At 34.8% G+C, this 72,089-nt stretch overlaps 3 protein-coding genes and 1 long non-coding RNA gene across 4 annotated transcripts in view; 1 reads left to right on the top strand and 3 right to left on the bottom strand.

The window, feature by feature from the left end:
* LOC126699024 (chloroplast envelope quinone oxidoreductase homolog) overlaps window positions 1-8,620 on the bottom strand; it is a 16,271-nt gene extending 7,651 nt beyond the window's left edge. Inside the window, exons 1-3 of the mRNA XM_050396572.1 lie at window positions 8,171-8,620; window positions 5,566-5,707; window positions 4,018-4,109 (exon numbers count right to left, since the gene is read on the bottom strand). Coding sequence (XP_050252529.1) covers window positions 4,018-4,109; window positions 5,566-5,707; window positions 8,171-8,236 — 300 coding nt within the window. The 5' untranslated portion in view covers window positions 8,237-8,620. The remainder of the gene's footprint in view (window positions 1-4,017; window positions 4,110-5,565; window positions 5,708-8,170) is intronic.
* Window positions 8,621-11,379: 2,759 nt separating this feature from the next.
* Window positions 11,380-26,602, bottom strand: LOC126699023 (chloroplast envelope quinone oxidoreductase homolog). Its single transcript, XM_050396571.1, has 4 exons — window positions 26,304-26,602; window positions 19,964-20,105; window positions 18,781-18,872; window positions 11,380-12,324 (listed from the first exon to the last, which is right to left on the bottom strand). The coding sequence occupies exons 1-4, from the start codon at window positions 26,367-26,369 to the stop codon at window positions 11,635-11,637; spliced, it is 990 nt and encodes a 329-aa protein (XP_050252528.1). The 5' UTR covers window positions 26,370-26,602; the 3' UTR covers window positions 11,380-11,634.
* A 7,127-nt stretch (window positions 26,603-33,729) lies between these two features.
* Window positions 33,730-44,267, bottom strand: LOC126699026 (chloroplast envelope quinone oxidoreductase homolog). Its single transcript, XM_050396573.1, has 4 exons — window positions 44,082-44,267; window positions 41,153-41,294; window positions 39,983-40,074; window positions 33,730-34,631 (listed from the first exon to the last, which is right to left on the bottom strand). Exons 1-4 carry the CDS (start codon window positions 44,145-44,147, stop codon window positions 33,942-33,944), a joined length of 990 nt encoding a protein of 329 aa, XP_050252530.1. The 5' UTR covers window positions 44,148-44,267; the 3' UTR covers window positions 33,730-33,941.
* A 13,906-nt stretch (window positions 44,268-58,173) lies between these two features.
* LOC126699019 (uncharacterized) lies at window positions 58,174-61,142 on the top strand. The gene is made up of 3 exons (XR_007646670.1): window positions 58,174-58,446; window positions 59,600-59,662; window positions 60,898-61,142. It is a non-coding gene; the product is annotated as an uncharacterized LOC126699019 (long non-coding RNA).
* The last annotated feature ends 10,947 nt before the right edge of the window (window positions 61,143-72,089 follow it).

Genomic DNA, 72,089 nt, shown 5'->3' with positions numbered 1-72,089 from the left:
AAATCCCTCACTCTCTTCCTCTCCATTGTCAAATCCTTGAGAGGCCTTTATACCAAACCTGGTTCTCACCATTATCATCTCTGTGAGACAGTCGTTTGGAGTTCTGGGAAGCAGTTAGGAAGGAGCCAATCTTTATTGGTTGATGCTACGGTGAAGTAGCGGAATCCGGAAAGCTAGAAAAGAAAAAGGTTCGGCGCAACCTCGTTGGAGCAAGAAGCTTGGAGGGTTTAGGTGCATTGGGTAGATTAGGCTTGGAGGGTCTATTGCTGTCCTTGTATCCCAACTGTATTTTCTAGTGGATTGATTACCGCTTGGAGGGCGGCGGAGAGGTTTTTCGCCGAGGTCTTCGGTTTCCTCTTCGATAACATATCTGGTGTTATCGCTGTGTTTGCATCTTCCTTCCTCTCTATCTCTGCCTTTACATTATCTGCTGTGGTTTATTTTGTTGTGGCTTAGATAGTTGTTTAATCAATACCATGTTATAGCATATGTTAAGTTTCCGCACATTATTGTTTAACATATTGCGTGTGTTGATTAAATTGGTTTTTGGGGGTCTAAACGTTCAAAAGTGTTTTTGTACACGTTTTTGAACTTACACAAACGAAAAGCAACACAGGCTAGTTTAACTATAGCAATAAATTAATTTAGTTGATCAGTTGAAGTAGAAAAGTGATGGGGAACAAGGGCTTCTCGCATGGTCAAGCTTCATGGAAGAAGAAAGTGATGGTTTGCATCCGTGCCTTACTAATTAAAATAAGTTTCCTCTGGAGTATTTTATATTCCACATGATTACCATTAATAATTATACTGTATAAAGCAATTATATTTCATAAAAAATAGCCATGCCACCATTTTATGATTGTGTTGTTCCCTTGCACTGTACAATTAAGCAAAGTTAAGGAAACCTAAATGCAAGATGCAAAGAAAAAATGGAAGAAATTATTATTTCTCTCAATCTAAATTACAGATTACAACTGATGCTCTGTATTTATAGAGCCTGAACTAATTAGCCATTAGGGAAAACAGAATAACAGCTCTCTAACAAATACAACCAATCATCATATAACATGTGAGCTGAGCTTGTAACTACCTGCCTTTCTATTTTGCATGTGATAAATGCCTGCTTCTATTAAATAACCAATTACAATAGCTGGAAGTTACAATCATCAATTCATCATGTAACATGTGTCACTATTGTCTGTTTCTCAATTTTAGTTAATGGATCTCCTATTGGTTTCTTTGGAAGCTCACGAGGTCTAAGACAAGGTGATCCGTTGTCTCCTCTTCTCTTCCTTTTAATTATGGAGGTTTTAAGTAGGATTCTGAAGAAAACTAAGGATAGTGGTCTTATTTGGGGCTTTCATGTGGGACCTATTACCTCTACTGGTATTCGTATTTCCCACCTTTTGTTTGCTGATGATATCATACTTTTATGTGATGCTTCTAGGGAGGAGTTGTTTTGATTAGGTTGGCTTTGTCTTGTTTTCAAGCTTTTACCGATTTGAAGGTGCATGTGGGGAAAAGCAACATTGTCCCTATTGGGGAGGTGAGTAACCTTCACACTTTGGCTAATATTCTTCGATGTAGGGCAGGCAATTTGCCTATGAAATATTCGGGCATGCCCTTTGATACTCCGTATAAGATAGCCTCTATTTGGACTCCTATTTTGGAGATGATGGAGAAGAAGCTTTCAGGTTAGAAGAGACTTTATTTATCAAAGGGTGATAGACTCACTTTGTTGAAAAGTATCCTTTCAAGTCTTTCGACATATTATCTTTCGCTATTTATTGTTCCTAAAGCTGTGGTAGCTAGATTAGAAATAATTCAGAGAAAGTTTTTGTTGGGTTCCTCAGAGGAGTGTTTCAAATACCCTTTGGTGGCTTGGGAAAAGGTTTGCTTACCTCTTGAGTTGGATGGATTGGGGATTTGGAAGTTGGTGTTTGTTAATCAAGCTTTATTAGGGAAATGGTTATGGAGATATGACCATGAAGTTACTCATCTTTGGTGGAGGGTTATTGCCATAAAATATGGAGAGGGGAAAGGGGGGGTCGAGTACTAAAATTTGTAGAAGGGCCCATGGGTGTGGTTTAGGGCAAAGCAACATTAGTGAAGGGTGGGAGAGCTTTTCTATGCACTTGTATTTTGTGGTGGGTGATGGTTCTCATATTCTTTTTGGCATGATAAGTGGATTGGGGAGAATCCTCTCAAAACTCTTTACCTTGGGTTATTTGAGTGTTCAAACAACAAGGAAGTTTGTATTTTTTTTGTGTCTTCTTGTGGATGGAAATGACAGAGTGTGGAACTTAAGATTTTATAGAGATTTGAATGACTGGGAGTTGGGGGCATCGTTCTCTTTTCTTCACTTGATTCAATGTCGGATTCCTCGGGGTATTGGAAGCAACAGTCTATGTTGGGGCCTTAATGGAAGCAGGAAGATTGATACTCGATCTTTCTACCATAAGAATTGGATGTCCCTACTTCCATTTTCCCTTGAAAGGGCATTTGGAAAGCAAAGGTTCCTAAAAGGGTGGCTTTTTTCATGTGAACAGCTACTCATAGCCAGATTCTTACATTAGATAGTCTTATGCTTCGAGGTTGCACTTTGGCAAATCAGTGTTATACATGTTATTGTAATGAGGAATCTATGGATCACCTTCATATTTTTTTTTTCCGTTAGCACATTTTCTACGGGTGCATATGCTTCAATTGTTTGGGATTCATTGGGTCATGCCAAGTTCTATTGCTGACTTATTATTTTGTTGGCAGCAATGGCTTGGAAAACATAATTCCAATATTTGGAATTTGATTCCAAGTTGTTTGATGTGGATTATTTGATTAGAACGTAATCGGCGTTCTTTCGAGGATATTGAGAAATCGTTGTCTAAGTTGATTGATTTGTGCCAATGGACTCTCTTAGATTGGTCTCGATGTTAGGGATTCTCAGACTGTTCCTCTCTTACTGAATTTCTCATCTCTTACCATAGCTTCTTGATTCCCATGTATCTTTTTTTTTTCGTTTTTTTTGTTCTATGTTCATTATTGTGAACACCCAGTATTCTTTTTCCCTTTTTTATTTATTAATAATATTACTCTTTCACCCATCAAAAAAAAAAAAAAAAAAAGGACTTAAGACTTCCCATTTACTTCATCATGCACTGTATCTATGTCAGGTAGAACCAAGTCTTGGATTCAATTCTCATCTCTAATGAATATTTTGATAGCAGGTTGAAATGACACATTCAGAAATGTTGTATAACTTAGATTGAAATTTCATGTTATATTTGAGTGGCAGATGGATTTTGGAGGTTAAATGGAGGACATGGGTTGCTGCATTTCCATAGTTAGATTCTCTATTCTGGTAGACGGGGGACCTGACTGGTTTTCTTTTTCAGTAGTTCTTGTAGGTTACTTCAGGGGGATCCTTGATGGCTTCCTTTGCTTGTTATGGTGATGGAGGCTTTTAGTTGTATGACTAATAAGCAAAAACAAGGGAGGTGTAGTGTCAGGTTTTCAAGTTGGGAATGAGAGTAATGGAGGCTTACTAGATTCTTATCTTCTGTTTAAGGATGGTACCAAGGAATGGAATTTGAAACCTTACATATCAACAGCACAATAGAAGGATTAGTTGGTTTTGGCCCAAGGTCCTACCGCATAAAAAAGAGTAACTAGTAAGTACTATATGGCTCAGGCTTTTAAGAGTTGCATTGATAGAGATAACTCATTTTTTCCCAGATGTGTTATTATTCCCCTTTTTTTTCATTCTAGTTAATGACATGGGAAGGGGTGAAGAAAATTAGAGATTTAACATAATCACCGTGACAAATCCCTCATCTTCCCTTCTTTTAATTTGACTTTTTAAAATTAGAATTACTTCGAAAATAGAAAGAATAATAGTGGGTTCAACTTCAGTGAAACTCAAACAAGGCAATTATTAAGATAAGAATGATGATAGACATGGGGTAATGAATATTAATTAAAGGGAAGCATAAAACCAAAGGAATAAGAATGACTTCTCACGGAATGGTAAATCGTAGCTACAACTTTGTCACCAGCTTTGAAACTTTTGACTCCTGATCCAACCTCTACAACCTCTCCTGCCACATCAGTACCTTTTCCAACAGAAAATATAATCAGCAAAAGGTGGAGATGGAAGACTTCCCAAAAATTTGCAACAAACAACCGTCAGCAAGAAATTCAGTTCAATAGATATATCACCAAAACTACTCATTGGTTAAAAAAGTAATACCATTTATATATGATGTCTGTATGGTTATAGAATCGTCAGTACCACATGAATGACATAAATGTGTGTTTTTGCTTTCAAAGTTCATAATCTTAAGGCTATTTTCATGATTCTATTGAAGGAGATGTCACATGCAACTACCCTTTTAAATTGACATAAGTAGCTGAACTATAAAACCCATACAATAATAATAAGGTGTTCTTCTCCATGCCAAATTGAGTAGCATGAACACTGATGCAGAACACAAATAGGAAATAAAGATTCACAAACGGAACAAGGTGTTCTTCTTCATGCCAAATTGAGTAGCATGAACACTGATGCAGAACACAAATAGGAAATAAAGATTCACAAACGGAACAACAGTACAAAGCCCTAGGTTTCACCACCTGGAATTTGCTTGAAAACCCTAGGCATCACCACCTAAGGGCATTTGGCATCACCACCAAACAAAGAGAACAAAGGAGGAGACATATTCTCAACCCATCATAATATTATTCTTATTCAAATTGTACTGTCTTTCACCATTAAAGGAGTACTAATTAAATATGTTTTAGGGATTATATTAATATGACATCTAATCAAATCCCTTAAAACCCTCACCATTAAAACCAAATTCAAAAAATAAAATATTAGATGATTTTAATGCTCCCTGCATCAGACACCCAATTCAAAAAAACTTGGAGAAAAAGTGGTGTAAGGAAGCACATTTTATTAGTTAATATTTATTGGTAAGTTACACCCGTTTAAAACTGCAACCGTGTCCTCCATCCCATTATTATGGGATTAAGGAAGTCATTTGAGTTAAAGCACATTAGGAAAATTTTTTTAACATGTATTGAGAAATGCATCATATCATGGTGCTGCAAGCATGGTATTTGAAAGGAAGGGTAAGCGCACAACATTCAATCCTTGCCCCCTGGATAAAGAATGAAAAAAGTACAAAATTCCTGTTGGTATCTGCTTGCAGCAGTGGGTATTAAAGAAACATGTATATGCATCCTCATGATTAATACAGAAATGGCCACAAAAGGAGCATCCATAAAATACTGTCATAATTTTTTTTCTTTTTTATTTAACTTGAACAGGGTATCTACAAATTTTATTATGCGTTCTGTCATGCTTAGCACTTACTATTAGTCAGCATATTTGTCAAAAATTAACTGTTTGAGGCTTCAAAATAGTAACAGGAAATCAAAAGTCAACTTATGGCTTAACTCAGCTTCGCAAATGTCAACAAAATGTATGTACTAAACGACTTCCCTAGGTAAAAAGGGCTTCACAAAAAGGTTCTGTTAATAGAACCACATACAACAAAGAATTACCAGGTATGTGAGGGAACTTGCGAGGCAAAAAAGGCCGCAGCACGCCTTTCTGAATTCTGCAATCAAATGGATTTATACTAGTTGCTTCCAGTTTTAGCAAGAGCTCATCCTTCTTTGGAATGGGAACTGGAACTTCAACATACTGAAATAAATGTGAAATATATTTATCTTTAAAAGCACCTACAGGTATACTAACATGTTTTCAAAGACTTATAACACTACAGCTCTGTAAAGCATGCAGCAAATGCAAGGAAAATATTTACAGAAAATAAAACCACAAAACTACATTCTCAACTTTAAGTTTCCAACTAGAAAGATTTTAGGACCATGAGCAGTCACTAATTTTCCTCAAAGGCTATGATTAATCATTCTGAAACCAAGGCATTAATGGAAGTCAAAGAAGAATGAAGTACTGATAAGGTGCAGCCAAACAATAAAGTTGTTAACCAATATTATAATCATAAGATAAGACTTTCACTAGCAAAATCTTCCATACCCAAAATTACAATCAGAACTGAGACCAAATCAAGGAAGGAAATTTATATAAACATCACGGATCATTAATTAAATTAACCCTTTATGCGTTCCAATGAGCCCAATTTTAGCCTCTTAAGGTTCGTCAGCACGAGGAACAAGAACTTATCATAGAGGTGGGATACCTGTATTATAATCTAATCATAATACTCCACCCATGTACCATAATCCTAACTCTATAAAAAAAAAACAACAACAACAACAGCAATCCAACTCAAGTAGATATGAGGATCCATGCTATTCCAAAACTACATCATAGCAAATTCAATTTTTTTCTCAGCTTGAAGTCCCTGGTTCTTCATTTTTTGTCAAACCACATCACAGCCCTTAGTTCTTCTCTCTTGGGGTTTGGAGGGGGAAAAAAAAGAACTTCGACATAATCTTCAACTTGTCATCACTAACACAGACCAGGCTGAAGAATGATTCTATTGTTTATTTTAAGTTATTTACCTGAAATCAGCTTACTCCTTTCAATAGCTGCGTGGATGAAATTAACTCACAGAAATATGAATTTCAACACATATCTGAGGTTCCTAATAATAAAAAATAAAAAATAAAAAAAAGAAGAAAAAAGAACCAAACAAAGATCTAGACCATATTTGGATATAAAGTTCCTGAGAAAATGTTATGTCAGTCAATAAATCCTTCAAACAGCATGTTTATTTCTTGATGATGCATCATCAAATGCGTGATATATTTGTGAGAACAAACAGGAAACTTATTTCCTTTCATTCTAAGGTTGGAAAAGGCTATACTCATACTCACAAACAGCAATGTATAATGTAAAAACAATTGCCTCCAAATGAGAAGGGTAGGAAAGAGAAGATGAAGAAACAAGAAACAAGAATTGGAAGGAAAGGGGTGAAGAAGTTCGCAAAACCAGCGTCATATCCAGCATTCTAGAATTATTCCTCAAGGTTCCCCACATACAGAGAGCTTTTTGCAGCAAGCAAAGCACCAGTAACTTACTGTTTGGACCATGAAGTGATCTGTATAACTCAACCCCCCCCCCCCCCCCCTTTCTCATTACATGCATATTGCCAATCTTTTTCCTAACATAAAATTTCACCTTTGTTATTCAAAAAAAATTTCAAGATGACCATATATGCTGCTGTTTTCAAATACTTTTCTAATATACACCCAATTCAATCCCAGATGCCGATTTGGCTTCACATGGGTTGGGTTCTGAAGAACCCATTTGGGTTGAGCATCTGAGGATGACAATTCCAGCGGAGGGTGAGGGCAGCATATTAGCAGTCACTACAGAAACTATTGATTAAACCACATAATTTATAAAGCAAACCTCCAAAAACTATCAGTGGTAACTTTTCATAATTTTATTAATGACTACATTATTATATGAGAAGTGAGAGCATTATTGATTAAACCACATAATTTCCCCCCCAAAAAAAACCAACTTGTCATATAAAGAGACAGTACTCATCCCTTCTTAAAATTCTTATTTTATTGAAATTCCAAATTTTGTGAATTGGGCAGGAGGACTTTGGATTTCCATCACAAATGACCATTTCCTTATTTTTTACACAGAAGATAGAATAGTGCTCATCTTTTTTCTCCTTTTTCTTAATAAGCGATGATGACAATTGACAAGGCTATATAATATTGCCCATCATTGCCATCACTTTTATACAAATGAAATCATTTTAACCTCTGACAACCCAATTTCATAATAAGTCTTCAATGAAATTTATTCTTCACAAATATATATATATATATATATATATATATTTATTTAAGTGCTTCAATTGATTGCTCACATATAAGAGAAAACAAAGCTAAGCCACCTATACACATCCTCATTCTTCCTATTTTTTGATCTTAACCTCGTACTATAGCACATGATGAGCCAAAATGATTTGAAAACAAAGACACAGGATTACAAAGATTGGTGAAATGGGTCTTGAATCCAAGCCTTAGACTATAATCTTAATTTGCAAATTGTAATCTTTTTCAAATGTAAAACTTTAAATTTAAACACAAGTAATCAGCAAAACCCAGATATCAAAATACAATGGTGGTAGTAAAAATGAACGATAAATATGAAAATAACCTTCAAACCAGAAGGTCCTCCACCATAGCCAAAGTACTGAACCGCGTGCATAAGCCTTCCTGCCATACTCACAGTCACAGATGAGAAGGTCCGCAGAGAGGCAAGAGTACTTTTGTGTATGTGTGTGAGAGAGGGAGGGAGAGGAAAGTATACATATAATACATGTTTGCGATATTCAACACCTACGTCTCACTGACAGGTGGGGTTCACTGTCGGTGAGACAAAGGTCTCATGCGCCGGCGCATACTAAGAGTTTTGAATTTTCTCTGTGCAGACAGAGAGAGAGAGAGAGAGAGAGAGAGAGGGAACGGAGTAGACTCATGCGCCAGTCTAGACAAGAGCTTTGAATTTTCTCTGTGCTGACAGAGAGAGGGAACGAAGTAGACTTCATGCGCCGGTGCAGACAAGAGTTTTTGAATTTTCTCTGTACAGACAGAGAGAGAGAGGGAACGAATAGTTGACAAACAAAATGCAGCTTACTACCGGGTCATGTATAAATTATAGGAAAAAAAAAAAAAAAGCAGAGCAATTCGATATTATTTATTATATATATATATATATATTTTTTTTTTTTTAAGTTACAAGTTTAACTTATGTTGTCATGATAATAGCTCGGTTTTTTGGGTAAACGAAAATTAAAGTCTAGATCTCTTATTCAATCATCAGAAATTTTACCAATTGAATTAATTTGAATACATCTATTTACTATATGATCTATAAGCTTAAATTTTATTCATAATTTTAAAATATAAAAAACTTGCAATTTAAATGAGATGACATAGCTATTGATTTTTAATTTTTTAGAAATTTTGCAAGTATGGAAGATATAGAGAGAAAATGTAATCCAATGGTGGATTTATCAAAACTCACCCCCAATAAAAAGATATTAAATAAAGTTGTAATCTTAGGCTACAACTAATTTTGTTATTAAACTTTGCCACCTTAGTTTTTTTTTCTTTTCTTTTTTTTGGTGTAAAATTGTTATTATAAAAATGTCGTGTATGTAGTACTAAAAATATGTATAAAAATGATACACTATTATGGAAAATTATCGATTTGCTGCCTTATTCTTCTAAACCTTGCATTTCAACATTAGTCGCTTCGCCATATAATATTTAGGCTAAAACGCAAATTGCACTCTATGAGTATGTCTAAAATTTATTTTAGTCCTCTAATTTTATTTTTGTTCAATTGAGTTTTCTAAGTTTCAAATTTATTCAATTCAAGTATTCTATCCAATTTTATTAAAAATTTATTTTTTATATTTTTTATGTAAGAATTATTTTCAAAAAAATGTTATTTTCATTAGTTAATTACTTTTTTTTAATAAACACTAATAATGTACCAATTTTAATTGCTTTTTTCCTAATAACCACTAATAATATTTTCTCATTTAATATTTATTTTCGTGAAGTAAAATTCTTGTCCATATAATAATGAATTATAAAAAAATATTAATAATTTTTATGAAAAGCCAAACAATAAAACAATTACTTTATGGCTCATTTTCTGCAAACTCAAAAAGGGGTCAATTTTCTTTAAAAAAAAAAAAAAAATCGGATACATTTATTTGATGTATGAGTGTTCACTTGACCCAAATAAATAGAGTTGGTTATGACTTATGAGAGTTTTTTTTTTTTTTTTTTTTAGATAAATGACACAAAGCCAAACTAAATATTTTAAAATAAAAGTTGGAAGTTAAGTGGTTTATAACCTGCATTGGCTACAAAAAAATTAACAAAACTCAAGTTGACATATCACCAAAAACACTGCTGAATCCTAGGATATAAATTGAGATTTTGCCAACAGTTAATAAGTTGTACCACCTGAATGAACTTGAAGACATAAATAAATGAATTTCGTTTCATGAGTAGCCTCTGCCAGTGAAAGCTGGTCCTGAGAAGTTCACACCTTTTCACTCCATAGCGATATGTTGCCAAGGCTGCTGGATGATTATAGCGTTTATCAAAAGGAACAGCCAGTTCCTCAGACAAATTCTTCCCGGCAGGATACGAACGAAAAGCTTCAGCAAACTTTCCAGGAGGTATGTACCGGTAAGGGCTGTCCAGAACAGACCAGTACTGCTCTTGGTCCTTCTTCGATGTCACTTCTTGAAACAGTTAATAAGTTTCCATAAAAATAAACTACATTATCTTCTACCTGTTGGGGTGACTACAAGTTTGTATGATCCATTTGAAAGCAAAGATTTGTCAGGGTTCTAGCGAAAACAAATGCAAAACTTGATCAAGTCTTGGAGTTAAGACACAAAATAGCAAAAAGAGAACCATTGTTTCTTGTCGCTTTCCTATCATTTTATAGAAGAAAAGCATTAAGGAATTTTGCACCACTTCTCTTGTCACATATTTTTGGCAAAGGGAAGAAAACATTTAAATACATTGTTGATCTCAAAAGTCTAACACCTGGTTTACTTATCAAAAATAAAAAAATAAAGTTTAACACTCGGTCAAACTAAAAATTAATATGTCATCACTATATAGGGACTAAAATCAATCACTTTAAATTTGTTAAAAGACTAAAATCAATAGTTTTAAGTTTTATTTAATTATATGTTTTTAAGGATTAAAAGCGGTCCCTATAAAATTTGTCAAGGACTAAAAACATCACTCAAACTTGAGATTAAAATCACTTTTGAGCAAGAAGATCCGGCTTAGTGCATAAAGCTCCTTTTTGTAGCAAAATGAAACCAGTAGCACTAGCACCGTAATTAGAGATGTAATCATTGCATTACTATCTACTCTGGTACATTGCTTTCATTTGAAACTTCTTTTTGGATGAAATTCAATTGAAATTTGCCGCTCTTTAGCATGGAATCACCATTAATTGAAAAAGTGGGTTGTCTTAACATGGAATTTATTAAGCGAGTCTCAATTCTCAAAACCATGCTTACAAGCATTAAAAGTTGTTAAAAGTGAAATATACGGTTTAAAGACTCTCTCTCTCTCTCTCTCTCTCTCTCTCTCTCTCATTTAGGATCTTGCACATTAATTGGCAATCTTATTACAGCAAAATCCAACTTCTAATGCCTTCAAATGTACGGGGCGTTTCGTCATACTACGCTAACATAGAATATCAGACTCTTCGGATTAAAAAACTATGCAGATCAAAGTTCATTCCAATTGTAAATGACTAAGTATATGGCGAGAAAAAAAAAAAATCCAAGACAAAAAAACAGAGACAAACACATACACTAGGGAAAACATGAAATATTCCTTAACGTTTGTACTTCAATGTTCAAACATACAAGCTTCTGTGATGCAAAGTTGTGGACAGAATATCTACAAATAATAACCACCTATTACTTATGATTTCACAATATCGATTCAGGTCAAATGCCCCTTTCAACTGCATATATCGTGTTTTCTTTATGTACATGACCTATAAAAACCACTATTTAAGTACATTCAAACTCAACAATTCCAAGCATATTATTCTTACATATGGGCTCATGGTTCCACGATGATCTTCCCAGTAGCATGGCCGTCAATACTCTTAGCCCAAGCATCTTCAGCCTTGCTCAAGGAATGCTTCGAGTCAATCACAGTCTTAAGTTTACCTTCCTTCACCAACTTAACAAGATAATCCAGGTTCTCACCCTTGGCACTTAATAATACAGGCAATAGCTGCTTCTTTGAGAAGGTAAGTTTCTTTACAACAAACGTCATAATGGCACCAGGTCCAGGAGTCAAATCTAAGACCTTCCCATCTGCACTCAAATTAGGCTCAAAGGTTGACCAAGGAATGTCTCTTGCACAGTGGATCACAGCATCATACTTCTTACCAGATGGGCTCTTTAGAGCTGCCCCATCTGGAGTCTTGTAGTCGAGAACCTCATCAGCCCCCAAGCTCTTGACAAAGTCAATGTTGCGGGCCCCGCAAGTAGCAGTCACATGAGTGTTTCCAAGCTTTGCCAGTTGAACAGCATAGTGACCCACACCACCTGAGGCGGCAGTAATCAGAATGTTCCTCTGCTGGCCAGTTCCATCAAGCTTGATCCCAGCCTGTTGGGTGAGGGCCTGGTGAGCTGTAAGACCAGCGATCGGTAAGCCTGCAGCTTCAGCTGCTGAAACTTCAGCTGGCCTAGAGACTGTCAGCCTCTCCTTGGTCACAGCAAACTCAGCTAATCCACCTCCATCCTGTCAATATATAACATGACAACAGACAAAAATAAGTATGGCTAATACCAGCAACTTATATTATCACAGTTGAAATATCCACTGACCAGAAATTCCGCACAATTTGCTACAAGGAATTTTCCAACATCATGCAAGAAACCATGCACATACTATCTAAAGCAAGGATGGTCATACCCTCAAAATGTAAAACATGGATGACTGATGAATCAGGAATGGAATGTGCTATATAGATAACCACTGTATGTATCCCAAATCCAGAAGTAGTCTTTCAAAAAAGAACAAATTCAAGGAAGCCTAGGCCAATGTATGTTACAGCCTAGTGAAAAGAATTCCCTACTACCCTGGTGAATTAAAAATTCCAGTACACTAGTTCTGGAAATCACAAAATTTTCAACCTTTTCTTCTCTTTTATAATCTTTCTAAAAAGCAATATAGAAAATAAAATCAAAATCTTATATATATTTATATTCTTGACTAATACCGGGCTAAATAAGGAGTATTAGCCAACTACCTTATTAAATTCTAACTTCTAGTGAAACTATCTATACTTTTACATATAAGTCCAGCATTCCATATGCCCAGATAAGTGGCATACACTTCCTATTCCCATTCCATGGGCCACAACAATCCACAATCTAGATATTTCAGTTTTACAGGCTCATATTTCTAGGATAGGTTCCAGAAAATGCATTTGTAAGGTTACTCCCAAACATTTATTGCTGATATCAAACGAAAAGCAACACAGGCTAGTTTAACTATAACAAAAAATTAATTTAGTTGATCAGTTGAAGTAGAAAAGTGATGGAAAACAAGGGCTTCTTGTATGGTCAAGCTTCATGGAAGAAGAAAGTGATGATTTGCATCCATGACTTACTAATTACAATAAGTTTCCTCTGGAGTATTTGATATTCCACATGATTACCATTAATAATTTTACTGTATGAAGCAATTATATTTCAAAATAAATCTCTGTTGACCAGCAGTAGACATTTCCAACTGTTTTAAAAATTAGCCATGCCACCATTTTATTATTGTAATGTTCCCTTGCACTGTTCAATTAAGCAAAGTTAAGGAAACGTAAATGCAAGATGTAAAGTAAAAATGGAAGAGATTATTATTGCTCTTAATCTAAATTACAGATTACAACTGATGCTCTGTATTTATACAGCCTGAACTAATTAGCCATTAGGGAAAACAGAATAACAGCTCTCTAACAAATACAACCAATCATCATGTAACATGTACGCTGAGCTTGTAACTACCTGCCTTTCTATTTTGCACATGATAAATGGCAGCTTCTATTAAATAATCAATTACTATTTCTGGAAGCTACAATCATCATGTAACATGTGTCCCTGTTGTTCGTTTCTCAGTTTTAGTTAATGGATCTCCTGCTGGTTTCTTTGGAAGCTAACGAGGTATAAGTCAAGGTGATCCGTTGTCTCCTCTTCTCTTCCTTTTGATTATGGAGGTTTTAAGTAGGATTCTAAAGAAAACTGAGGATAGTGATCTTATTTTCTACCTTATGTTTGCAGATGATACCATTCTTTTTTGTGATGCTTCTAGGGAGCAATTGCTTTCGATTGGGTTGGCTTTTTATTGTTTTTAAGCTTTTACCAGTTTGAAGGTGAATATGGGAAAAAAGTAAGATTGTCCCTATTGGGAAGGTGAGTAACTTTCACACTGGCTAATATTCTTCAATGCAAGATGGGTAGTTTGCCTATGAAATTTTTGGGTATGCACTTGGGTACTCCGTATAAGACAGCCTCTATTTGGAATCCTATTTTGGAGAGGATGGAGAAGAAGCTTTTGGGTTGGAAGTGACTGTAATTATAAAAAAGTGGTAAACTCACTTTGTTGAAAAGTACCCTTTCAAATCTTCCGACATATTTTCTTTTGCTATTTACTATCCAAAAGCTATGGCTGCTAAATTAGAAAGAATTTAGAGAAATTTTTTGTGGGGTTCCTCAAAGGAGTGTTTCAAACACCCATTAGTGGCTTGGGAAAAGGTGCTTACCTCTTGAGTTGGGTGTATCATTTTAATCAGGCCTTATTAGGGAAATGGTTCCGGAGATATGGCCATGAAGTTACTCATCTTTGGCATAGGGTTATTGCCATGAAATATGTAGAGGGGAAAGGGGGGTGGAGTACTAAAGTTTGTAGAAGGGCCCATAGGTGTAGTTTATGGCAGAGAAGCATTAGTGAAAGGTGGGAGAGCTTTTCTAAGCACTTGTCTTTTGCGGTGGGTGATGGTTCTCATATTCTTTTTTGGCATGATAAGTGGCTTGGGGAGAATCCTCTCAAAACTCTTTACCCTGGGTTATTTGAGTGTTCAGTCAACGAGGAAGCTTGTATTTCTAATGTTTTGTGTCTTCCAATGGGTAGAAATGACAGAGTGTGAAGCTTAAGATTTTATAGGGATTTCGATGACTGGGAGTTAGGGGCATCATTCTCTTTTCTTCAATTTATTCAATCTCAGATTCCTTGGGGTTTTGGAATTGACAGTGTATGTTAGGGCCTTAATGGAAGTAGGTTTGATACTCGGCCTTTCTACCATAAGATTTGGATGTTCCTACTTCTATTTTCCCTTGGAAGGGCATTTGGAAAGCAAAAGTTCCTAAAATGGTGGCTTTTTAAATGTGGACAGCAGCTCATAGCCAGATTCTTACATTAAATAATCTTATACTTTAAGGTTGCCCTTTGGAAAATCGGTATTGTATGTGTTGTTGTAATGAGGAATTTGTGGATCACTTTCTTATTTTTTGTCCATTAGCACATTCTTTGTGGGTGCATATGCTTCCGTTGTTTGGGATTCATTGAGTCATGCCAGGTTTTGTTGCTGACTTATTGTTTTGTTGGCAGCAATGGCTTGGAAAACATAATTCCGATGTTTGGAATTTGGTTTCAAGCTTTTTTATGTGGATTATTTAGACAGAATGTAATTGGCGTTCTTTACTGAGAAATAGTTGCCTCAGTGATAGATTTGTGTCAGTGGACTCTCTTAGATTAGTCTCGGTGTTGGGATTTCTTGGATTGTTCTTCTCTCTTGTCTCTTAACATAGCTTCTTGATTCCTATATTTCTTTGTTTCTTTTTTCTTTTCTTTTTTTTTTTTTTTTTTTTTTTTTGTTCTTTGTTCATTATCGTGAACAACCTGTATTCTTTCTCCTCTTTCTTTTTTTATTTATTTTATATATAATAATATTACTCTTTTACCTATCAAAAAAAAAAAAAAAAAAAGAGACTAAGTGTGTGTTTGGGTTCGACTTAAGTTGCGTTGCGTTTCTTGTTCCTGCGTTTCTGTTTTTTTTTTTTTTTTTTTTTTTTCACGCGTTTTGTTTTGGAGTAATGCAGTTACTGTTCATTGAACAGTAACCGCAAATGTTGACTTTCTGCCGTGAACAGTGCACGTTACTGCAAATGTTGACTTTTTGCCGTGAACAGTGCATATGTGCACTGTTCATGGACCCACAAATTACACTTTTCAGTAACTTTTTCATTAAAAATGGGTCCCACGGTACTATTCACACATTTAAAAATTATTTTGCTACAATATTTTCAGTTTTCAGTTTCAGCAAAATAAGTTCTATCCAAACACACCCTAAGACTCCCCATTTACTTCTTCATGCACTGTGTCTATGTCAGGTAAAAAAAAAGAGACTAAGACTCCCCATTTACTTCTTCATGCACTGTGTCTATGTCAGGTAGCACCATGTCTTGGATTTGATTCTCATCTCAAATGAATATTTTGATAGCAGGTTGAAATGACACATTCAGAAATGTTGAATAACTTAGATTGAAATTTCATGTTATATTTGAGGGAGCAGATGGATTTTGGAGGCTAAATGAAGGACACGGGTTGCTGCATTTCCACAGTTAGATTCTCTATTCTGGTAGATGGGGCACCTGACTGGTTTTCTTTTTCAGTAGTACTTGTAGGTTATGTCAGGGGGATACTTGATAGCTTCCTTTGCTTGTTATGGTGATGGTGGTTTTTAGTTCTATGACTAATAAGCAATCAAGGAAGGTATAGTGTCAGGTTTTCAAGTTGGGAATGAGAGTAAGGGAGGGTTACTAAATTCTTATCTTCTGTTGAAGGATGGTACACTAATTCTTTGATGGGTGGACCTGAAGGAGATTAGCATGATTTAAGAAAATTTATTTGTCCAAATGAAGGGTCACATTGGTTAAAAGCACATTTAGGGTTACCTACATACTTTAAGTTTTTTTCGTTCCCAAACTAGTTTGTGTTGTTAAGTGGTTAGAGATGTGGCAAAAGGATTTTCTATGAGGTAGTATAGCGGAGGAGGTGCAGTATCACTTTGGTTGGGCAATTTGTTCCCCAATTCAATATGGAGGTTTAGGTAGTAAGAAGCTTGGCATTTTTAACCAAGGTCTTCCAGAAAATGGCTTTGGCATTATGCTACAGAAAGGCATCTTCTTTGGAGGGTAATTGGGGCAAAAATATTAGGAGATTTACTGCCATTAGTATTTTGCTAGGGTTAGGGGTGCTCATAGGGTGAGTCTGGGGAAGCACATTAGTTGTGGGAGACATATGTTGTGCGGGATAGGAGCCACCATTGTTTTTTACATGATTTATGTTGTGCAGATGTGCGTTTTAAGTTTTCATCCTTGAATTGTTTTCCTTTTCAGTGAATAGAGATGACACTATAGTATAGTATATTCATAGTTTGTTTCAACAGAAAACATTTTTGGAACAAAGCGATGTCCCCTTCTATGTTTCGGAAATGAGAAAATACCCCCCATTCCGTTACTCTCTCAATTAAACCTAATAGAATATTTAATTCCTGAAACATTCCATTGTGCAAAGTCTAAATTACTGTCAAGAAAATATGAAAATACCTGAAAAATTTCCAGTGTCAAAACAGTAAACAAAACTCAGGTAAATCTCTTGAAATAAAAAACCAGGTAAACCAAAACCTAGATTATAGAACAAAAATTATTAAAACACCCAGACCAAAAATTACAACAAAAGTCAAGGACTTGAAAATCCCAGATTCAGTATGAAAATTCTCAAGTAAGAGTGGCTGCCAGTCATTCCCCTCAACCAATAAGATATTTATCCCTGCCAAAACCTTGTTACACGGCAGAAACACACAGGTACATGCGAACTCCATATTATATTTCCCAATGTTCTCAAATTTCAAATCTCACACCCTCTCCCTCCATCAAATTAAATGAAATTACACCCTCATCACCGTAAGCCAATGACAGAGAAAATCAATAGAGAATAGTCAGAAAACCAACAACTTTGGCTTCGTCTCAGCAAGAAACCCGAAAAGAACAGCATTACTGTACCAGGTGAATTGTTGCTGTTGACTTCAAGAGATTGACCATATGGGGTTTCAAGAGACTTCGAGAGATTTATTCGGGTTGTGTTTACCCGGGTTTGACATTGGGAGTATTTCGAGTATTTTCATATTTAGTTGGGGCTATTTTAGAATTTGCACAATAAATTATGCTAGAAATCAAAAGATTCTGTCAAATTTAACTGAAATGATACAGGAATGAGTGAATTTGCTCATTTCCAAAATATAGAGGGGGACATTGCTCTATTCCAAAGATTGAGGGGGAAATTGTGAACTACCCCAACATAGATGAGGAACTTCCTTTTTCCCTTTTTTAAAAAAACTAACTGATTTTCTTGTGTTTTGATTGAAACCTTGAAAATGACCCAGAATTTTTTATTTATTATTATTTGGCTTGCATAGAAAATCATTAATAAATCTAGTAATTTCATGAGCAAAATAAATATTTTCTATTTTTTGGTTACTTTTCAGAGTTTTCTTTGATTGGGGAAGAAGTCTATTTCTTGTCAAAGAAAAAAATTGGCATTTGTTGTCTACCAAGGAATGGAATTTAAAACCTTACATATCAACAATACAAGAAAAGGATTAGTTTGTTTTGGCCCAAGGTCGTACCACATAGCGCAGAGGAGTAAGTACTATATGGTTCAGGTTTTAGGATGTGCATTGATAGAAAACTTATTTTTCCCAAATGTGCTAATATTTTCCCTTTTTTAAAGGATTAGTTGGTTTTGGCCCAAGGTCCTACCACATAGAGAAGAGGAGTAAGTACTATATGGTTCAGGTTTTAATATGTGCATTGATAGAAATTACTTATTTTTTCCCAGATGTGCTAATATTCCCCCTTTTTTATTTCATTCCAGTTAATGACATGGGAAGGGGAGAAGAAAATTAGAGATTTAATATAATCACTGTGACAAATCCCACATCTTCCCTTCTTTTAATTTGACTTTTTAAAATTAGAATTACTTTGAAAATATAAAGTATAAAAGTGGGTTCAACTTCAGTGAAACTCAAAACTCAGGATAAGGCTCTAATTTAAATTATTAAGAAAAGAATGATAACAGGATGGCATATAAGTTATTAATAGAAGGAAATATATAACCAAAGGAATAAGAATGAGTTCTCACAGAATGGCTAATCACAGCTACAACTTTGTCACCAGCTTTGAAACTTTTGACTCCTGGTCCAACCTCTACGACCTCTCCTGCCACATCAGTACCTTTTCCAACAGAAAATATGTTCAGCAAAAGGAAGAGATGGAAGACTTCACAAAAATTTGCAACAATCAACCATCAGCAAGAAGTTCAGTTCAAAAGATATATCACTAAACTACTCATTGGTTAAAAAATTAATACCATTTATATATGATGTCTGTATGGTTATAGAATCGTCAGCACCACATGAATGACATAAATGTATGTTTTGGCTTTCAAAGTTCATAATCTTAAGGCTATTTTCATGCTTTTATTGAAGGAGATGTCACATGCTCCTACCCTTTTAAATCGACATAAGTAGTTGAACTATAAAACCCATACAATAATAATAAGGTGTTCTTCTTCATGCCAAATTGAGTAGCCTGAACCAGCCAAGTCGCTGATGCAGAACACAAATAGGAAAATACATTCAAAAATAAAATCTTAGATGATTTTATTGCTCCCTGCATCAGTCACCCAATTCAAACTAACTTGGAGAAATAGTGTAAGGAAGCACTTTTATTCTAATTATTTTATAATTATCGGTAAGTCACACCATTTAAAACTGAAACCTTGTCCACCATGAAGTCATTTGAGTTAAGCACATTAAGAAAACATTTTTTACATGTAATGAGAAACACATCATAGCATGGTGCTGCAAGCATGGGATTTGAAAAGGAGGGTAAGAGCACAACATTCAATCCTTGTGCCCTGGAAAAAGAAAGAAAAAAGAAGAAAATTCCCTATTGGTATCTGCTTGCATATGCGGGTATTGAAGAAACATGTATATGCATCCTTGTGATTAATACACAAATTGCCACTAAAGGAGCATCCATAAAATACAGTCATAATTTTTTTCTTTATTATTTAACTTGAACAGGGTATCTACAAATTTTATTATGTGTTCAGTCATGCTTAGCACTTACTATTTGTCAGCATATTTGTCAAAAATTAACTGTTTGAGACTTCAATATAGTAACAGGGAATCAAAAGTCAACTTATGGCTTAACTCAGCTTCACAAATATCAACAAAATGTATGTATTAAACGACTTCCCTAGGTAAAAAGGGCTTTGCAAAAGAGTTCTGCTAACAGAACCACAAACAACAAAGAATTACCAGGTATGTGAGGGAACTTGCGAGGCATAAAAGGCCGCAGCAAACCTTTCTGAATTTTCCAATCAACTGGATTTAGACTAGTTGCTTCCAGTTTTAGCAAGAGCTCGTCCTTCTTTGGAATGGGAACTGGAACTTCAACATGCTGCAATAAATGTGAAATATATTTATCTTTAAAAGCACCTACAGGTACACTTAACATAATTTCAAAGAATTCTAACACTATAGCTCTGTAAAGCAAGCAGCAAATGCAAGGAAAATATTTACAGAAAATAAAACCACAAAACTACAATCACAACTTTAAGTTTCCAACTAGAAAGATTTTGGGACCACAAGCTGTCACTAAGTTTCCACAAAGGCTATGATTAAACATTCTGAGACCAGGGCTTCTAAGGAAGTCAAAAAAGAATGAAGTACCGACAAGGTGCAGCCACACAATAAAGTTGTTAACAAATATCATAATCACAAGATGGGACTTTCACTAGCAAAAGCTTCCCTACCCAAAATTACAATCAGAACTGAGACCAAATAAAGGAAGGAAATTTATATAAACATCACGGATCATTCATTGAATTAACCCTTTATGCATTCCCAATGCGAGCCTGATTTCAGCCACTTAAGCTTCGTCATCATGAGGAACAATATCGTAGAGGTGAGATACCTGCATTATCATCAAATCATATACTTCACCTAAGTACCATAACCCTAACTCTATTTTCAGTAACCACAAATCCAATTCATTAAGGTATGAGGATCCATGCTATTCCAAAACTACATCAAAGCAAATTCAATTTTTTTCTCAACCTGAAGTCCCTGGTTCTTCATTTTTTGTCAAACAAAACCACATCAGAGCCCTTAGTACTTCTCTCTTGAGGTTTGGAGGGAGAAAAAAACAGAACTTTGACACAATCTTCAACTTGTCATCCCTAACACAGGCCAGCCTAAAGAATGATTCTATTATTTATTTTATGGTATGTACCTGAAATCTGCTTACTCCTTTCAATAGCTGCAGGGATGAAATTAACTCACAGAAACATGAATTTCAACACATATATGAGTTTCATAATTATAAAATATATAAATAAATAAAATAAAATAAAAAGAAGATAAAATAAGCAAACAAATATCTAGACAATATTTGGATATAATGTTCCTAAGAAAATGTCATATCAGTCAATAAATCCTTCAAATAGCAAGTTTGATGACAAAATACGGCACTGCCCATATAGGACTATGCACATTAATAGTGTTAATAGAACAGTTATTTCTTGATGATGCATCATCAAATGTGTGATATATTTGTTACCACACACAGGAATCTAATTTCCTTGCATTCTAAAGTTTGTAAAGGTTGTACTCATACTCACAAACAGCAATGTATAATGTAAAAACAAATGCTTCCAAATGATAAGGGTAGGAAAGAGAAGATGAAGAAACAAGAAAAAAGAATTGGAAGGAAAGGGCTGAAAAAGTTCGCAGCGTCATATCCAGCATTCTAGTATTATTCCTCAAGGCTCCCCACATACAGAAAGAGCTTTCTGCAACAAGCAAAGCACCAATAACTTACTCTTTGGACCATGAAGTGATCTGTGTAACCCCCCCCCCCCCCCCCAATCATTACATGCATATCCCCAATCTTTTTCCTAACATAAAATTTCAGCTTTGTTAAAAAAACTATAGTTATTCAAAAAAAAAAAAAAAAAAAAAATTCAAGATGACCACATATGCTGCTTTTTTCATATGGTTTTTCTAATATACACCCAATTCAATCCCAAATGCCAATTTGGCTTCACATGGGTTGGGTTGAGCCTCCGAGGATGACAATTCTGGCGGCAGGTGAGGGCAGCATATTAGCAGTGACTACAGACCCAAACAATCTCACTCCAGTGGGGTGATGAAGAAATTCAAGGGTTTCAGTTAGTTTCTGGATGTTAAATATAATGGTTTTGAGGAGGACTTCTTGGAGTTGTTTAGTGCAGTTAAAGCAAATCTGGAGGATGAGAGTCTTGATCATAGCCTAAGAAAGTCTTAAAAGGTAATGCAGAGACAAAGGGTTCCAGAGAATTGAAGAATTTAATAACCAATGTAAATTATGAGGCAGGTGGCTCCAGAAGAAAAACATCTAATAGCAGGAGGGCAAGTACAGAGCTATGTATTTGAAGCATCAAACCTTGAATATGTGGGCTGAATGATCCTTTTGAGAGATTGACAGTCAGTAATTTGTTGAGAAGCTTGTAGGGCAGTCATCATGTAGATTGGCTATATGTGGATTCTGTAGGGGCCTCAGGTGGTATATTGTTAATGTGGGACAAGAGGACCATGGAGAAAGTAGATGAAGTGGTGGGAGATTACTCTTAGCCATGTTGTTTCAAATTGGCGTCTTCTGGTTTTGAGGGGGCATTTTCTGGGGTTTATGGACCTAATCTTGCCTCTGATATGAGATTACTTTGGGAAGAGTTAGCTGGGTTGTTTAGATGGCGGGAAGTACCATGCAATGGTTCTCTGATTTCATTTTCTCTCACGGTCTGGTGGCTCATCTTCCTATGGAGGGTGGAAATTTTATTTGGTCCAATAGTCTTTCTCATTTTAGTACAAATAGATTTTTACTCACTCTGTCCTTAGAGGAGTTTTTTTCTTTGGTTACCCAGAGGCGTCTACCATGGCTATTGTCTGATCATCAACCTATTTTACTGGTATGCACTGTTGTACAATGGGGGCTGAGTCAGTTTTGATTTGAAAATATGTGGCTTAAGGTGGACGTTTTTGTAGATAAAGTGAAAGGTTGGTGAGATTCCTATCAGTTTAATATTTCCCCTAACTTTGTTCTTGCAAATAAACTGAAGGCCTTGAAGCTTGATTTGAAAAAGTGGAACATCTGAGAGTTTGGTAATATTACTCGACAAAAAGATTGCTTGTTGTATAGTATTAACTCAATGGATGAGACTGAGGAAACTAGAGTGTTCCTGGATGATGAAAAGGTGTAAAGGGAGCAGGCCAAAGCAGAGTTTGAACGGATCCTGTTGATGAGAGAGATTAATTGGATGCAAAAATCAAGAATGCTCTTGAAGGAAGAGGATAGAAATACGAAGTTTTTTACACAGTCTTTCGAATTCACATCATCAACATAATTTTATTGAGTGATTACTGGTAGATGGAGAGGAGCTCAAAAATAAAAGACTAATAATGAGAAGATTGTGGATTTCTATAAAGCTTTATACTCCGAACCAGGCATTTGACGTCCTTTATTGGATGGCCTAAATTTTCCAGCCATTAAGTTGGAGGATTCTAATGGCCTAGAGAGGAATTTCACGGAGAATGAGGTTTATAAGGCGGTGTCGAACATGAATGGGGATCAAGCACCAGATCCGGATGGTTTCACAATGGCTGTTTGCAAAGTTGTTGGGGGTGTCATGAAGGAAGATATTATGAGGGTTTTCCATCATTTCCTTGGGCATGGCACCTTTAAGAAAGGCATTAATGCCACGTTTACCTCTCTTATTCCAAAAACACTTGGGGTGATCAAGATTAAGGACTTTTGTCCTATTAGTTTGATTACAAGGATTTACAAGATCTTGGCCAAAGTTTTGGCAAACGAGTTATAGTTGGTGCTTCATAAGGTGGTGGCAGTTCCTCAAAACGCCTATGTTAGCAATAGGCACATTTTGGATTCAGTTTTAATTGCCCATGAATGCTTAGATAGCCGTCTTAAGTCAGGAATACCAAGGGTTTTAAGCACATGACCACGTAAACTAGAATTTCTTGGTGCACATGCTTCGTCGAGATTTTAGGGTATCTGGTTCTCTTTAATCAGCGTTGTTGGGGAAATGGCTATGGCTGTACGCTCTGGAGAGGGAAGCGCTGTGGAGAAGGGTTATTGACACAAATTATGGAAGTATGTGGTGGGGCCGGGGGGGGGTGGGGGGGTGGTGTTGGGGGCCTGCTAGTGTTCCAATAGCGAACAAGGGCCATATGGGGTTTGCCTCTGCAAGACAATAAGGAAGGGGTGGGATACTTTTCGCCATTGTGTTAGTTTTAAGGTGGGGAATAGTTCTTCTATTAAATTCTTACATGATCCTTGGTGTGTAGGACCTCCTCTAAAGGAGATGTTCCAAGAGCTCTATGGAATTGCTTGATACAAAGATGCATCGGTGGCAAAGCTAATTTCTTTCTCAGGGATAGTTACCACTGGAATATTAACTCCATTCCATCGGTTTAAGATTGGGAGTTAAGAGTTTGCTTCCTCCTTTATGGACTTATTGTAATCTGGAGTGTACAAAGGGGAAGGGGTGGATGAGCTCTATGGAAACCTGCTTCTCAAGGAATTTTTTATGTTAGATCCTACAATAAAGTTTTACAATCCCCTTCCCAATTATTTTTTCCTTAGAAGACTGTGTCAAGTTCCAAAGTGCCTTCAAAGATCAATTTCTTTGTATGGATGGTGGCATTGGGTAGAATTTTGACTAATGAGAATTTTAGGAAGCATCAGCTTGCTGTTATTGATTGGTGTTGTATGTGTAAGAGGATAGGGGAGACTATTAATCATTTACTCTTGCACTGCCCGATAGTCAGAGAGTTGCCAAGTATGGTCCATGGTGTTTACACTTTTTGGATTATCTTGGGTTATGCCCAAGGATGTAGTGGAGCTTCTAGCTAACTAGCAAGGCAAGTTTAGTAAACATAGAAATAGGATTTGGAACATGTCCTTCCAGACTCTGTTTGGGTGGACAAATGCGTCAGTTGTCTTCTTTTTTTACTTCTTTGTCCGATTTGCTTGATAGATGTAGTTTTTATGCCTCTTGGTTCTGTATGTTCTCTTACTTACCTTAATACATGTCATGTATGCTTTGGCCTTTTGTATTGTTTTTTCTATCAATGAAATTTATTACTTATCAAAAAAAAATGCACCCAATTAATATATTAATCTCCTAACACTTTTTTTGCCAGACATTTAAACCCAATTATTTCAAAATTTTGAATAACTCAAGTTTAATGAAATTGACAGGAGCCAAGTATCCACTATTCAGATTCCAAAATAGCCATGTTCAACTGCTAAAGAAATTACAATCACATGAACCTTGCAGCCTAAAAAAATGTAGGCGCCTTCGCAAATTCTACATTCTGGACTTACTAAACATTGAACAAAATATTTACCCTAGATTAGGTTTATACAAGTGGTACACTCAAACAAATACAAAGGAATCCTCTTAAAAATTCTACTCCATATTATGAGGACTCGGTTTTCTTTGTGTTCCTGTTTAAAAGAAGATTTCTTTCCCTTCATTAAGGGATTAATCTTCCTGGCTTGGTCATCTAAAAAGCCCTTCAACTATTCTTGGATTTGAAGTTTAGATTACATTTAGCATTTCCCAAAAGCTCGTATATGAAGGAGATCTCTAGAGGTCAAACATGGGAGTTCAGAAACTATGAGTTTCTGTCATATCTCCAATGGATAAAATTTATAAAGCAAACCTCCGAAAACTTTCAGTGGTAACTTTTCATAATTTTATTAATGACTACATTATTATATGAGAAGTGAGAACACTACTGATTAAACCACATAATTCCCCCACCCCCCCCCCCCCCCCCCCCCAAAAAAAAAAAAACCAACTTGTCACATACAGAGACAATACTCATCCCTTCTTAAAATTCTTATTTTATTGTAATTCCAAATTTTGTGAATTGGACAGATGGACTTTGGATTTCCATCACAAGTGACAATTTCCTTATCTTTTACATAAAAGATAGAATAGTGCTCATCTTTTTTCTTCTTTTTCTTGGTAAGCAATGATGACAATTGACAAGTCTATATAATATTCCCATCATTGTCATCACCTAACACCAAACTACAAAATATTTTATACAAATGAAATCATTTTAACCCCTGATAACCCAATTTCATAATAAGTCTCCAATAAAAAATTTTCGTTACAAAAAAAAATATATATATATATAAGTGCTTCAATTAATTTTCACATATAAGAAGAAAAAAACACACACACACACACAAAGTTAAGCCTCTTGATAAACAAGCGAAACAAAAAAAGTTCACCTATACACATCCTAATTCTTCCTACTTTTTTATCTTAACCTCGTACTATAGCACATGATGAGCCAAAATGATTTGAAAACAAAGACACAGAATTACACAGAGTGGTGAAATGGGTCTTGAATTTAACCCTCAGACTATAATCTTAATTTGCAAACTGCAATCTTTTTTCAAATCTAAAAGTTCAAATTTAAACACAAGTAATCAGCAATCATGAAACTTCTTACAAATATGGATAAACCCAGGTGACAAAATTCAATGGTGATTGCAAAAATGAACAACGAATATGAAAATAACCTTCAAACCAGATGCTCCTCCACCATAGCCAAAGTACTGAACCGCGTGCATAAGCTTTCCTGCCATACTCACAGATAAGAAGGTCCACAGACCACAGTTTTTTATGTATGTGTGTGTATAAGAGAGAGAGAGAGAGAGAGAGAGGGCCTAGAAGTAAAAACTCAATGTGCGTTGGATTTTGTGTACAGAGAGAGCGAGGGAACGAAATAGACAAACAACCTCAGAGTATACATAATACGTATCTATGAATAATGCTTGCGGCATGTAAAAACTGGCACAACTTATACCGCATCTCGCCAACACGGAGAGTTGTGAGTGGCAAAGAAGCTGTGATAAGTACATGTGAGGTCATTTTTTTTATTACTCACAGCTAGTTGTGATATTGGCAAATTGTGGCATAAATTGTGCCATTTTATATGGCATTAGCACAGTTTTATTTCTATTATTATTATTTTTTATTTGAGAAATGATATATCTATAATATTGTCTAAAAAAATAGGGTCAATGTAGATTTTTAAATTGCTTTATTCACTTACTAGCCTCATCTCACGTGCTTTGCGCGTGCGATGAGACCTTTTTTTAGTAGTCCTATTTTTGTAGCCAAAAAAAATCTGTTTTTATTTTATATATATAATTTTTATTTTGATAATCTAATTTATAAGTGGATAAAAAAATTTTGAAAATTTATAGGAGAGTGACCCTACTTTTTAGGCAATATTTTAGTGGGAGTTAGAATTGTATTTTTACTAAATTGTATTTTAATTTTGTCTCTAATTAAACATAGAGATGGACAGACATTTTTGAACAAAAAATATAAGAAATTCAAACAGGAGAAGCTCTTTAAATAATACTAGTTTCTGAGCATGCACGTTAGGGATGGAGGCATTAATTGACCGGGGGGGCCAATATTTAAAAAAAAGATATATTAGTATATATATATATATATATACGCATTAAATTTAGCAATTTTATTCTATAAAATTACATTTTGCTCCTTTAACAATATCTTTGATTCTTTTTAAAGTAATGTTACCGTTACAAACTTATCTACAATATTTTTATATACTGTTGAGGTACAAATTCTTATTGGTTCGCATATGAGCTTATCACTTACATCACTTTTTTACTTACCAATAATCACTCACTATATCAACAATATACCTCTAGCACTTTTCTCATTTTAAAGGCCATTAAAAAATATATAGATCTAAAATTTAAAACAACATATACTAGCCCAAAAACATTTATGCAACAACAAAAAAAAAAAAAAAAAAAAGTCCAATTAACCAATTTTACTCAAACAAACAACTGGCCCTTTAAAAGGTTTTAAATAAAATAATTTTGCATTTACCCAACAGGCGCACACATCAAAAACTCATAAAAAAAAATTTCAAAAAAAAAAAAAAAAAAAAAACCCTCAACGGCTAAGAAGCCGTTGAGCTAGAAGTCAGAGTTGACCTCCTTAAATCAAAGTCTTGACTCCGTCCTTGATGCATGTGCTTAGAGGTTTTTTTTTTTTTTGGGAAAAAAAGTTAATAATTTACATAAATTATAATTTGAAATTACTACGTGTTTCAATCACAAAATACCTAGAGATGTGATGAGTGTTATGGATTTGTAGGGATGAAATAATTTTTTCATCATAACTCTCATTACACGTACTCAGAAACTTTTTTTTTTTTTTTTTTTTTTAATTAGCATTAAAGATGAGACGTGAGGATAAGGATGGTCAGACATAAGATAAAATTGTAATAACTCCAAGATTGCTAAGTGCTAACTGGTTCGTGATAACGTGGAGTTTAAACTTTGAATTTGTACCTGGGTGGGTTTGTACGTGAGAGTAGATTTTTTTTTTTTTGTTAAATACAATGTAACCGAACGTGTATCTACTTAGATTTTTTTTTTTTTTTTTTAATTTTTGATAGGAAGATAAACATGGTGATGATTTTTTTAAAAAAAAAAATGATATAAAAAAAAAACAACAACAGTAACTTGGAGTTGTTTAATTTTTTTTTTTTTTTTAAAGTAAACGTATAGTTGTTTTGAAAAAGTGAAATAATGGAAGGGTGTTCTTATTTTGTAAGTAATGTTTTAGTGTAAGTTAGACATGTATTTTTACTGGATTATCTTTTAATTTTGTCTTTACTTAAATCTAGAGGTGTAGGGATATTTTGGAACAAAAAAAAACTTCAGTCCAAACAAAGAATGCCCCTTAAATAGTAGTATAGATAAATTAAATTCTCAAAATAAATATTATATATAAAAATAAAGACATTTTTTTTTGCCATAAAATAAAACCACTAAGCTCAATACTTTTGCTAAACCAAAAAAAAAAGCCTCATCGCACGTGTTGCGCTTGCAATGAGGCTAGTAGTTTATAAAAAGATATAGATATGATAGAATTTGAAGGTTTATTCCATAATTATTGTTTGTCTATTATTGGACAATAAAAAATTTAATTAGTTGAGTTAATTCTAACCTACAACTATAATTTGGACAAAATTTGGCTATAAACTTGGTTGTTAAGGCATATTTTGAAAATCTAACCATTACATTACATTTTTTTTTAATATTCTTAACACATTTATTAAACTTCATGTGAATTAAATGTTATTAACTATTCGATCCGTGGACTTATTTTTTATGTTTAAAATTTAAATATTTTTTTTGAGAGAGTTTCAACCTATGGCGTCCGCTCCTGATGATACTCCTAATGATAGCTCTTTATCATCAGACCAAGATATCAATCAGTTTTTGGTATAAGCGGGGATTGAATCTCAGATCTCTTATACAACCATCAGAGATTTTACTAGTTGAGCTAACTGGAACCCACTTTAAAATTTAAATATTTAATTGATGACATAACTATTGATCTTTGATTTTTTTTGGAAATTTTGCAAGCATGGATGACACAATTTGTCAAAATTCACATCTAATAAAAAGATATTAAATAGAATTATACCCTTAGACGACAAACAAGTTTATATCCAAACTTTGTCCTTATAATTTTATTTTGAATATTTGTAGATTATAATTTTATCTTGAAAGTTTCAAAAGGTTGTCATCTATATCTATAGTATTATTTAAAAAGCTTCCAAACCATCAAAGCCTTGGACTATAAATAAAAATTCTAAAGTAGTAAAGTTTAGGAAAATTAAAAAAAAAAAAAAAAAAAAAAAAAAAAAAAACAGTTTTTTTTTTTTCATCTCATTCCTCCATATCCCATAAAATTAGGCACCACCTCTCTTTACACTTTCTAACTTTTTTTTTTTTTTTTTTGAGATAATCTCAAAAAAATAACAAATAAAATAAAAACTACATGAAAATATATGGGATAAGGATAAGGATACATTTTTAAACAAATTAACGTGGGTTTTTTTTTTTAATTTTATATTATTATTATAGGAATCTAGTTTTTTTTTTTTTTTTTTTGGGTTAGAAAATTGAAATGAATGTTTTTTTTTCCTTTTAGGATAGATATAGATTAAATAAGCACACGTTTACACTTTACATCTTTCTAAAATAAAACTCTTTTTGGTGTTTTTTTTTTATTGCTTATCTATTTATCTATCCTACTTATAATAAATATGTAAAATTGTAGTAATCCCAAATTATTATGAATGCAAATTATTAATGTGGGGCCTGAAATTTGGAATCCCGACCCACTTCACATTAATGGCCCAAAACCCAAGCCGAGGAGCCCTACTGCCGAGGAGGTATGAGGAGAACCCCTTGATGGCCCAATATTATAGCCGATGACAACCTCACGCTCAACGCCTCACAAAACGCCTGGCGGAAAGGACAAACTCAGTACAAGAGCAGTACAAGCTAGAAAGCTGCCAACACCATAACGTGGAGCCCAACACCTGACATGCCCATACCCCATACCATGCTATCCAGCTTTTCCCAACCACTCTGACGTGAAAATTGATAGGACGAGTAACTGCCCCAAACAAGGAGAAACTGACACGTAGATGAAGAAGGGAAATCGAATACTAGTATAAAAGGGAAAAAAGGAAGAGAAAAAAGGGGGCCCCCGGGAAAAGAAGGAAGAAAAAGGAGGAATGGTGAGAATGTGATGCTCCTCGGACTAATTCCGAGGAGTCAAACCTTCCAAACTACACTGATGCAAGGTTCAGCTATACAGTCCAAACTCATCTTTGTATGATCGCTCACGAAACCGGGACCAGACCGAAACCCAGCGCCCAAAGGCAGGCCTTTCCAAACCCACTCTCTACAAATCATATTGTTCGGGCCCTTTACACACGAGCCCAACATTAGCCTTGAGTCGTTAAAAATCGTGTCCCTACAATTGGTGCCGTCTGTGGGAAGGCTTACGCGTTGGCGCAGGTGGCGTTTGAGTCAACTTTCTAGCAAGCAGAGATTCGCGGGGTTTCCTCCATCTCCGGCAACATGCAGTTGTGGCTCCGACATAAACTTCTGCTAGGGGCTACGCCCTGCAGTGCCAACGGCGCGGGCAGCTCTAGGGGCTTCCGACCTCAAGCCAATTCTCCCTGCCATGGTCTAGGGGCTGACCTTCGAAAAACAAATAAATACAGAGAAAAAAGTACAAGTTTTGGACAGAACCAAGGCCTTGCATAGTCCTCGGACTCAAGCCTATGGGGAAACCAAGTACACAAAGAAAAAGTACAAGTTTTGGACAGAACCAAGGCCTTGCATGGTCCTCGGACTCAAGCCTATGGGGAAACCAAGTACATAAAGAAAAACTATAAGTTTTGGACAGAACCAAGGCCTTGCATGGTCTTCGGACTCAAGCCTATGGGGAAACCAAGTACACAAAGAAAAACTACAAGTTTTGGACAGAACCAAGGCCTTGCATGGTCCTCAGACTCAAGCCTATGGGGAAACCAAGTACTCAAAAGAAAAACTACGTTACATGGACCTTAGAATCTATCCGAGGAGAACTCTCCATTAACAAATGGGTTAATCCCTAAACTGCTTGGATTCCCAAGTCTGCTTGCGGATCCTCAATACCCAAAGGATTGATGCAATATAGAGCAATATGTTACCAAAGGCACAATCGGAGTCCCTTACTGCTCGGTTTCCCCCTTGGATGAATTATTTAGAGTTTATCGTTCTCGGACGGTCTCCTCGCACGTATTATGGAATATTCAGCTGTTATCTCGGTTAGTTTCCTAAGTTTAATTTAATGTGAATTATCATTATTATGCCTGGTAATGTAGGTAAATTAGAATTAGTCGGATTATGTTTCAAGGTTTCCTGCTCTAAGTATCATTGAAGAAAAACACATGGAGCACACCCATTCACAAAGTAGTTGTTGCAAAAAAAAGAAAAATATTCAGAACAAGTAAATAAATTCCTCTTTTATTAAGACAAAGAAATAGTACAGCGTACAATGAAAAACTGGAATAAACTTATATTAAAGCTAACTACATAAGCGAAAAGAAAGATACAAGAGAATAAAGAGAGCCGAGGAAGTAATACAGAGGAGAGGTTGGCTGCTGTTTCAAGACGTTGTTCAAGGAAAACTATTCCTCAACACTTTTACATGCCTATAACTCAGGCAGCCAAAGAACCCAACTCGGGGCCTGCACCGTTGAAGAAAAGGCGTAGAGAGCCCGACTCCGGGCTAGCGGAGCTGAAAAAAAGGTGCAGGGAACCCAACTTGAGGCCAGCATCGTTGAAGAAAAGGTGCAGAGAGCCGGAAGTTGATGGGCCTCCACGGAACCACGCCTGCGGTATCGCAGACGGCGCTGATGGCAGAAAATCTTTCTTCTGACACACCAAAAATCTGGTGTGACCAGAACCTGCTTCGGATTTTGACTGAAAGAGGGGAGGGTACCGTTCCCCCCATATCCAAGTGGGAGGACACCTTGAATCTGTGCCTCCCCTGCCCAGACCACATCACTTTAAGTTTTGGAATGGTCCGGTGCCTCTGTGGCGGGTGAAGTTCCTCTACCTCCACCCAAGCCTCAAACATATGGCACTAAGGGAAGATGACACTGGAGGTGGGAACTGGTTAGGGTCAAAGGGTTATGATTCTGAAGAGAGCAGAAGGGTTTATGTGCCAGGAGAACAACCACCTGCCCTACTTATATAAAGGGTAAGGAGGTGTCATTTAATTTAATTTGAGCAGATTCCCAAGACACGCTGCAGACAAGGCAGCTCTGGCACAATTTCGAACGCTATCCACCACCACAGGATTTAAAGGTCCTTGTGAAGGCGCGCCTCGAAGACTGAAATGACAAAGGGCACTGTGCGGATGAAGAATAAAGTAGTGCCTCTTAATTCGGCACATCTCCCATGCAAATGGAAGGACACAAGCAGCAATAAGGCACGGAACTTGAACAAATCACGAGGTGGGCTCAGCATCACCAAAACCCTCCTTCCCAACTAAAAAGTCGGGAAGCAAGATTTCGAGGGGCTATTGTGGGGCTTGAAATTTGGAATCCCGGCCCACTTCACATTAATGGCCCAAAACCCAAGCCGAGGAGCCCTACTGCCGAGGAGGTATGAGGAGAACCCCTTGATGACCCAATATTATAGCCGAGGACAACCTCACGCTCAACGCCTCACAAAACGCCTGACGAAAAGGACAAACTCAGTACAAGAGCAGTACAAACTAGAAAGCTGCCAACACCATAACGTGGAGCCCAGCACCTGACAAGCCCATACCCCATACCATGCTATCCAGCTTTTCCCAACCACTCTGACGTGAAAATTGATAGGACGAGTAACTGCCCCAAACAAGGAGAAACTGACACGTAGATGAAGAAGAGAAATCGAATACTAGTATAAAAGGGAAAAAAGGAGGAGGAAAATGGGGGCCCCCGGGAAAAGAAGGAAGAAAAAGGAGGAATGGTGAGAATGTGATGCTCATCGGACTAATTCCGAGGAGTCAAACCTTCCAAACTACACTGATGCAAGGCTCAGCTATACAGTCCAAACTCATCTTTGTATGATCGCTCACGAAGCCGGGACCAGACCGAAACCCAGCGCCCAAAGGCAGGCCTTTCTAAACCCACTCTCTACAAATCATATTGTTCGGGCCCTTTACACACGAGTCCAACGTCAGCATTGGGTCGTTAAAAATCGTGTCCCTACAATTAAGTTTTACAAAAATAAAAATAAAAGAGAGCTAGTCTCATTTGAATATTATTTATTTATTATTATTTTATCTTTTTTATGGCATATTATTTTTTTTCTTTAATGCTCCTTTATTATTATTTTTTAATCTTTCTGTATTCTTCATTTTTCATTTCCAATAATAATTTTCAAATTCCTAACCACTATTTTTTTTCTAAGGAAAAATATCACTAATTTAAAAAGTAACAAAATATTACAACATTTTCATAACATTTTTTGTCTTTAGCTATGCTCAATTCTAATATTTTACTAATTAGTTTAATTTTCTTTTGAAAGTATGAAAGGTTGACATCTCAGCTTTGTGAAAATTTTGTGATAATTTGTTGTGTTCTAACATCAAATATATTCTCTTTTCCACATATTTATTTTCCTCCACGAACCAGTCTTCTTTCTCTCTTATTCTTCTTCTTCTTCACCCAAAAGCAACCCTTCTCTCCCCATAATCCCAAAGACCACAAATTTTTACATACAAATTCAAGAATTCGAAGCATATTATACTTACTTATGGGCTCATGGTTCCACGATAATCTTCCCAGTAGCATGGCCGTCAATACTCTTAGCCCAAGCATCTTCAGCCTTGCTCAGGGAATGCTTCGAGTCAATCACAGTCTTAAGTTTACCTTCCTTCACCAACTTAACAAGATAATCCAGGTTCTCACCCTTGGCACTTAACAATACAGGCAATAGCTGCTTCTTTGAGAAGGTAAGTTTCTTTACAGCAAACGTCATAATGGCACCAGGTCCAGGAGTTAAATCTATGACCTTCCCATCTGCACTCAAATTAGGCTCAAAGGTTGACCAAGGAATGTCTCTTGCACAGTGGATCACGGCATCATACTTCTTACCAGATGGGCTCTTCAGAGCTGCCCCATCTGGAGTCTTGTAGTCGAGAACCTCATCAGCCCCCAAGCTCTTGACAAAGTCAATGTTGCGGGCCCCACAAGTAGCAGTCACATGAGCGTTTCCAAGCTTTGCCAGTTGAACAGCATAGTGACCCACACCACCTGAGGCAGCGGTAATCAGAATGTTTCTCTGCGGGCCACTTCCATCAAGGTTGATCCCAGCATCTTGGGTGAGAGCCTGGTGAGCTGTAAGACCAGCGACTGGTAAGGCTGCAGCTTCAGCTGCTGAAACTTCAGCTGGCCTAGAAGCTGTCAGCCTGTCCTTAGTCACAGCAAACTCAGCTAGTCCACCTCCGTCCTGTCAATATATAATTAACATGATAAGAGATTAATCAAGAATGGAATGTGCTATAGATCACCACTGTATGTATCCCAAATCTGGAAGTAATTAAAAAAAAAAAAAAGAACAAATTCATGGAAGCCTAGGCCAACTTATGTCACAGCCCAGAGAACAGAATTCACTACTACTCTGGTGAACAGAAAATTCCAGCACACTAGTTCTGGAAAATTCAATATTTTCAACCTTTTATTCTCTTTTATAATCCTTCTGAAAAGCAATATAGAAAGTAATAAAAAAAAAATCATATATATATATATATATACATATTAAAGTTCTTGGCCAATACAAGGCTCAATAAGGAGTATTAACTAATAACTACCTTCTTGAATTCTAACTTTTAGTAAAACAATCTATTGAAGTTAAATACAAGTCCATTCCACATTCCCAGATTAGTGGCCTACACTTCTTGTTCCCATTCCATGTGCCACAACAATCCACAATCTAAATATCTCACTTCTCAGTTACAAACAAATATATTGGATAAGGGGAGTTTTGAAACTTGATTTTCTTTAAAAATAAATGCATTTGTCAAAATAACAAGTGAAGGAAAAAATGATAATCTGGTTACTCCCAAACCTTTATTGCTGTGCTTGGATATCAAATGAAAGGCAACACAGGCTTGTTTGACTATGGCAATTAATTAATTTAATTGATCAATATAAGAAAGTGATGGCTGATGATTTGCATCCATGCTTACTAATTACAATAAGTTGCACCTGGACTATTTCACGTGATTACGATTAATATATTATTTTAATATATGAAGCAATTATATTTCCAAAAAAAAAAAAAAACCTTTGTTGACCAGTAGTAGCCAATTCTATCTGTTTCAAAATTTGCCATGCCACCAATTTATTATGGTGTTGATCCCTCGCACTGTTTCTACGTTAGGTAGCACTGTGTTAAGGCTCCACTACAATACATTACAGCTTATTCACTCAACTAACCAAGTACAAGCTTCTAATACATGTCTTAACCAACCATAACTAACTCTGTACCAGTATTCCCTGCAGTAATGATAGGAATCAAATTGATCCTAAATCTCTCTTTCCTCTCACTCTAGTAGTTCTTTGAGGGAACTAGGCCTCCAATGATTCTTCGAGGGAATCAATCTCCAATAGTATCTCAAAGAGAACTAATCACTGTATTATTCTTCAATGAATTTCACAATACAATCAGTTTAGTCTTATGCTCTATCAAACTACTAACAGAGTACAACACATTACAGCTTATTCACTCAACTAACCAAGTTCAAGCTTCTAATACACGTCTTAACCAACTATAACTAACTCTGTACCAGTATTCACTTCACAAAGAATAATGCAGTAATGTATTGTACTGAAGCCTTAACACAATTTGTCTTCAATTCAATTCTCATCTCTAAAGAGTGTTTTGATAGCAGGTTGAAATCACAGATTCAGAAATGTTGTATAACTTATATTTCAAAAAGGCTCACAACCATGTAAATTGGAATTTCATGTTATATTTGAGGGAGCAGATGGATTTTGGAGGACATGGGTTGCCTATTGTATTTCCACAGTTAGATTCTCTATTTTGGTAGATGGAGTTTTAACTGGCTTTTTTCAGTAGTTCTTGTGGGTTACGTCAGGGGGATCCCTGATAGCTTTTTTGTACTTGTTATGGTGACGGAGGCTTTTAGTTATATGACTAATAAGTAATTTTGGGAGGTATGGTATCAGGTTTTCAAGTTGGGATGAGAGTAATGAAGGGATACTAATTTCTTATCTTCTGTTTAAGGATGGTACACTAATTCGTTGTTAGGTGGACCTGATGGAGCTTCTTTCATTACAATGTCTTCTACTTTACTTAGGCATTTTCAAGTTTGAAGATCAACTTGTGTAGAATAAGCTTGCTTTGGATTTCAGGTTGTAAGATGGGTGCCCTTCCCGGTTCCTACAACCTATTTGGGTTTCCCACTTGGCTTGCCCTCTAAGGATAGCTAAAATTGAGATGTTATTGTTGAAAGCATGGAAAGGAGATTAGCAAGATGTAACAAAATTTATTTATCCAAATGAAGAAGGGTCACATGTGTTAAAAGCACTTTTTGGGTTTACCCACATACTTTATACAATTTTCCCAAACTAGTTTGTGTAGTTAAAAGGTTAGAGATATGGTGAAAGGATTTTCTATGAGGTGGTATAGCAGAGGAGGTAAAGAATCACTTAATTAGGAGGGATACGATTTGTTCCCCCAATTCAATATGGAGGTTTAGGCATTAAGAAGCTTGGCATTTTTAACCGAGCTCTTCTGGGAAAATGGTATTGGCATTATGCTACAGAAAGGGATCTTATTTGGAGGGAAAGGGGAGCAAAATATAGGGAGATTTACTGTCATTGGTATTCTTTTGAGGTTAAGGGTGCTCATTGGGTGAGTCTAAGGAAGCACATTAAGTGGGAAAACAAACCCCAAATTTGGAATCTATACAAAAATTAAGGGGGAAAGCAACTGGTTTGAGAAAAAAGGTCATTCAAGGAAAAGGTCAATAGTTAGTTAATGCCAGTTACCTCCTAGGCATGAAGATAAACTGCTTAGCCCATCAGGGGTGAAAAGCCCCTAGATTACCCAGTAATTGGTTCTGTCGGGTGGGGTCAATTGCCCGTAGAAGTTTGATTAACAATGAAGATTGTTGTATGGTATGCTCTGCGACATGCAACTAATATGAGTGAAGTTCTCATACATTTTAAAAAAGAAGTTAATGCCATTCAACTATCGGTCACCAGTCAACAATCATTTTGTGGAGAAACAGAAAGCAAAGAAAGAAAATTTATGATGGGAAGAGATCTTTGTAGAGTGGAGTTTATTTGTGGTGGTTTGATGAGTATGTAATGTGACGAAGGATTTTGGTAGGATTTAAGCTTTATGCTCAAAATACACAAAAATTGTATTAATCAACTCTCATCTCCTTGGAAAACATTGAGCACAAATAAACACAAAGACACATACTTGTACTAAAGTATTAGGACTCCTATTAGGAATACTAATTTGACTAGTAATAGAGGTTAAGTGTTTTGATCTTTATTGTGTATAGTGTACTTGATCTCCCTTGCCATAGATGTAAAAAGTTTATCAAATCATGTAAATTCTTTTTATTTTTTATTTTTTATTTTTGATAAGTAAGAAAAATCTATATTGAAGAAAAAAACTACTTTATGCAAATGGAGCACAAAGAAGTCAAAAAGTACAGGGAAGAAAAAGAAAAGAACAAAAATTAATTACAAAAGAGAAGAGAACTAATGAACAGAGGGAGGGAATCATTAGATGTGAGTCCCCAAGCTTAAGACCAATCAAATAGAGAACCACTAAAAGAACCAAGCAGCTGGTCTCCCAAACTATCCACATCCTCAAATGTCCATCTATTATGCTCCCTCCATATACACCACATCAAGCACAATGGAACAAAATTCCAAATGTCTGATGAGTGCTTCTCCATCCAATTCCACCAATCAAAAGGAAAATCTAGTACTAAGGCCCATGAAACCCCAAAAGATCTAAAGACAAAACATCACAATTGATGAGCCTTGTCAAAATGTAGTAAATGATCTACACTCTCCCCACAACAATGACACATGACACACCACTCAACAAAAGCGAAGCACCTACTTCTCAAATTGTCTCTCATATCTTACCCCTAGTTGCGATCCAAACAAAAAAAGAATTCGATGAAGGGCCTTAACTCTCCAAACATCAAATTTCCCATTCTTCTTCAATTTCCATCTCATGCGGTCCCCATTTTCAGTTGAAGGGGCATTGGATTCCAAAATATGAAGGAAGTCGACCACTAAATCCAATCTTGAGTAAAACGTACATCCCAAGATTCCCAACTCCTAGTAAAACGTACATCCCAAGATTCCCAACTCCTCTCCCCCATCCCCTGCCTTGCCCAAGAAAGCTCTACAGAGGCCTCTCTATTAATGGAAATCTTAAACAAAACCGGAAAAGTCACTCAACGAGGTTGATCCCCACACCAACTATCTTGCCAGAATCTCACTCTATTCCCCACCCCAATCTCAAACTGAGCATTTTGGCTAAAAGCCTCCCAACCCATTTGAATACCTCTCCATAAACCACAACCATGTAAACCCCTACCCAACTTAGAAGTCTGTCCCCTTCACTCTTCCCTAAACTTCATAGCCATATGGAGGATCAAGGCTTCTCAAAGAGTTTCATTTTTTGTGTGGACAGCAACTTGGGGGAAAATTCTTACTTTTGATAACCTTATCAAGAGAGGTTATTCAATGGTGGGTTGGTGTTATACGTGCTGTAGTAGTGGGGACACTGTAACCACTTTTTGAGTCATTGTCTTGCAGCTTTTGAGTTGTGGAGTTTTATGTTTAGGATGGTTGGGATTCAGTGGGTTTTATCGGAGAAGGTTCTTGATTTATTATGTGGGTGGCGGTGTAGGGGAATTAATATCTGGAATCTTGTTCCGGTATGTTTGATGTGGACAATATGGACGGAAAGGGACCAACATACTTTTGAGGATGTGGCGTGCAAGTCAACTAAATTGCAAGCATTCTTCACTGGTTCTCTTTATAAGTGGTCTTTTGTATCGGGTATCACAGGTAATAGCTCTGTTCAATCCTTCATAGAGTAGATTCATATGTAGATATTTTTTCAATTGTAATTCTTTAGGCTACTTCCTGTCTTTTTTCACAAAGTAATCTCATTTCAATAAAATTTTATTACCTATATACAAAAAATAAATAAATTACATGATTGAATTTAAGCCAAGGTGGAGACTTGCTGCATTGGTTACTTTCTTGGGGTTTTCTTTGAGTGGGGAAAAGTATATTTCTTGTCAGAGAAAAAGTCGACATTTTTTGTTTACTAAAGAATGGAATTTGAAGCCTTGTATATGGAAAGAACAGTATAAGGTTTAGTTGACCTTGGCCCAAGATCTCACCACATAGAGAAGAGGAGAAAGTACTTTATGGTTCAGGTGTATAGGAGGTCTATTAATAGAGAACTTGTTTATTCCTGGATGTGTTAACATTACCACTTTTTTATTTCATTCTAGTTTTTTATTTTTTTCTAGTTACAGGGGTGAAGAAGATCAGAGATATAATAAATTCACTGCGACTAATCTCTCACCTTCCCTTTTTTTAATTTTAGACTTTTTAAAATTAGAATTACTTTGAAAATAGAAAGAATAAAAGTGGGTTCAACTTCAGTGAAACTCAAACAAGGCTCTAATTTAAATAATTAAGATAAGAATGATGATAGATATGGGGGTATGAATATTAATTAAAGGGAAGCATAAAACCAAAGGAATAAGTATGAGTTCTCACGGCATGGTTAATTGTAGCTACAACTTTGTCACCAGCTTTGAAACTTTTGACTCCTGGTCCAACCTCTACGACCTCTCCTGCCACATCAGTACCTTTTCCAACAGAAAATATAATCAGCAAAAGGCAAAGATGGAAGACTTCCCAAAATTTTGCAACACGCAACCATCAGCATGAAATTCAGCTCAATAGATATATCACTAAACTGCTTATTAGTTAAGAAAGTTATACCATTTATATGTGATGTCTGGATGGTTATAGAATCTTCAGGACCACATGAATGGCATAAATGCAATTTTTCGCTTTCAAAGTTCATAATCTTAAGGCTATTTGCGTGTTTTATTGAAGAAGATGTCACATGCTCCTACCTTTTTAAATGGACATAAGTAGTTGAACTATAAAACCCATACAACAATAGTGAGGTGTTCCTCTTCATGCCAAATTGAGTAGCCTGAACAAATCCAGTCACCAATTCAAACAAACTTGGAGAAAAAGTGGTGTAAGGATTACTTTTTATTTTAATTACTTTATAATTATTGCAAGTTACACCCATGGCCATGGGTTTAAAAACTGCAACCTTATCCTCCATCCCATTATTCCAGGATAGATGTCATTTGAGTTAAAGCAATAGCACATCAAGGAAACATTTTTACATGTAATGAGAAACACATCATAGCTGATGCAGTAGCAATGATTGTCCTGCATCAATAGCATAGTGCTGAAAGCATGGCATTTGAAAGGGAGGGGAAGAGCACAACATTCAATCCTTGTCCCTTGGAAAAAGAAAGAAAAAAGTACAAATTTCCTCTTGGTATCTGCTTGCATCTGCAGTATTAAAGAAACATGTATATGCATCCTTGTGATTGATACACAAATGGCCGCTAAAGGAGCATCCATAAAATACTTACTGTCATAACTTTTTTCTTTCTTATTTAACTTGAACAGGGCATTTACAAATTAAATGATACGTTCTGTCATGCTTAGCACTTACTATTAGTCAAGCATATTTGTCAAAAATTAACTTCAAAATAGTGACAGGAAATCAAAAGTCAACGTATGGCTTAACTCAGCTTCACAAATGTCAATGAAGTGTATGTATTAAACTACTTCCCTAGGTAAAAAGGGCTTCACAAAAAAGTTCTGTTAATGGAACCACACTCAACAAAGAATTACCAGGTATGTGAGGGAACCTGTGAGGATAAAAAGGCCGCAGCACGCCTTTGTGAATTTTCCAATCAATTGGATTTAGACTAGTTGCTTCCAGTTTCAGCAAGAGCTCATCCTTCTTTGGAATGGGAACTGGAACTTCAACATGCTGCAATAAATGTGAAAATTATATATTATCTTTAAAAGCACATACAGGAATACTAACATAATTTCAATGACTTCTAACACTACAGCTCTGGAAAGCAAGCAGCAGATGCAAGGGAAATATTCACAGAAAATAAAACCACAAAACTACATTCACAGCTTTAACTTCTTTAAGTTTCCAACTAGAAAGAGATTGGGACCATCAGCTGTCACTAATTTTCCACAAAGGCTATGATTAATCATTCTGGGACCAGGGCTTCTAAGGAAGTCAAAGTGCTGAAGAGGTGCAGCCACAAAGTAAAGTTGTTAACAAGCATTATAATCACAAGATGGGACTTTCACAAAGCTTCCAAACTCAAATTTACATTCGGAACTGAGACCAAATAAAGGAAGGCAGTTTATTTAAACATCAAGGATCATCAATTAAATTAACCCTTCATGCATTCCAACACAAGTTTGATTTCAACCACTTAAGCTTCATCGGCATGAGGAAGGAGAACTTATTGTAGAGCTGAGATACCTGCATTGTATCTAAGTACCATAATCCTAACTCTATTCTTGGTAACCACAAATCCAACTCATGTAGATATGAGGATCCATGCTGTTCCAAAACTACACCATAGCAAATTCAATTTTTGTCAACTTGAAGTTCTTAGTTCTTCAATTTTTTGTCAAACTGCGCCACATCAGAGTCCTTAGTTCTTCTCTCTTGAGGTTCAGGGGGGAAAAAACAGAACTTTGACATAATCTTCAACTTGTTATCAGTTACACAGACCAGGCTGAAGAATCATTCTATTCTTTAATTTAAAGTGTGTAAATTGAAATCTGCTTACTCTTTTCAATAGCTGATGGTTGAAATTAACTCACAGAAACTTAAATTTCGACACATATCTGAGGTTGATAATAATTACATAAAAAAAGAGGAAGACAAAAGAAAAAAAATATCTAGACCAGATTTGAACAAAATGTTCCTGAGAAACTGTCATATCAGTGAAAAATACCTTCATATAGCAAGTTAGACAAAATACGGAACAGCCCTATTGCACTATGACACATTAAAAGTATTAATAAAACAATTATTTTTTGATGATTGGGATGCAATGATGCATCATCAAATGCTTGATACATGTGTGAGCACATACAGTAGACTTATAGGAGAAAGAAGATGAAGCAACTAGAAAAAAGAATACAGAAAGAAGGAAAGGGATGAAAAAAATTTGCAGAACCAGTGTCATATGACTCATATCCAGCATTCTAGTATTATCCCTCAGGGTCCTGACATACAGAAAGAGCTTTCTGCAGCAAGAAAAGCATCAGTAACTTACTCTTTGGACCATGAAGAGATCTATACAACTCACCCCCAGTCATTACATGCATATCCCCAAACTTTTTCCTAACATAAAATTTCAGCTTCGTTAAAAAAAACTACAGTCATTAATTTTTTTTTTTTTTTTTTTTTTTTTTCAGATGGCCATATATGCTGCTTTTTTTTTTTTTTTTTTACATGCTTTTATAATAAATGCACCCAATTCATATATTAATCTCCAACAGTTATTTTTTCCCTAGAAATTTGCCCCCAATTATTCCAAAATTTTGAATAACTCTAGGTGAATGAATTTGACAGGAACCAAGTATCAACTATTCAGATTCCATAATACCCATGTTCAACTGCCAAAGAAAGTACAATCACATGTATATATCACTTCTCATTAATTTTCTACAAACTATTTATCAGGAAAACAAAAAACAAAAAACAAAATGATGAACCTTGCAGCCTGACAAAAAAAAAAAAAAAATGTAGGCTACTTTGCTATTACCTATTACTACATCGCAGACTGAATCCAAATAATTTCCAAAGAAAGGAAAAATAAAAACCCCAACCTGTCATTACAGAAATATCACCCATCCCTTCTTAAAATTCTTATTTTAAGTATTGAAATTTCAAATTTTGTGAAGAGGAGGACAGGTTGACTTTGGATTTCCATCACAAGTCAGATCATTTCCTTCTGTTTTACTTTTACACATAAGATATAATAGAGTTCATCAATTATTATTATTATTATATGCGATGATGACAAGGCTATATACTATATAGATATAATAGTGCCCATCATTGCCTTCACCAAACTACAAATTGTTTTATAAAAATGATATCATTTAAACCCCAAAAAACCCAACTTCAAAATAAGTCTCCAATGAAATTTTTTAGTTTTAAAAAAATATAATAGTTTCACTTAGTTGCTCACATAAACAGAAAACAAAACTAAGCCCCTTGATAAACAAGCCAACCAAAGAAAAAAAAAAGTTCATCTGTACACATCCTAATTCCTCCTATGTTTTGATTTTAACCTCGTACTCTATAGCACATGAGCCAAAAATGATTTGAAAAACAGAGAAAAAGAATTACAAATATTGGTGAAAGAGAAATGCTAGGTCCATAACAATTTTACAACAAATTTTAAGTGGCAGCTTATTACTAGTTATTATTGTTAGGGCAAAAAAGTAACCTCATTGGTAAGTTCAAATTTGAACTAATAACAACTAACTACTTATAATTTGTTGTGAAAATATTATGGATGTAGCACTTCTCATCGGTGAAATGAGTCTTGAATCCAGACCTCATGCTATAATCTTATTTGCAAATTGCAATCTTTTTCTAATCTAAAAGTACAAATTTGAACACAAGTTATCAGCAATCATGAAACTTCATATATATTAGGATAAACCCAGATAACAAAATTCAATGGTAATTGTAAAAATGAAAAAAAAAAAAAAAAAAAAAGAAAATAACCTTCAAACCAGCAGGTCCTCCACCATAGCCAAAGTACTGAACCGCATGCATAAGCTTTCCTGCCATATTCACAGATGAGAAGGTTGACAGTGATTTTGTATGTGAAGGAGTGGGAAAGAGAGAACAGCCTAGAATCTATGACATCCAACCTGTGTCGGATTGATTGTATGTACAGAGAGAGAAGATTTTATAGAAGGACCAAATTTTAGGACAGATAAAATGCACTTGTAATTTGGGAGATAATACAAAATGCATTGGATGCATGTTTTTCCTCTCATATGAAGGTGGATCCCACACGCATTGGGTCCAATAAGAGGGAGGAAAATGCATCCGACGTATGGTATACCGCCTCGTAATTTAGATCTTATATCATTCACATTAGTTATGCAAAAATTCATTAAATTCTATTTAAGGGCTCTCCTATTTGGGATTTTATTTTTGGTGCTTCAAAATTATCCTTGCACCCTACTTTTAACATAGGCAAAACTTGAGCACAATTCTATAAAATACATTTGTATACCTTGTAAAACATAGCCTACAAAATTGAACCCACTCTCCTGTTGGTTTTCCAACTGAACTTCACCCAAAATACTCTCACACTCACTTTCTTGTCCCTAAATAAAAATTTGTATTAGGTTCTAAAAGTTTAGAACAATTGGCAAATCATGAACATAAACTTGTCTAGCTATAAATCTTAGAGTCTATATGATTTATTAAACAATGCTCAAGATGCTGCAAGTCATAATAAAAAATAAAAAAAAAGCTGCAGGGTCAAGAATTCAAAACATGCCAGATTCAACATATCGAGAGAACATGTTTGATCGATTGAAAGATGGATTCTGCAAAATTTAATTAAAGCCCAACAACTCATTAAGTCCATTAAGTGATTAGAGTTTCAGATTTATTTCGCATAGTATTTAAAGAAAATCCTAAGGCACGTTTTGTTATGACTTTAAAGGTGCTCTTGTGAGATCTAAAAGGTACTATGCATTCTCCTTTCAAAGTCACTACCAGAAATTATTCCCATACCATTAAAACCGATAGATCTGAAGTTGCTGCAACAAGATCATACATAGTTGATAATTTAAACTTTCAAGAGTGGTCTTGAAGTCACAAACTGGAGAGTTTGTGTTACTAAACCTTTGAGTGGGATCTCAAAGTCACAAGCGTAGGAGTTTGTGTTTAGTAAATCCAAGATAGAAGAGTCTGTAGAGTCAGAGCTGCATGTGGTCGTGCTAGTAAGTTCTACAAAAAGTAGCTTTAGATTTAAGTTTTAAAACTATTGTAATCTTATATTCTATCATAGTGAATTTGTTTACCTTGAGGATAGTTAGGTTAAATTCTCTTCAGATTTTTTACCTTAAAATTAGATGGTTTCATTAGTTTTCCTGGATAATCACTTTTTTGCACTAGGTAATATGCATGAGCTTAACCTAGATCTGAATAATTAACCTATGTAATTACTTAACTAATTCATTAGGTTAAACTAATTTGTTTAAAATGGGTCTAAACAGAACAAACAATTTGTCTAAAATGTAAAACTCACTTTTTAAATCTCATGTAATCATTTCAATCCTCTAACATTGTTTTCATTCATTTCAGTCCTTAAGTTTACACAATTAAGGTTTTTTTTGTCAACTTCTATTAATTTTTTTTAAAAAAATTCTAGAACTTATTTTTCAATCATTAATTGGATTTTTTATTTAAAAAAGTTGAAGAAAAATATTAAAAATTTGGACAATTAACCGCAATATTTAACAGAAGTTAAGATACTGTAATTGAATAAACTTAAAATTTAAAAGACTGAAATAAATTTCGGTAAAACTTGAATTTTGCATTTTAGCCCGAAAAATTTGCTTTAATAACAAGGTTAACACTGGTTTGAAAATCCTAACTGCTATCTCGACTCCCACTGAGTCTGAGTCCAAGAAAAAAGAAGCCACACTCGTATCAGTTTGGTTTAACACTCAAAGTCTCAAAGTTCTGGCTTTAAGTTTTTCTTTCATACGTTTAATGGGCAAAGCAAAGGTTCTGTAATTTTTTTTTTTTTTTTTTACCATGGTTTTGCTCCATCAACAACTCAGTAGCCGATGATGTTGGGAGAAGATTTCCAACCGAGTTTTTGTTGTCAAAGTCAGTAGTTTTTTACTTTAATTTACTGTGATATCAAAATCCAAACATGTCCAAGGAAATTTTTACAAGTTGTTGGATATTGGGATGGAAATTTTTACAAGTTGTTGAAGAATATGGTCATTGTATGTCACACAGAGGGATTTGGTTCTATGATTTAAAATTTTGGATTGTGAGGTCTTTTTGTAACACTCTGCGCAAACTTTAGTCTACTTTTTTTTTATAATATATTTTCTGTTTTGGACCTTTTTTCCTTTTTAGAGTAATCTTTTTGGGAGTTTAGGAAATATGCTCTATAATTTATTCTTTATTCAAATTCAAATGTTTTAATTTGCACTATCCAAAAAAAAAATTTAATTTGCAAATTCTGAAGATGCATGCATTTCATACAAATACAAACATCTTCCTCTATTGAGTTCTTTGTAGGTTCATGAAAGGTGTATATCACAAAAATTGAGGATCTTTCACATTAAAGAAAGTTCTTCAAAAAAAATTATGGAAAGTGTAATCGAAAGGAATCCTTTTGAGAGAGTTGTGAATAGTTATGCAATATCATTTATTGGTCTTGTTAATGAGTACCCTTAGAACATTTGTTAATATATTATTTTAGGAAATTTTTAATACCACATTCATAGAAAATATAAAAAATAATTAGTTTTTTTTTCCCCATAAAAAATTTCTAGAAATATTCCTAAACTAATATCCTTAATGCATCCATTAACTTTTCACATTATTTATATTTCGCATGTGCATTTAGTTGGTCTACTAAAGTGTATTTGTGAAAAAAAAAATGCAAATCCTTGAAACCTCATTCTCTGTCGAAAATTTTTCTCTACACCATGTAGTGTCAATGATCCCACCCCTAAAATAAAAATGAATTAACTAAAGGTGAAAATACTATTTTGGTTAATACATTTTGGGTTTAGAGTCAATTGGTTTCTGTTATTTTTAATTTGTAGTCAATTTAGTCCCAACTGTCAACTCACTAACGGAAAATGCCTATACGGCAAACGATGTGCACAATTGACACACATGTGGCTAATAAAATAATAAAAAAAGCATTTAATTGCTATTAAAAAAAAAGACAGGACAACGTATTTTTTTATTTTAAAAAATACCACATCAACATTTTGAAAAAAAATATATATTACCAATTTGAAAAATTTTAGGTATCAAATTTGGTGTGACAAGCTCATATTACTTGTCCAAACCCAATCAATCCCTAAAAAAAATTAATTTTTTGCCAACTTGCACAACTCATCAAGTCAAAACTACTAGATTTTCAATTGATTGTAGAGGCTGGTTGGCTAGTGGTGGATTGGAATTTTTCCCACCCATAATGACCTCAACTCGCCTAATTTGACTCAGGCACGATCCTAACAAGGATTGATATTGGTGAAGAATCAAATTAGGTTGCAGCCCTAATTAGCGAAGGGACATGTTTCATACTATTTTCCTACCATTTGAGGGTTTTTTTTTTTTTTGGAGAAACTTTGAGGCTGAAGTGATACACGTAATCCTCCCAAATCTATTGGAGTCTTCACAATGAAGAATGCCTATGATATAGCAAAACAATTCATTTAGGAAGGATACATAAGGTTAATAGAGAGCTCAGATGGCAATTGGTTGAAACCGTTATGGAAATATTTGTGACAAAATAATAAAAGTACCAATTTCACCGCCAACTCCCCATCAAATCCATACTCAGATGCTCTTCGTTCTTCAACTTCATTGCCCAACTTTTTTATTTTTTTATTTTTACCCGAGTCCTAATTAAGGTTTTTGGGTACCCATTATATATGCAATTACCAAAGTTATCCCAACTAAACCATTCACATTTGTTTCTCAAAAAAGAAAAAAAAAACCATTCACATTTTCTTTCTCTCTTTTTCTTTTTCCTTTTTAAATGTCTGATTGTGAATAATATTTAAAGAGTAAACATTTTTTTTAAACATAAAATTTAGTAAAACGTTAAAGGAAAAACTTTTCACATGATGGCCCATTTAAATTTTAAACAGTAAACATGAGAATGTAAAAGTTGTTAGTTTAATATTTAAAAGAAAATTTAGTAGTTTTCTAACATAAAAAATATATTTTTTTAACAGTGACATTAGATTGGATGGAAGGATTAACATTGAGTGAAAATGTAAACTTAAAGGATTAAAATGACAATTGTCCAAATCTAAAGGATGTAATTTGCATTTTTTTTCCTTTAATATTTTAATAGCTTAATAGTTTCATTAGAATGTTTTTTTAATGAAAAATCACTATAAAAATGTAGCATTAGTGGCCTAATAGTTGCGTTTTTATAATGATTATGTTTAGGCTATTACTATGGAATAATCATTCCATGTTATGAAGATACAACCAAACCAGATACACGAAAACTATTCTAAATGATTAAGTACCATTCCATTAAATTATATGATTTATTACTAAATACCAAACTTGTGCTTGTCAGGTCATCATGCACTACATTTCATTTATTATTGTTTTAGAATTAATTTTAGATTTTGTTTTTAAAGATTTTGATGATTATTACTCATTTATAAAGAATAAAATAAACATAAAATATATAAATGTACCTAAAACATTATATTAATTAGAGATACTTGTTGTAAAGCATTGGTACAATGTATGTGTTCGTGCTTCTTAGCCCTAGAGATTCTTGTCATTATAACATGGTGCATTTGGTCCAACTGTAACTTTAAGCATCATGAAGATGAAGGTTGGTTCCCCACCGCATGAGCATTACTGTTAAACAACTTTTTTTTTTTTTTTTTAAGGAGAAAGACTGATAGATTTCATTAAACAGAAATTAGCCATAATTGGCTATGAGTACATGTACATTATTAAACAACTACATGATACATGGCTACCACTTTATTATATAAGCCTTGAATGGAAACACAGAAAAAGAAACGGATGACATTAACTTTTTCTTGGAGGGTTCACCGTCCATGGTGTAGAAAGCAAGATCTCATCTCGAAGCAACCAGGGCGGGTTCCAGTTCCTGCAGTTCCTTGCCCACCGACGTCGCCATTAATGAAATGTCTGGCTGCGACGCCATTGATCAAAATCATCATGCTTATAAAGAGAACAAAGAACAAGAACCATGACTTCATGTTGAACCTTCTTCAGGGTAAGATCTTCTACGTTGTGGTATAATAGTTAAACCTATTGGCAGGTTATATATATATAATTGGGGTGTGGTGACTCTCAGATTCAAATAGGTTGGCAAAAATATTTAGTATCTTAACTAATGCCTATTTTAGGGAGAATCTGTAATGCTAAAAATGGGTGCATGCTTGAGACAAATTCTATTGGTTTTGATTTATTTTTCTTTTTATGATTTAACTGATCAGTATTTTTGAAAGAGAAAATAGTATCACAGATAATTAGTAATTGATATTATCTTTACGGTTTATTCATTTATTTGTTTTGTTTTGTTTCTTTTATAGAATTCCAACTAGACCTGACATTTCTTCCAAAAATATCCTAGACCTAGCAAACTAATAGGGTGGGCAACCTTTGGGTTCGATCCAGTTAGTTAAGAATAGATTGGACTGAAATAGTCAAACTCCCAAACTTTAATCTCAATCACCTTAATAATAATAAGTACTAGCCCCCATCACACACGATCTGCACTTGCGATGATTGGTAATAAGTTGAAATTTGTCAAACTTTTAGTGGTATAATAGTTAAAGCTATTGGTAGGTTATATATGTATATATACACACACACACTTGGGGTGTGGTGACTCTCATATTCAAATAGTTTGGCAAAAAGATTTAGAGTACTTTTGATATGCTGAATGTGGATTACAACAGGAATGGTGATATTTATTATCGGGAATAAAATGTGTTGTAATGGAGTAACTAAACATATTCATTAGTTTGGTTATGAGTTGTAACATTATAATAAAACTTATGATCTATTTTAGAAAATATCTCATTCATACAGTTATATTTCCTAGAAAATAATATATTTCAAATTTTAGAGAGATGAGTTATTTTTTGATGATTTTTTATTTCCATAATTATTAGGTGGATATAAAAAGTTTATTTATTTGGAAATATATTAATGTTAGAAATTATTATATCTACTAAAAAATAACTATTATAACATTTTTTTAGAGGAATATTTACTCCTTATTTTAAAGAATAACTATTTATAAGGAATGACTATTCCCTGTAATAAAACATAACCAAATTATTGAATAGCTAAACCAAAAGAATAACTGTTACATTACAGTGTCTATTACAATTTTTCAAACGTGCTCTTAGTATGTTAACAAATGCTTATTTTAGGGAGAATCCATCTGTAATGTGTTATTACTTTGGTGTTGGATAAATTAAGCCAAAAATTAATAAAAAATGTTTATTTCTTCTCAAATTTAGGAGATTAGTTATCTCGAATTGACTATATTATCTTTCAGTTATTCCAATTCTCAACATAATGCTAAAAATGGATGCATGCTTGAGACAAATTCTACTGGTTTATGATTTAACTGATCAGTATTTTTGAAAGAGAAAATAGTATCACAGATGAGCAATTGATATTATCTTTACGGTTTATTCGTTTATTTGTTTTGTTTTATTTTATTTTGTTTTATTTTTATTATTATTATTTTTTAATAGAATTCCAACTAGACCTGACAATTCTTCCAAAAAAATCATAGACAGCAAACTATGCTGAAATAGGCAATCTATAATAGGGCGGGCAAGCTTTGGGTTTGATCTAGTTAATTAAGAATAGATTGGACTGAAATAGGCAATCTATAAGAATAGATTGGACTGAAATAGGTGGGCAAGCTTTGGGTTCGATCTAGTTAATTCAGAATAGATTGGACTGAAATAGGCAATCTATAATAGGGTTGGCAGCTTTGGGTTCGATCCAGTTAGTTAAGAGATAGATTGGACTGAAATAGGTTGTACGTATGATCTGTATCTTTTCACTTTTTTTTTTTTTTTTTTTATTTTTTATTTTTTATTTTTTTTTAAAGATATTTGAGCAAGAGGAATGGATTTCATAGGAAGGACGACACTGTCAACACTCAACAGGCATGACCCTTATCCAATAATTGGACTAAAACAGGTTCTAAGCATGACCCTTGTCCAAAATTTGACGCATTGGGCCAGTCTCCTATGATTTGTAACTTTATATATATATATATATATATATATATATATATATATATATATAGTGGCGGAGCCAAGATTTTAGTTTAGAGGGGGCAATATTGAAAAAAAAAATACTAAAAACAAAAGTAATCTAAAAATATTAATAGATAATAAAAACAAAATAAATAGAGAATTGTAATTACAAGTATATATTTCATATTATTAAAACAAAGAAACAAAAATGATCAATCATAATTACTAACAATCAAAGTGAGAAATTAATTTAAATACATAAAATTTAGACATAATTTGATTGCTTAAAATAAATTAAAAAAATAAATCAATCTACAAAAGTTAACTAGGGAACCTATTAATTGAATTGTCATACAAAAATAACTTTTTCATAATAAATTTTACGATTGTTAAAATAGTGGACTGTGACTTGTGAAGGAAATAAAGTAGTGGGTTTATTAATATAAGTTGTTCATTATTTACAGTTAACTATTTTCATAATTGTAAAATTTATTGTGAAAAATGTTATGTGTATAGTATTATAATTATAATAAGAAAAGAAAAGAAAAATTAGAATAGGAAAGAAAAGTACTGTAAATAGTAGAATGGATGGGACAAGATCAAGACTAATTGAAATAAATACTGCTTAAGAATAGTAAAATAGGTGAAAGTGTGATGGCAGGAGAGAATTGAGGAGCATTTTTTTTCTTTTCTTTCTTTCAGGTGTCAGGGCTGTTTCATAATGGTAGGAGTGCTTTTTCCATTTTTTTTCACTGACAGAGAGCAAACTACTTAAATACACTTAGTATAGCAGGTACCAAGGCATTTTTTAGAGGAGTCAGGGGGGGCAGTTGCCCCCTCTCGCCCCCCCCCCCTGGCTCCGCCCCTGTATATATATATATATATATATATATATATATATATATATATATATAAAACTTGAGAATACTCTAAAATAAAAGTTGAATGTTGGTGCATTTTAATTGTAATTGATAAATAGCAGGATTGACTCATCTAGCACCACTACTTTCAAGGATCAAATCCTTCTCCCTTGTGACACTGTCCCATAAAAAAAAATAATCTCCCTCCCCTGTTATTATAACTATCAATTTATCAAGAAAATTAATAAATTTTTAAATAACATGTAAAATAAAAGGATTGAGATCCTCTAGAGTTCTTAGGGTACTCTACCTTATAAAGTTCTTTTAATCTTAACCTTTCATTTATAATAAAAGGTCTAGATTTTGCCATATCATTAATCCACTAACAAATCTACAAAAATAATGATTTTAAAAAATAACTACTCATAAATGATAGTTGTTACCTTAAATGTGAATAGTAGCTATGACATTGCAGCATTAAATGCAAAAGAAATTTGTTTATTTAGAAAATTGATTATTATGCAACTTGAATTTGGAAGAAATATTTGAGAGATATATACAAAACAATATTAGACACTTCAGCCCACCTAAAACAACGAGCCTTTTATAGTTTGCTTTCACCTAACCAATGAAAATCCATTATAAATCTCAAAACTCACAAAACTCAATCGAGAATATCTTTCTTTAAAAAAAAAATAAGAAAGTTCCATTATCTTTAACATGGATTGACATCCTCTAGATAATGGATTTCTCAATCCTGTGAAGAAAGCTTAGATGGATTAATGGCCAGCCAGTAGAAATAGCTTTTGCTGAACGCTGGTCCACTTTTAGACATTGTGAACAATCAGAGGCTAAAAAAATGTGATACGAGCAATGTATATATTACAGTTCTAGTGGCCCCGAATATGATGTGTGATCATTTTATAACCCATAAGAACGCTACTGCATACTGGCTACATTTTTAAGAGATATGTCTAATCTGTGAACTAAGTACTCTAGTTTACCCATTTCATCACCGAAATTACTGGTCATGAAAAGCTTCAGCCATAGTTTTTTTTTTTTTTTTTTTTTTGAGAAATAATTACAACATGCTGCTAATCCCGTAGTTCGAATCATTTCCCCCCTAAACCCCCAAGCACTTTATACATGGAAATGTGTCCATTCAGCTACAAGGCCTTTGCCAGCCATAGTTATACAAGCATAATAATCAATTTTGAAAAAAAAAAAAAAAAAAAAAGGTCTAGATATATATAACTAGATGGATTTCCATATATATATATGGAAGCATAACTTGAACCCAATCCATATATATATATATATATATGGATTTAGATCCTTTAGATTTCCTAGGGTACTCTACCAATAGATTTAATTAAATCCTAACCACTCTTTTATGATTTAAAGGTCTAGATTTTGATATGTCAGTATTCCACTAACAATACTCTTAAAATAATAAAATAATATTACAAACAAAACAATTAACTATTAAATCATTAAAGAATAGTTAAGATTTAAGAAAATCTATTTAATAGAGTACCTTAGGAAATCTAGAGGATTTGAATCACATATATATATATATATATATATATATATATATATGATGCACAAAAATCATCAGTAAGGTAGTAGTTCACACGCGTTAATTGAACCAGAAAAGCAAAGAAGGTGAAGAACCTACAGAGAGCACTAGTGGGGTGCCAGCCAAAGACCCTCCAAAAGGTTAAATTAGTGAAAGGGGAATCTTCAATAACTCAAGAGTATAAGAGTTAGGGAAATTATGCGTACCTTGAAAAATGAGAGGTTTGATGTTTATATAGTGGTGTTGAGCTGACTATGATCCCTTGATTATAGGGACTTTCCTTGTAGAAAAGATTTGGAATAAAAACTTCGAGATCATAGGGCTTTCTTACCATGTAAGGGAGATATGCTTGCATGGTTAGGTCTTTGGGCGTGGTGCGCAAGTAATTTCCATACATGTGCATGGAATGTACGTGAAGGATTGGAGGACCCACTGAATAACTTTGTTGGCTACGCGATTGACTTGTCCGTTGGACACAGTGTTTGTCCGTTGGACATGGTGTCCTTCCATTAGGCCTTAGGGTCGGCCTGTTGGGCCTTAGTAAAGGATGTCACCCCAGTCCGATTCCTGACATCATCCCATTCATCCGTCCTAGTCCATTCGTTTAGAGGATGTAGGCCCATGTTGCCGGTTTTCACAACCATTGACGAGGTGTGCATATTCATCTATCCGTTTGTTCTTAATGGCAGGGAGATAGATTTTTGGATGGGCGAAATACCCTTATTAGCTGCCCCCTACTCTGTGACCCGTCGGAGTCGCTGAAGGGTCGCGGAGTACGTAGGAATATTCCTATCATTAATGCTCTTCGTCCTATGCAATAAGTGAAGGGCAAAAAGGTCTTTTTGCTTAGTGAAGTGGCACGTGGCAATTCTTGGTTGGTCGAGGTGAAACATCACGTCGCTTCATTCTTTGTGCATTTTCATCCTATAAATATGTTGAGGGTTTTTAGATTTCACTTTTACTTCACTTTTGCAAATTCTCTAAAGCTCTCATTCTTTCATCGTTCGTCACTCGTTGATTGTCCACATCCTTACTTGCTCATCGGAGTCTTTTTTTCAACTATCGACTTTTTAAGGTAACTTCTCACCCCTTCTCTTCTTATAATTCAAATGTCTTTTACTTTTATCCGTTGGTATAGTGTGTGAGTGACTGCTTAGTTCCTATTCGTCGCTTGTAGGTGAGAGAATGTCAGGTGATAGTAACGCGGCGAGCGGTTAGTTCCCTTTGCTTCGTCTAGGTGACAAAGAAGCTCATCCATCGGGAAATGTCCCTATGACGGAGGACTGGATAGGTTACGAGGAGTGGGAGTCGTCAGCTCATCTCTCAGAGGAGGAAGTGGAGAGACTTGAGGAAGAGTACTACGAAGGGTATGTAGAGGGAGATGAGGAGGAAGAAGGCGAAGAAGAGGAAGAGGGGGAAGTGGACGAAGAAGAGGAAGAAGGGGATGTGGACGGAGTAGAAGAAGAAGGGGAAGAGGGAGAAAGGGAAGGAGTTGGCTCTGAGCCATCGGGTGATGACTGTAGGCCCTTTATCCTCCCTAAAATTTGGTTGATGAACAATTTCTTCCCGAATTTGATAGACAAGGATTTTAACAAGCTATGGGATTGTTTCCAGATACCTGACCATATACCTATAAGGATGGCAGGAAACATGAGAAGTGCTATTCTGGACGGATAACTGACGTTGGTTTTTACGTGTCCATCTTTATAGCAGGGTTGAGGCTACCCCTTATGGTATTGCACCATCAGCTTTCGGATTACCTTAGTGTATTCGTCAGCCAAATATACCCCAACGCCTGGCGGATTTTTATAGGTGCCAAGGTGATATAGGGTCAAATGAGTGGAGGGCACTGTCAGCTTACCCTGGATGAGTTCTTCTTCTGCTACAAGTCCTAGCAAATTTCATTATTATAGGGTTTCTACAATTTTGTGGCACATAAGATGTCTAGGAAATTAGTGACATACGTGCTTGACTCTAACCGTTTTTGGAAGGGTACGTACTTCTTCATACAAGGGCCTGAGTGAGTGTGCAAGCTTGAAGAGTGGGGTAGTGTGGTAGCGTTTGACAATACCTGGGGGGTATTGGATGAGCGTGGTAAGTTACCTGTCGTTTAGCTTTACCGTCAGCGTAGGACCTAACTGTCATTATTTTTTGCTTTGTTAATTTTCATTCTTCCATTGTTTACAAAGCTTTGGTTTTTATTTTATTAACTCCTACTCCTTGTTTTGTTCTGTTAGCTCAAGTGGAGATGGTAATTACTGCGGAACAGAGTAATTTCTTGGAACGGGTCTAGAAAATACCCTTGGCATAGAGGAGTTGGAAGAAACTTGTGACACTTGGCACCCTCCATGCTTATTGTAGTGGTCCCGTGCCAACGGCTGAAGCAAGAAGATTGGACGCTTAATCCCACCGACGTAAGTAGACTTACCCGTCCCTTCATACCTCACTTTTTGTATTTAATCCATCCTTTTTTCGTCTTTAATAACACTGCTTTTTAGAAATCGATTTAGGGATGAAGAGAGCTCTAGCCGTGAAAAAAGGTGTTGCCCTTCAGATTAAGGGTGGTAGCTCGTCTGCCCCCACCACTAAGACTACCCAGAAGAGGAAAACTTAGGGCAATGGGGTTCGTCCTTCCAAGAAAGGTATCGTTGCCATCGTCGCATCGGGCTTAGCCGTCGCCCAAGACAAGTAGGACATTCCTTGTCACAAGGTAGGCAAGGGTCTGATGTTGGCTCATGGCCCCATCCCTCTTCAATCCGGCCCCCAATATGTTACTCTTCTAGGGACATGTAGCATGCCGTCCGAATAGCCCATTCGTTAGTCATGAGATGGAGCTGTTGGGGGACTCCAGTATCTACGACTTGGTGAGGGTGAGTCTAAGCTTTTTAGATGTTGTTTTGTTATATTGTGTATGCTAACCATCCGTCTTTTGTTAGGCCGTAGTGAGGATGTGAGCACTTTAGGTCAGGTGCTTTACTTAGGAGGTCGTTGTTAGGTGGCTAAAGGGTCGACAAGAGAGTGACGTTGAGCAGTTGAAAAAGTACAAGGATGAAGGGCGGGTGCTCAAGGAGGAGGAGGTAGCCTTGAAGGCGGAGGTGAAAAGGCTCAACTAGGCTATCCGTCGAGCCGAGAAGTTAATGGAAACCAATGTTGTCCTGACACCAGAGGTGGCACCCTCCATGAGAGCATTGAGAAGGCCAAAGCTAACGTCGTCGAGGGGTACAAGGACTCCCAAGACTTTTTTGACTTGGTTGGCTCCCAATACGGCGAAGGCTTTAAAGACTTTCGTAAGCAGGCGACTATCTTATTTCCTGATGTGGACTTTTCCTCCGTCTAGATTGATACAACCGTCCCCATGACCCCCAAGGCCAATGGCGAGGGTGATGACATCAAGGACAAGGATGAAGACACCTTAGAGGGAGAGGTGGCCCAGCCAGAGCTTAAGGAGGATGGTCCGCCAAAGCCGAAAGATCCGATGGAATAGAAGACTGACCCTGCCCCCACCGCTTGATCCATTTTTACTTCTGTTTTTATCTCTTTCCTTTTTTTATTTTTATTTTTTTTTTAATGTAATTTGAGAATAGCTAGGATGCCCTGTTTTGGCACATATAACAAGTGTTTGTTTAAGACGATTGTTTTTATTTTTACATATGCAACCATTACCTTTAGTTTTGACGAGATTTCATCCTTTCATTTGATATGTAATGTTTGCAACATGTTCTAACCGTCCTTTGTTTTTCAATACTATGATGTGCTTGTTGGCACTCTAGGTGACCCGCCTATTTTAGAAACAGGGCACCCGTCCACCCTGTAAATGGGACTTAAGATGATTTGATCAAGGCACCCGTTGGTGTTCTTGATGATCCGTCCACCCCATAGGTTGGGTTTGGGATATTTTTGTCAAGGCCCTAATTAGGGTCCTTAAGGACCCGTCCACCTCGTAGGTAAGACTTAAAATATTTTGGTGAAGGCACCTGTAACACCCCGACCCAATTTTTATAATTAAACTATGTGTTTAAGTGGTTAAGTATTATTAATATTTTAAGCCACTTACTTACAAAAATTGGTAGAAGAGTATTCAATAAGCATATTATTTTATAATGCCATTGAATGAGAATTGTAAAGATTATACATAACTGAATTGCTATCGGTATTTTAAATATATACTAAGTATGTACAAAATTATATTAAGTGGTTTAAGTTATTAGATATATAATTGTTGGTGTTTAATTAAGTGTATAAAGGTGAGGATATATATATATATGTGTGTGTGTGTGTGTGTAAAATAATATTATTCTTGTAGATAAGTGTGAATGCAAAGTATATATATATATATATATATATAAGTGTGAATGCAAAGAAAAAAAAAAGGAAGTTGAAAAGGGGTGGGATATTTTCTTCCCTAGCATCCCACGTACCCCACCCCTAAAGTCAATTTGGCTTATCTTTATTTTGCTGCATCTGAAGTCCAGCAGCTCACTTTCCTCTTTCTCTACTCCTTTTTCCCCTTTCTTTGTTCTTCTTTCCTCTTCCCTTCTTACACGGCAACATCTCTCTCTTCCTTTCTCACCAAAAATTCTAGTTTCTTTAAAGAAGAAATTAAACAATTAGCCTTAAGGTTTCATCTTCAAAGTTTGTGGGTAAGTAATTAAACCTCATCTAATTTTGTGTATTTGGATAGTATAATTGTTTGCTTACTTTCCCTCTTTGTTCTCTACTCTGTTTTTGGAAGTTGAATTGGTGATTCTGTTTTAGTTACTTGAAATATTGATGATATTGTGGTCTATTGAATGCTTATTAGGGTATTTTAATATGTATATTATAGGTATAAAAATACCCAAATGAAATTAAGGTCTATTGTTATTTGTTGATAATTTTGTAAGAATATGTACTGAAGCTGTCTCTGTGACAGATTTGATGTTTATAACAAGAAAAATATGTATTAAATCATATTCTGTGAATTAGGATGCTAGGAGTAGTTTTTATGAATTCTAAGACACATATGGTTGTTATAGAAGTGGTCTCACAGCATTGGATGAATATAAAAATAATGGTTTAATTTGTAAGTTACAAGAAATTCTGTCAGGACAGATTTGAGTATGCTGCCTTGTGTGATTTTTAGTAAATAATGGGTTTATTCTTTGACTCTGAAAGTTTTATGGTACATACTGGACATACAGGGGAGTAGTTCTGTAAAATTTCATGACAATTGGATGTGTTTGAGCAGCCCGTTTGTATTTTTCAAATGGAGCCTATGCTGCTGGAATAGAACAGTGAATAGTAAAGGACATGCCTAACTTTGAGGATTTAATTCTAAAGTTAGGGTGAATGTTTTGAGCTATAATTTGATATGCTTATCTTTTGGTATGTCTTGATCATAGATTAATTTTTGTGTAACTTGTTTTGAGGTTTAGTACTCAAAGGAGGGGTTCTAAACCACGAGACAGTTGTATTTATGAAGCTGTTTTGTCTGACGTGTTGTATGTTACCACATGAATGTATATAGTTACATGACCATGCTTAAAGGATTTTATATTTATGCACGCATTATTACCCTAACCTCAAAGCACCTTTTGAAATAAAGTTGGCTCTTCTAGAGATATGGAATTAATATAAGAATGTTGGTTTCTCTAGGATTTTGTACCTGTTGTTTGATGAATGCATTCTGTGTTTGTGGGAACATCTTTGAGGTGGGATTAGGACTTCCTTGATTCTAAGAGATAGGCTTTGAGATGAATGTGAAGTTTATGATAAAGAATTATGGATATTAATAAGCTTTGATATTTGGTTTAGGTGTTACCAGTTCCCCAGATTTAAGCTCCTTCGACTTTAGGCTCTCGGTTCCTCTGCTTTCAGGTAAGGGATAAGTTATATGGCCATTTGGTAAGTCATGAGGTTATTTTAAAGTATATTATGCATTAAAATATTTTTGATTAGAGATATGGCATGTAATCATTATTCTGACAAAGATGTGTTCGTGCATTTTCGAAACTCTATGTATATGATTTGAGCATATTGATGCCATTACTAATTTCCAAGAACATGAAGTTTAAAGAAAAGAATGGAAATGCTATTATTATGAAATGTTATGCAAGATAAGAAATTTCAGTATGATGTAAAGTATGAAATGTTTTTGGGTTATGTCCTCTGGTGATCTGAACTCTGCTAGTAGGGGTTAATTACTAGCTTTCCTTGGAAAACGTTATATGATTGGCCATTAAGTGGGACTGACTCTGCTATACCCGCCCCTTGTTGGTTACGGCCAACTTGTGGGGGAAGCCAACCTACCCCCATGGTTGGAAGATATGTATTATGATGTAATCCCGGGAATACCTGACATTGTGGGGAATGCTGGATGCCTAGCACTGTGGTGCTAGAAGCCTTCCAAATAAGTACAGATTTATCAGATATGGGCTAACCAATAAGTTAATTATGAACAGCTATGTTATATTATTAATCATGAGAGAATTATTTTGTTAAAATGCATTGTGAAAAGTAAAAGCTCTCATGGTAAGAAGAAGTTTCTAATGAAAAGAAAAGTTGTTCATTAAAGATAAAAGTTTCTGAAGTTCTGTTGTGCTATAAAGATAAAGTTTCTGATGAAAGTGCAAGTTTATGTTTAAAAGTTATCAGATATCTGTTTTTATAAAACGTTAAGTTTTATGATCATGAAAGTTATAGTATTCTATGAGAAGAAGTTTATAAAGAAAAGTTTTCTTATTAGTCAAGCTGTTTCTAGTTTAATACAAAGTTGCCGATTATCTGATTTAAGTTAAAATAATTATTTTGTAATGAGAATATATATATATATATATATATATATATATATATATGGCGACTTTGTAGGAAATGAAAGAAGTTTAATCCGAAAGGTTTGGTAATGTTAACCTAATAAGAAAAGGAGAACAATTGTTTTCTATGAAGAACATATAAATTATTATTATGAATAGTATTAAATACTATGCATGAAAAGATATTCTCCTATTTGAATATTCATAGAATGAAATAATCTGATTTACATGCATCCTTATTGAATTCTCATATATCTTACCTTTACTGAGCTGTGTAGCTCACCCCTTCCACTCTTTCAGTTAGCAGGTTTTATTTTGGAGCAGAGGGAGCCTTAGTCGAGTTTTGGAAGGAGCTGGTTTAGTTTTATATGTATAGATCCTAAATTAGCAATATGATGTTTAGATTTGTAGCATTGTTTATTTTAGGATCTAATGAAAGTGTATACCTTAAAGTATTAAGAGATGTATTATGTGAAATTCCGAATTTGAACAATTGGTGAATTATGTTATTCTTTGGAGTACAATGTAGATGCTCTGAATGTCAAGTGAAAGGTTATATCTTTTAAGTAAAGAAACAAAAATGAAAAGAAAGAGGAAAGCTTTTGGAAAATTTTTGTAAAAGTTAAGTTGGTCCTTGTTAATATCAAGTTTAAACTTGATATTAGCATGCCGGTCATGGTCACAAATCCGGGTATCGGGTTTGGGGCATGACAGCACCCGTCGGTGTCCTTGATAATCCATCCACCTTGTAGGTAAGACTTTAAATTTTTTCTTTAGTCAAGGCACCCATCGGTGTCCTTGAGGGTCCATCCACCCGATAGGTAGGACTTGTGATTTTGGACAAGGCACCCATCGATGTCCTTAACGATCCGTCCACCCTGTAGGTAGGACTTGGAATTTTTTCTTTAGTTAAGGCACACGTCGGTGTCCTTAAGGGTCTGTCCACCTCGTAGGTAGGACTTGGAATATTTTGGTCAAGGCATCCATTGATGTCCTTGACGATTCGTCCATCCTATAGGTAGAACTTAGAATTTTTTTCTTTAGTCAAGGCACATGTTAGTGTCCTTGACGATCCATCCACCCTGTAGGTAGGATTTAGAATTTTTTTTTTTTTTTTTTTTTTTTTTTTTTTTTTTTTTTCAGTCAAGGCTCCTATCGGTGTCCTTGAGGATCCGTCCACCCTGTAGGTAGGGCTTACAATAATTTAATCAACATACCCATCACTACACATAGGAAACTAAAAAAATGATCCCTGAATAGATTTTTTCATTAAAATACATAAATAATGTAGATAAGTTGCTTGACAAGCGCTACGGAGTTCAATAAAACTTGAAAGAAAAACTAACGAATCAACTGAAAAGAAAAAAACATAGTTTGTAGTTCTTGGACTACTGGTAGTATCTCCTTAGGTGCTTGGTGTTTTAGGTGTAACGCCCCAAAATCATAAATAATAAAAGTTTATTCAATCTAAATAATCTATAAAAATGTTAAATAAATGCAACCAGTAACCTAAAATCTTATAACAATTGTCAGAGCTCTAATCTCACCAAAGATAAAAATATTCTCAAAATAATTCTCCAGTACAACATTTAATACCATAAAAATAATAATAAAATTCTCAGTTCCACAATATAATTTGTGTGAGGGATTTCTCAATTCGCTCTAATATCAATGGGCTTGGTCTACGATCGAATGCTATAAAAGATTTGAGCCCTCTCATCCTTCTCCAATTGGTCGTTAGATGGATCGGAAAGGCACATAGTCTGACAAGTGGTATCAGAGCCCGATCATAGGTTCGAGTCATTAGAGTCGCATTGTAAGGGAGGGATTATGAGGGATTTCACAATTCGCTCCAAAACCAATGGGCTTGGTCTGCGATTGAATACTATAAAAGATTTGAGCCCCTTTATCCTTCACCAATTGGTCGTTGGATGGATCGGTAAGGTACAAGGTTTGACAATTTGTTAATTGTTATCTTCTAAGAATCTCTACTCCAATGATCCCTCTAATGTATCTATATGGGGGAATAAAATGGGGGGTGAGATAACTTAATAAGTGGAATTCCCTAACATTGGAATGTGGGAATGAACCTTTTAAATGAATAATCCATACAACAAATTTATAACTTTCAAACCATCTATATTTTTAACATCAAATATTTCATATAAAAAATATATAATTATATTCTGAGCCATTGTAATATAGCAATACCATCATATAAAAAATTTCCCAAACTTTTCTCGTGGTCAACGTTTACGCCCCGTTGACAGGGTTGTACTGTCCCTTTTTAGGATTGGAACCCCCATTTCATCCTTTTTCTTAAGGGTGGCTCCTTTGGAACTTGAATGTGTACTCCCTTGCTAAAGAGCTCCCTTTTCGGATCTTCAATGGTATACTCCCTTGCTAAGGAGCTATGAAATGTGCATTGTCCCCTTTTCTAGGATTGTCCTTTGCTAAAGACTAGCTACAGTATGATTATCTCTTACTAAAGACTAATACAACATTGAGCTTTTAATCACGACATGCGATAGGATTCAAAATAAATTCAAGATGCCTACAACAAATAATCTAGTCACAATACTCAAAATACAAAGATTTCTCCACACATACAAATTTAAATAAGTTTAGGTTGTCCCATAAATTTATCATATCACACATAGTCAACGTTTCCATACAATGTACACATCAAACATTTATAGGATATCAATATATTTATATAATATCAACATATTTCTTTGATATAAGGATAGTTTCATAATCAAAACAGTTTTGGGAAAACCCCCAAAATTAGTAAACACCACTTATCTCTTATTTACAAAAATGAAATCAACCACCTTTGAGTCACAATAAATCAATAGAATTAGAACTTAGCAACATCAAAAATAGGTCCATCAATACACGAATTTCTCACTTAAAAATCTGTTTTCACACTTAAATAGTTTTATCTATCAATATTAAAGCCTACGGAGATGTTAGATTCTCTACTCCACTCTGATTGCAATTACTAAAGGTTGCCTTATAATTCAAATTATATGTAGGGCCTAGTTTTGCTCAAATTTCTTTTCCCTCTCTACTGCCCAATTTCATTCCTAGTTGGTGGACGTTTTCTTTGCTAATATAGAAAAACAATGAAGGCATTATTTTGATGTCATTGGAAAGGGTATAAGAAATATCTAGATATTTTTCTTTGTTGAAAATTTTTTGTTTTAAGAAGGATAGGGGGGAAAAGAAAAAGGCTATATGCATCATTCCTAATCTAGTATAATAACAATTATAGGTCATCTTTTTGCATTAATATAAGGATAGGTGGAGATTCATGAGACCAACGTATCTAGATATTTTTCTTTGTTGAAAATTTTTTGTTTTAAGAAGGACAGGGGGAAAACAAAAAGGCTATATGCATCATTCTTAATCTAATATAATAACAATTATAGGTCATCTTTTCCATTAATATAAGGATAGTTGGAGATTCATGAGACCAACACCTCTTAGCTCCATTCCATGACACAAGCCTATATGTACTTGCCTAGTCTAAGTACGATAACAATCATAGGAGTCCTTTTCCCATTAATATAGTGATAGATTAGGTTCATGGACTAGGTACTAAAATAACTTCATGTGCAAATCTATGTCTTTCCTGTGAGTGTGGGACAATTGCTAGCCATTGAATATTCAAACTTCCTAAATTTAGAGTAGGAGAAAACCATACCTACAGTCTTTACTCATAGCCACAGTGAAGAAAAGAAAACTTCAATAGTGTGTTGCGGCTGAAACAAAAGGAAACCTCATATGTATATACACGTGTAGCTTAAGAGGTAAAATGTAGGTTTTTTTTTTTTTTTTAATTTTTTTTTATTAAAAAAAAAAGCTTATCAAGACCCGTATATATATATATATATATACACTTATGCCATCTCACTTGGACCTCTTATACCATAATAATTATCAGATTTAAATATCTTAGGCTCAAACCAATTAAATCCATTTAATTGTGGGCCTTCTTTTTAATTTACGTGTAAGAAAGAAATAAGTAATAAAATTATGAGGTGTTACACCAAGGGTGGTGTAGCCTTTGTCCTTCGAGCATCGCCAGGTGGTAGGTGCTCCTCCTGTAACACCTAATGATTCTGTATGGTCCTTCCTAGTTGGGGCCCAACTTGCCTTTTGTAGGGTCTCTAGTGGCTGTCGTCACTTTCTTGAGCACAAGGTCTCCCACTTCAAAGTGCCTGTGTCCGACTTTGGTGTTGTAGTGCTTAGCCATGAGATCCTGGTAACGTGCCATTTGTTGTCCAGCTGTTATTCTGACATCTAAAAGGTCCAACTGTAAGTGTATTGCTTTGTCATTCTTCCCTTCATTGTGGTGTGCTACTCTAAAGCTTGTTAGTCCAACTTCTGCTAGGATGAAGGCTTTGCTTTCGAATGCTAAGCAAGAGGGGGTTTCTCTCGTAGGTGTTCTCTCTGTCATCTTGTACACCCAAAAGACATTTGGTAGCTCATCTGGCCATACCCCCTTTGCCCCTTCAAGTTGAGTCTTGATGATTTTAAGTAAAGATCTGTTTGTAACTTTAACTTGCCCATTGGCTTGTGGGTGGGCAAGTGAAGAATAATGATTCTTGATTCCTAATTGTTGGCAGAAGTCTCTAAAGGCCTCATTGTCAAACTGCTTACCGTTGTCGGAGACTAGGACCCTAGGGATCTCGAACAGCATACAACATTTTTCCATACGAAGCCTCGTATGTTCTTCTCAGTGATAGTGGCTAGAGGCTCTGCCTCTACCCACTTGGTGAAGCAATCAATTCCTACTACAAGGAACTTATTGCAAGTCTTCACGTACGATTCGGTGTCCTTTTGCATGGTGGGCCAATAGTATTCTGCCCGTATGAGCTTGTGAACTAACGACCGTGCCCCCGAGAGGTTTCCACATACCCTTTCATGGATTTCTCTCATAACATAATCTGCTTTGTCGGGGACCACACATTGTAGGTACGGATGGGAGAAACCTCTTTTGTATAGGACATTACCTATTAGGACGAAACGTGATGCCTGCACTTTCAATCTTTGGGATGCGCTGCGATCTTTGGGGAGTGAACCGTCCTTTAGGTAGGAGATGATTGGAGTCATCTAGTCGCCTTTCGCTATGATTTCCTGTACACTAATTTCATCAATGGTGGGGGAGTACTGGGTGAAGGACAATACCTTGTTGTCGACAGCCATGTGTTCAACTGGCGCTGCCTTGGCCAGACGATCAGTGTGTTCATTCTCTTCCCTTAGGACTTGCATGAATCTTGCTTCAAAGTTTTCACCCACTTGTTCCTTGATTAGGTGATGGTACTTCTTCATCTGCTCCCCTTTGGCCTCGTAGTCTTTGTTTACTTGTCCTACAACGACTTGGGAATCGCAATAGACAGCTATTGAAGAGGCACTTATTGCTTTGGCCAAGTCTAGGCCCGCCAGTAAAGTTTCGTATTCAACCTCATTGTTGGTCGTCAGGAATTAAAGGAGGATCGCACTCTATTAGATCCCCCTCAGGGGATTCCATGACAACACCAATTCCACTAGCCCGACGGTTCAAAGACCCGTCCGTGTGAACTTTCCAAGGGAGTGCTCTTGAGTCTCCATCAATCTTTGTCGTGAATTCCACAATGAAATCTACAAGGGCTTAACCTTTGATCGTTGTCCTCAGCCGATATTGTATGTCAAATTCACTTAACTCTATCGCCCATAGGACCAAGTGTCTGGCTACTTTTGGATGATTCATCGTCTTTCGTAGTGGTTTGTTTGTCTGGATGGCTATTATATGTGCTTGGAAATATGGTCTGACCTTGTAGGCGGTTGTAATTAAGGCGAAGGCCAACTTTTCCATTGGAGGATATCTTTCCTCTGCTCCTTTAAGCACTCGGCTGGTATAATATACCGACAATTGCACACGTCCTTCTTCTCGAATGAAGGTTGAGAGGACAGCCATGGGAGACACAGCTAAGTAGAGAGACAACTTTTAGGCATGTTTTTAAATAGTTGATAGACAAAACATAAGGCTTTTTAAAATAAAAGATGATATTTTATGGAGTGTATATTGCTTATCAATAACATAATATGACCATGTTTAAATAAGTAAATAATCAAATTTTGATGTATATTCCAATAGAGTGCCAATTACAGTGTATCTAAAATTAAACACAACTATTAGATTATTTTTCAAGATATTAGATTAGTTTTCAATTTTTTTATATGTTTTTATTCTTTGTCAAATTAGCTGTCCAATTGGGTATTTATCATTTTGTTTTATATTTTGGACTGTTGATATTGTGTAGTAGTGAAACTTGTTTATTTATTTTAATTTTAGATTTTCAAAGGGTAGACTAGTCTCCTTTGTGTTTGTGCTATTTATTTTGATTAGAAATGTTAGGATTTGTATAATTTAATAATTAATGATCAAGTTTTAATTTGTTAACCTGAGCTCTCTCTTGATATGGGTGGTGAATTCAAACCAAGTTATGTATTTCACACTAGGTAATTTGCTACATGACTTACCAAGTTGCAAATACATACATACATACATACATATATATATATATATATATATTTAAATAAATGGGTCAACCCGATCCAACCTGCAACCTGATTGACTCGACCTGTTTTTAACCCACTTAAAATGACTCTTTTTTTTTTTTTTTACTCGAACTAGTTTTCAACCCGAACCTTACCCAACTCGACTTGCCCGTTTGCCACCTCTACTTCTAGTTGACCTAATAATTTGAATTGTTCTAGAACCACAACCAATTATACACCAATTTTCACAACTATTTAATGTGACAGACTGTAATTGGTTGTTTATTATTTTCACATGGACTCACCACATTTTTCTATTACTCATAGTTAGCCACATCAAATAGTTGTGAAAATAAATGTAAAATTGATTGTGGTTTTAGAATTTAGTTTCTCATAAATAAGGGGGAACTAATAGAAATTTTAAGTTGCCAAATACTTCCCATAAAAGAATCCCATCGAGCTAGGATCCCTATGAAATTAGACCCTATTCAAGACAAATTCTTAAGCTGGGCTTTAGTAATTCATGAAGAGCCCAAGAAAGAGTGGGAAAAATCCCATTAAATATTGGTTGTATCTGAGGTAGAGGGAGTCACACTATGGCTAAGCAAAAGCACCGGCCCAACGAGAAAAATAAAAGAGTGCAATGAAGAAGATGAAGTTGTTAATACGAATTTGTGAAAGCTTGTTGACAGAGCTCAATTAAAAAAATTTAGTGCAAAAAAAGCCAAAACAAATGAGTAAACAAAAACAAACAAATGAGAATTAATAGAAAAAGAAGATAATAACTCAACCAAAAAAAGAAGAATAAGACAAATGTTTCCAAAAGGAGGAACAAAAGGGTGGAACTTTTTGTTTCTCCTTTTCTCTCTAATTTTCTCCTGATTTTGGTGGATTGCATATTGGTGGGCTTGGAGAGAAAACACTAAGGCCTCACTAGTTTTCTCCCATATTTTATCCCACAACCAAACACAAGAAAATATTATTTAATTTCCACTTTTCTTTTTCCCTTTTCCATCTCTCCCAAAATCACCCCAGCCAAACCTAAAGCTCGGATAATCTCCCATAACAGACAAATATGTAGAAATATTTATTATATGAAAGAAGTTTAAGGGATTTCTACCAAGGGTAAGGCTTAGCTTCAATGCACTCACACCGACACGATATGGACACGTCAATCATTTCCTTCTAACAACATTAAATAAATAAATAAAAATAAGAAAAAAACAAAGAAAAGTTGGCAGACACTTTAAATGCTTCAAAGGATCAAGTTAAGTTTGTGTTCAGTTATAAAATTGAACTATGAAATGGACCCAACGATAGTTTTCTAAAATATATATATATATATATATATCCGATGGGCTAATATATAATGTGCCCTACATGATGACAAGGGCGTAGCTAGGATTTTGATTTTGGGGGGCCGAATTACATATTCATACATACATTTACATACCTACATTTTTACCCCCTAACATTAAATTATCCTCTACTCTTTTTTCAGTCAACATGTTTAGTCTAGATCAAGTATTGAAAAACGATTGGAAACTTAACAACAACAATAACAATAAAAGACTTAGTCCCAAATTGAAAATTAAATATAAAAATTATATGAGTGTGTGTGTCCAAGAGAAAATTACTTTTTAAGTATTGTCATTCCCTAACATTACATATCCTCAGTGTAGGTTGGTTTTTTTTTTTTTTTCATTTGATGCTTTATGACTAACTAATTAAGTATTGACAAACAATTTGAAACTTAACAAAAACAACAAAAAGACTTAGTCTCAAATAAAATAACTCTAAGAGAAATTTATTTTGTTAAAAACTTACTATTTGAACTCAACAAACAAAACTTCTCTCAAAAAAAAAAATTTAAAAAAAAAAGAGAGGAAAAAACTAAAAATTTGAAAGTAACAACTATTTATGTTATAAGGTGGATAGTTTTTTTTTTTTTTTTTTTTTTTTTTTTTTTTTTTTTTGAGAAACTACAAAGTGGATAGTTTGTTGTTCTTAACAACTATTTTTTGGAACCCAACAATTAGTTGTTCAATTCTTTTTTGCAGGGGCCAGCTCTTATTTTTTGGAGGAGCCAAATATTGATTTTAAGGTCTAATATTTTAAACAATTGCAAAATATACATACACTATAAAGTTTTGGGCCATGGCCCCCTCATTGCTAAGTGCAGCTCCGCCCCTGCGTGATGAGTTGAAGCCATTCGTCTAACTTGGCTTATAATTGAAGTTGCAACCAATCCAAGAGAAGAAGGTAAACTATGTAACCAATCCTTTCTAAACCATTCCGTGGTGACAACTCATTAACTTTACAATTTTGCTAAAAATATCTTTAAGAGTCTTCAAAGTTCAAACACATTCTCTCATAAAAACCCAGTTGGTATGTGCTGCTAATCAAAAACACATGCTATATAGAAGTCGCTCAATCTTTTAATTAAGGGAAAAAAAAAAAGGTATAAGCTAGCCATGGCTTTCTATAAGCATATCTTCATTTTGTCTTTGGTTTTAGCATTGCCACTCTCAAGCATGGAAATGAGGCCGGCTAGCAGCTCGCCACATTTTGGATGCAACTCCAGCATTGACAAAGCCAACAATCCCAACTTTGGTCAAGCCCTAAAACTCAATGCCACAGTTGCCAAGCATCATGGACCCAAGATTTTAAGCTAGCGGAGGCTGGAGTATAAAGGAAAAAAAAAAAAACATTCATATATTATTTAAAAATTATAAATATTCAAAATTGTTATTTCTATATACATTAAGATGCAATCATTTACTAACAAGACAAAAACAAAAACAAAATAATGTTTTTTTTTTAATACTAGACTAGTTAGGATTTTGTTTTTTTTGCTGAAGTTAGAGTATTCACAGTGGTGATGCTAAAAATTGTAGCTTTTAGTACCTCAAAAAACTACTCTATTTATTTTACCACCTCACTTTACAATACATCCAATATCAAATGTTTTTTTTTTTTTAATTTTTTTTATCACTTCATCTAAAATAATATAAACAACTCATTAAAATAATAAAAGAAGGGAGAGAATTTGAGTTTTTTAATTGAAGGAAGAAATATAATCTTAATAAAATATTGTATTTTATTTTTAACAACTTGTTATAGTCAACTGGTATTTATACCAGTTTACTGTAGTTGCAAAAAAACTTAGGTTTAACTTTTCTAATAACACATGGTTTTTTGGTTCTTTGGTAGTAAAATAGTTTTTTTTGCTAAAATACAATCATTATTGTGAATGTTTTTAATGTTTTTGTTAAGTTTTTGAGTTGGATAGTGGCTATTTGGATGAGACTAGTTAAACTTATTGAAGAGAAGGTGGATCTAAGGTTTTGAAAGCCGCCAACTATAAAAGTTAATCATATAATAACTATTAAAAAAAAAAAAAAGAAGTTAAACCCCGGGGGACCCGGGCCCCCTTGAGCCCCACCTGCGTCCGTCCCTGCCAAGCACTCAAAATCCCTCTCGACGTTTCTGGCACACCAAAGGATCCGAGTTCCATGTCTGCCGACTCTGCAGAAAGCCACATTGCCAGCAATCACTAAGGGCCTAATCAAAGTAACCACTAAGTTTGCCAAACACATATGCATGCACTTCTAAAAGTGACACTACCTTTCGATGTCATATATAGTTTACTTCTAAAATGAATTACTCTTTGGATGTGAGGGAATAGTACAAGTCCTTCGATCTTTGGTTTGTTGCTATACTATTTCGCATTCTGGTTGTCCCCAGTTAGTCTATGTACACCTGCTACAAATAATTATTCGAATAAAATAAGTCATTTTATGCACAATATTTTCAATTTCTTGAAAAGTTTTCCTCCATTGTGAATTTGGACTGGATTTGTGAATTTTGGGCCTTTGGGAATTTGACATATATATATATATATATATATATATAATATTCTTTTGGGTGTAAATTACAAAAACCTATTTTAAGATTTGGAGAAGTTGTTACTCTCTCAAATTTAAGGAAAATAACACTCCGGTCTTCAGTTACTTGAGATTTTGAAGAAGTCAATAAGTTGATCAATTTATAATAACAGTAACATAATATTCTAATTTTTGAAAAAAATCCATTTAACCAAACCTAACCATGGTTAGTGAAAGATTTTAAGATTATATATTATTTTTCTTGTCATCAAACTTTAAAAAAAAAAAAACAAAAAACACAGACACACACAATTCCTATAGCTCCTAGTAGATCTACAGGTCATCTACCTCTAGTAATTCTCTCTTTCCCTCTGAAATTCTTACAGTACTACTACATGAACAATTCACCAATTTTTCAAAATTTAAAATATTCTATTACTAGTATAGTAGTATTAACAGAATGATTAATTCATTAATTCTCAAAAAAGAAAAAAATGATTAATTCATTAATTTCCTTCAAAACTTAAGGGGTGGAAGTGTCATTTCCATTAAGTTAAGGGTCAAAGTATCACTTTCCTAAACTAGAAGGAAAGTTTTTGTAAGTTACCCATGTTTATAATATTCCGTTTCCAATTTTAGGCTAGAATTTTTTTTTTTTTTTTTTAAAGTATATTTTATAGGCTCCTTGTGATTGATAGGAAAATCCAAGCATATTTAGGCCCAAACTTAAAAAGATCAAACAATAAAAGGCCCAATAACACCAAAAGAGCCCAACAAGAAGGCTTGAAATTGATTGGCCCTAATTAAATTGAATTGCCCCAATTTAGACCGTTTTAAATAAAAGAGCCCATTAGTATATATATATATATATATATATATATATATATATATGTTTTTTGTTTAATAAATATTTAAAAAATATATAATTCATTTTTTTATACCTATCATCTTGTAATTAATTTTTGTACATATTCTATTGCCATCCCCAATACTTTTATTTTTTTTTCCTTTTCTTTTTTTTCTTTTGCACTCTCATTGGTGTCACTTTCATTTCTT

Source organism: Quercus robur, chromosome 9 (assembly GCF_932294415.1).
Source record: "Quercus robur chromosome 9, dhQueRobu3.1, whole genome shotgun sequence".
Lineage (NCBI taxonomy): Eukaryota > Viridiplantae > Streptophyta > Magnoliopsida > Fagales > Fagaceae > Quercus > Quercus robur.
This window is presented reverse-complemented; position numbering and strand designations above follow the sequence as displayed.

Coding starts and splice junctions, on each gene's coding strand:
- LOC126699023 (XM_050396571.1), bottom strand. CDS start 26,369: ATGGCAGGAAAGCTTATGCACGCGGTTCAGTACTTTGGCTATGGTGGA. Junction 20,106..26,303: donor GAGGAGCATCTGGTTTGAAG/GTTATTTTCATA, acceptor CATTTATTGCAG/CATGTTGAAGTTCCAGTTCC. Junction 18,873..19,963: donor CAAGTTCCCTCACATACCTG/GTAATTCTTTGT, acceptor CTGTTGGAAAAG/GTACTGATGTGGCAGGAGAG.
- LOC126699026 (XM_050396573.1), bottom strand. CDS start 44,147: ATGGCAGGAAAGCTTATGCATGCGGTTCAGTACTTTGGCTATGGTGGA. Junction 41,295..44,081: donor GAGGACCTGCTGGTTTGAAG/GTTATTTTCTTT, acceptor CATTTATTGCAG/CATGTTGAAGTTCCAGTTCC. Junction 34,632..39,982: donor TAGCTACAATTAACCATGCC/GTGAGAACTCAT, acceptor ATATATTGACAG/GACGGAGGTGGACTAGCTGA.